The following is a 52,828-nucleotide window of genomic DNA, read 5'->3' on the forward strand; positions in this document are numbered from 1 at the left end:
ACTGCTGATAATATTCCTCTGTATTTTTCCTTAAAGGTGTTAAGCTGAAATTTGACATTTTTCTTCAGTTACTGGATATAAACTATTTAGGATTCATTCAGCCCATACCCAGAACAACACGTGTCAACCCGTCAGTGTTACACAGAATGGCCTGCTTGTAGCCTACATCCTCCAACACATTTTTCATTCAAGCTGATTGAATACACTCTGGTTTTTTCAGTAGAGGGAGCTTCTCACATACCAATCTGAACATCGGGACAGTTGAACTATCTGAAACCACGTCCCCTTTCTGACACTACCGGCTTTGTGCAAATCAAAAGTGCAGGAAACCTGAAAGTAGGTAATTAGGAAAATGTATTCCAGACCTTTGGTAGACATAGGTTAGTTTATTTACTGAGTTAAAGAGGCTTGAAACCTTTCAAAAATTCTTGATTAGTTTTCACAGCTATTAGTATAAAAATGTCAATCCTTTTGATGTCCTAGTACCACTCAACTGCAGTTCTGTGGCAGCCTGTACCAGGGCTAAGTGAGCTTGTGTGAAAAAGGGCTTTCTAGCTCTTTTCAGTGCCTTTCTTCAGTTCCACTGAATGTCTCTTGATATTTTTCTTATGGAGACAGATGCTTTCAGTCTACTTTTGTCTGCGGCTCAAATGCTCCGTACATTAGTATCATGTCCCTTTTAGCTGTCTCCTGAGACAAATAGCTGCATCTTTTCATTCTTTCTTCATGCAAAAGCCTCTGCTTAGTTGTTACCAATCCCGCTTCGTAATGAAAGGGGTCCTGCACCGTACCGGTAGAGCAATCTGTGATGAGCTAGTTACCAAGGAGATGGACCGCTCTGGCCAGGTCAATGAGAAGCCCCTCCTCTGCTCCCTGCATTCCACATGCACGTGTTTGTGGGGTGAATTCCAGCAGAGAATGGATCCAAGTGGAAAAAAAAATCTAAATTGCAGTTTAATTCTTGAGTCAGATCGGTTCCCCAACCTGCTTTAATAAGTGGCAGCATAAGCATTTGTACTCTGTACCATGCCCAGAACAGCATGAGTGGGTGGAAGGGATGAAAAGAGAGAGAGGGAGGAGGAGAAGGGAAAGGGGGCTGCTTTTTTAAGACACAGCAGCAGCTTAAACACTCATAAAATGATAATTTAATCGAAGAGATGGGATTTTAGAGCTACAGAAGATAGCAAGGGAATCTTAGCTTTGCTCTTCAGATTTGTAGATGATGTTTCTGCTCACATCTAAAATAACTAAAATTGAAAATGTCAGCATTAAAAAATCTCTTTCTCCTCCCTTTTTCTCCTCCTGATTCCTGTATGTTTTATGCTTGATATCACTATGTACACAGGTAATTGATAGCTCTGTTTTAAAACATAGTTTCACATTGCAGTCTTTAAGCTCACCTGCCCTCTTTTTGTTGCCTAGGTTCTTAAAAAAAAACAAGAGCAGAGCATGGAAATCATTATAAAACACTTTTAATGCTTCTTCACAAAAACAAATTTGAAACAGTATTTAAACTGAAAGTGTCAACACCCCTTTATGAATAAATGATGCTGTTATCCAGTAAGACCAGCACTTGCAAGAATAATTATTTAGCTCCTTCAGAAAGGTTAAAATAACCTCTCTTAGGGCATGGGAAACATCTTTTCCATGCATAATTCCAGTCAGCAGACAAATTGGTAAATAAAAGCAGGTAACATCAACCTGGATATAAGAGGGAAAAGAGCTAAAAGACAGTTCAGACAAAGGTGCAATGAACATAACTTGGCCATAAATAAATTTAGGCTGGAAACTGGAAGACTCTTTCTAAACATCAGAGCACTGAATTTTCAAAATAGTCTTTTGATAAAAGCAGTGGGACAAAAATGAATTAGCTTTGAAACAAAGCCTCCGAGCTTTCTGGAGGAGACTAGAAGCTGTGCTGCCTGCAGCAGCAGAGGTCTGCGCTGTGGCACAGCCATCCCTCGGCATCTCTTGGCGTCCCTCAGCATCTCTTGGCGTCCCTCGGCATCTCTTGGCCTCCCTCGGCATCTCTTGGCCTCCCTCGGCATCTCTTGGCCTCCCTCGGCATCTCTCGCAGCAGCCAAACGCAAAGGCGACCGCTTGCCCTGCTCCAAGGGAGAACAGGCACCATTAGACGTTAGCGTGGTGCATCATGACGTGACATTACCCCCTGGCCGTGCCGCTCTGAACACCTCGGTGTCGTGGTGCCAACCCGCTGCGAACTCGGCCTGGCGCTGGTCATCGCTGCGCCCCAGCAGCACCAGGGCAGCCCCTGGCGCTGCAGCCTGACGGACCAAGCTCGGGGGCACGGGCCCCGCAGCGGCCCCGCAGCCCAGCCCAGCCCCGGCCCGGCTCCCCCGCCCCGCCGGCGTCGCTCGCCCGCGGCCGCCTCAGGCGCCGGGGGGAGGGGCGGCCCGCCGAGGCGCTGAGGGGAGCGCGGGGCCCGCCGCGCCGCGGCCAATCCGCGCGCTCAGCGCCTGGTCCGATCTCTCCCGCGCGCCGCCATTGGCCGCCCGCCTCCCCTCGCCTCACGGCGGAGGGCGGGCGCGGCCAATGAGGGGCGGGCGCGGCCAATGAGGGGCGGGCGCGGCGGGCGCGGTATGGCGGCGGCGGGCCGGCGGGCGTGAGGGTCGCGGCGGGCCGGCGGGCGGGCCGCGGGCGCCATGTCCCCGGTGTGGTCGCTGGGCGCGGGGCTGCTGCTGCTGCTGCTGTGGGTGCGGCACCGGGGGCTGGAGGCCGTGCTGGTGCACCACCGCTGGGTCTTCGTCTGCCTCTTCCTCCTGCCCCTCTCCATCCTCTTCGACGTCTACTACCAGCTGCGCGCCTGGGCCGTGTGGCGGCTCCACAGCGCCCCGCGGCAGCACGGACAGCGCGTCCGGCACATCCAGGCGCAGGTGAGGCTGCCCGCCACGGCCCCGCGCCCCCTAAGCACCCCTCGACCGCCCACGCGCTTCCCACGCGCCCCTCGACCCCCCCCCTGCACTCCCCACGCACCCTTACATCCGCCCACGCCCCCCTGCTTCCCCCAGGCACCCCTACGCTTGCCTGCACTCTCCCTGCACCCTGACATCTCCCTCACATGGCCCTGCATCCCCCCACGTCCTCCCCACGCACTCTCCACACTGCCGCACACCCCTCATGCACACCTACAGCCCCCCCACTCTCCACACGCACCCACATCCCCCCACGCACTCCACGTGCACGCTCAGATCCTCCAAAGCACCGCTACACCCCCCCATGCACTCTCCGCAGACTCCTGCATCACCTCCATGCACCCACGCAGCCCCGCGCGCTCCCCACGCAGCCCCACGCAGCCGCGCGTCGCCCCCGCGCGCTCCCCACGCAGCCGCGCGTCGCCCCCGCGCGCTCCCCACGCAGCCCCGCGCGCTCCCCACGCAGCCGCGCGTCGCCCCCGCGCGCTCCCCACGCAGCCCCGCGCGCTCCCCACGCAGCCCCACGCAGCCCCGCGTCGCCCCCGCCCGCTCCCCACGCAGCCGTGCGTCGTCCCCGCGCGTCGTCCCCGCGCGCTCCCCACGCAGCCGCGCGTCGTCCCCGCGCGCTCCCCACGCAGCCCCGCGCGCTCCCCACGCAGCCGCGCGTCGTCCCCGCGCGCTCCCCACGCAGCCCCGCGCGCTCCCCACGCAGCCGCGCGTCGTCCCCGCGCGCTCCCCACGCAGCCCCGCGCGCTCCCCACGCAGCCGCGCGTCGTCCCCGCGCGCTCCCCACGCAGCCCCGCGCGCTCCCCACGCAGCCGCGCGTCGTCCCCGCGCGCTCCCCACGCAGCCCCGCGCGCTCCCCACGCAGCCGCGCGTCGTCCCCGCGCGCTCCCCACGCAGCCCCGCGCGCTCCCCACGCAGCCGCGCGTCGTCCCCGCGCGCTCCCCACGCAGCCCCGCGCGCTCCCCACGCAGCCGCGCGTCGTCCCCGCGCGCTCCCCACGCAGCCCCGCGCGCTCCCCACGCAGCCGCGCGTCGTCCCCGCGCGCTCCCCACGCAGCCCCGCGCGCTCCCCACGCAGCCGCGCGTCGTCCCCGCGCGCTCCCCACGCAGCCCCGCGCGCTCCCCACGCAGCCGCGCGTCGTCCCCGCGCGCTCCCCACGCAGCCCCGCGCGCTCCCCACGCAGCCGCGCGTCGTCCCCGCGCGCTCCCCACGCAGCCCCGCGCGCTCCCCACGCAGCCGCGCGTCGTCCCCGCGCGCTCCCCACGCAGCCCCGCGCGCTCCCCACGCAGCCGCGCGTCGTCCCCGCGCGCTCCCCGCGTCGTCCCCGCGCGCTCCCCACGCAGCCCCGCGTCGTCCCCGCGCGCTCCCCGCGTCGTCCCCGCGCGCTCCCCACGCAGCCCCGCGTCGTCCCCGCGCGCTCCCCACGCAGCCCCGCGCGCTCCCCACGCAGCCGCGCGTCGTCCCCGCGCGCTCCCCACGCAGCCCCGCGCGCTCCCCACGCAGCCGCGCGTCGTCCCCGCGCGCTCCCCACGCAGCCCCGCGCGCTCCCCACGCAGCCGCGCGTCGTCCCCGCGCGCTCTCCGCGCGCTCCCCACGCAGCCGCGCGTCATCCCCGCGCGCTCTCCGCGCGCTCCCCACGCAGCCGCGCGTCGCCCCCGCGCGCTCCCCACGCAGCCGTGCATCCCCTCCATGCAGCCCTGCATCCCCTCCACGCACTCCCCACGCACCCCTACATCCCCCACCACTGCATCCATATTCCCCACGTGCAGCCTTACATCCCACCCACACAAACACCCCCTAAATCGCTCTTCCAAGACCCACATGTTCCCCCACTCACATCCCCTGCACACTCTTAAATCTCTGACACACACACCCCTACCATACCCCCACACACGCTTACACCCTCTCCACACGCACACCCACACCTTGTGCACACAAACCTCCCACACGCATCCCACACAAACACACCCCTACATCCCCAACATACACCTCCCACAAACCCCTACATCCCCCCTACACACACTCCCACAGCCCCCTGACGCTCCCCTCACCTGCATCCTCCCAACACACACCCGTGCAGTCCTCCCGCCATGGACGCATGCACACGCGCGCGCACACACACACACACACACACACACACCATGCTCCACCACCTGCACCCCCACATCTTTTCAGGTGGCCTTGGAGCTGTTGCCAGCCCTGAGCTCTGCTGTGGCAGCAGGATGGGAAAGGGGGTGGGGAAGAGCCAACAGCTCTTTCTTTGTATTTTTACTTTTGAAACTGTTCTAAAAGTTGTTGTGTGGAACAGGTGGAAAGCACAGACTTGGCTATCCTGTTGCTGTGGTACCACTACTGGAAATATGTTACAGATTTTGTCTATGCACACATTTTGTGTGTGTGTGTGTGTGTACGCATCTAACACACAAAAATGTTGCAGTCTAAATGATTTGCTTGGTATTGTGTTTTAATACCACTTTCTATTCAAGCATCCTGCTTATTGTTACTGTTAGTCAAGAGAGATGATTGAAGGAGAGCTGAAACTTCTGCTAGGAATTTCATAAGAATTCTTTAATATTTCTATGTTCTTTAGTAGATATAGTAATTCTGTCATATTTACTTCTGTTTTCTTCTTTGTCACTCATCTTCATTGGATGGAGTAGATACAGATGATACTAATGTCCATGAAGTTACTGTTGAGAATTGGGGGGTTTTATCACCAGTAAGAGTCTGTATTGTTTAGCTTTGAAGAAAATACTACAAATGCTATTTGTTCTCTGAATGTAAACCACTATAGATTTGCAAAATTTGCAGATCATGTGTCTGTCTTAGGCATTTTTCTTCTCAAGTTTTATCTCTTTGCCAGTTCATTTTCAGGCTCAGCCATTTTTGCTGGGCTTAGTATCAAGCATTAACTTTCATGGAATTCAGAATATTTATGCCAATGATAATATCTCCCTTCAAGTATGGGTTTTCCTCTGAATTAAAAAAAAAAAAAGTTTTATTAGTTTCTTACTAGTTTTCTGAATCTATCTCCTAAAACAAAAGCTACAGGTCTATTTGAAAGGTTTTCCCTACATAACTAGACTTTCTGGTGGTATTTTATTTAAAAGTTTGGAGGTCTGCAGAGAGACTTCCAAAAAGTCACTGCTAAATGTAGGGTAGAAAAGTCCAGGTTTTGTTACTTACAGATAACACTCATGTAGGGGAATAACAATATCTGAAAGTTTTTTCACATTGAAGGAAAATGTTTCTAACTTACCTTATTGCATACATGGGTATACCTTACAGCATTGGTTGAATTGTTTGAATTGTTACTTCTTGCAGGTTCGGGAGTGGAAAAATGAAGGCAGTAAAAGATACATGTGCACTGGTCGGCCAGGCTGGTTAACTGTATCGCTTCGCGTTGGAAAGTATAAGAAGATTCACAAGAACATCATGATCAACTTAATGGATGTTCTTGAAGTGGACAGTGAAAGACAGGTAACAAATATCTCACAGAGATTTAATAATAATAAAGTAAGCATCTTTTTACTGTATTTATAGCTGAAGCAGACATTAAATTCCATAAAGAACGAATGATTTCTGTTGGGAGAAAAAAAAAAGGAACTACAAATCCTAGTATAAAATGCATTCATGTCTCTGTCTGTGTGTAAGGGATTTTTTTTTTTATTGTCTTGGACTTAAATATTTGCTTGCAGTGTTGAGATTTAGCTGTGCCAGCTGGAGCATAGCTTCCTCCCAGCAATAAAAAAACTCTCAAAAAGGCTTTCTCTTTACATGGAAGTCTTCTAGATCTCTTTAAAACTTGAATCCAGTGCCTGAGTTCCTGCTCTCTGGACATACAGAGGCAGCAGTGAAAACCAGAGTTCTGGGTTCCTTGTAGTAGTGCTCATGCCAAGTATCTCTAAGAAGCATCTAGTAATTTTTTTTTTGACTTAAAACTGATTTAAGTTTGTTTATATTAATCATGTTGATCTCAGGCATTTTGCTAAAACAACTAAAAAGCTTAGTCATATCAGTGCAAGTTTTAATGTAGATAGTATTAGAGGGAAGAAAATGTACCTGAATTAGAGCTGAGCACTAGTTATGGCTGATGTGCAGTTCTTATGCATTCTACAAAGCAGTCTTCGGCATGCCCTACCTTTGCATAAGGAATTGTAAATACAGTTTGGGGAAGCAAATAATAAACTTTACTCTTCTATTTAGATTTTTTTCCTAATGCCTAGATAATGTATCCATAAATAGGGACTATCACAAGAAAGACTATTAAATAATTGTGTGTTTTGGTTTTTTTAATAATTTTGGATAAATTGAATGAACAAAGACTTCTTGTATAAGAAAATCCACTGCCAATTCACTTTGGCTGGGGCTGCATACCTTTACATGGTATTTCAACCTGCTTGCCAATGTTGGAGAAAGTTTTTTTTTTTTTTTTTTTTTTTTTTTTTCTAAATGCTCTTCATTCTTCACTAGGTATGCGTGGCCACTAGTGTTGTGTCATATATGCAGGGCATTGGTATCAATTTCTTGCATCAGTAGTACAAACTTTGTATATGTACACAAATGCTCCACTCAAATTTACTGCATATGAGAAGATCTAGTTAATGGCATTAATGATTAACATAGTATGGTTATAAATTGGTAGCTACTGTTGTAATAAGTAACTGTTGAAGAGCTATAAAGAGCAGACCCACCAAATTTCAAGTTCTGCAGTAAATGCTTGGATCATTCCACCAAAAAAAACCAGCATATGGAATTGCTTGATTTTATGTGCTAAAGTGTGAAAGACCAGACTGATTTGTGTTTTGGGGGACAGAGCAACAAGATGTTGAGGCAGAGGAGGAATTGCTAAACAGTTTCAACTACTTTTAGTACTGCTTTGGGGAAAGTAAGCCTCTGAATTCTAATAACAGATGGAAGTACAATCCATTTATCCGTATTTTGTCATCCTTAATGCAGATCATTTAATTTATGTTGGGGGGGGTTGGGGGGGATTTTGTTTCCTTTTTAGGTTGTCCGTGTGGAACCTTTGGTCACCATGGGTCAGCTGACTGCACACCTAAATCCTATGGGCTGGACTATTCCTGTGGTGCCAGAACTCGATGACCTCACAGTAGGTAAGAGTTGTTATGGTGACAAGAAACTGATTTTACTGTAATTTTTAACAGCTTTTCATGCACTAACACATTGAATTATTTCAAATATTCCTAAAATATTCTATTGAACTTTGTATCCTCTTATGGCATTTATGTTATAGGCACTTCCCTTTCTTTAAATAGTCTTAAAGGCCACACCCAGAGCTTCAAAGTGAAGCTTTGTTCTCTTAAACCACTTTGTTCTCTTAAACCACTTTCATCTTGAAGTGTATTTCTTTTGATTTGTTATATGCTCTCTTGATAAGGTGGTCTGATCATGGGAACAGGCATTGAGTCTTCATCCCATATATATGGACTTTTTCAACATACCTGTGTGGCCTATGAACTTGTTCTTGCCGATGGAAGCCTTGTGAGATGCTCACCAGTAAGAGACAATGTTATTTTGCTATCATTTACAATGTCATTGAGAGTTATCAGTATGGACATATGATTTAGTATGACATACTTTTTTCAGACTGAAAATTCAGACCTATTTTATGCAGTGCCTTGGTCTTGTGGTACTCTGGGTTTCCTGGTCTCAGCAGAAATAAAAATGATTCCTGCCAAGAAATATGTAAAAATACATTATGAGCCTGTGCGAGGACTGCAGAGGATTTGTGAAAAGTTTACTGAAGAATCTAAGAAAAAGGAGAATAGTTTTGTGGAAGGACTTGTATATTCTTTGGATGAAGCAGTCATCATGACAGGAGTCTTGACTGATGAAGCTGAACAAAATAAGGTAACTAAAGGGAAGCAATTTACTATGAAAAGTTCCCCCCACAATTTAATTGAAAGTGTCCTACTATATGTCAATAAAGAATGGAATAGTATGATCTGAGCAGTATTTTATTGTTAATACAGGATAAAAGGTTTGGTCTATCCATCAGTGTATTTTCTCATATACAGAACAATACTGTTTAAAACTGCAGTTATCCAGAGTAACTCTTTTTTTTCCCAGCAAGCTCTTAATATGGTTAATACTGGTAAAACACATCAGGGAAGTATTCTAGAGGGACATGCTATTCCTCGCTTACAACTCAACCGTGAGGCTTTAGATTAGTGGTGTGTCAAGAGATCAATATTGTATCAGTATCCTGCCCTCCTAATTTGCTGGCAGCAGCAAGCCTTATTTAAATTTAACCTTCATGAGAGGGGAAGTAAGAGAGCCATGTATGTAGTCAAAAGAAGAAGTGAAGACGCTCAAAATCGTCTGAGACAGTCTTCTTTGAACTGTCACAGATAGTACAACATTGATGCTTCATGCTAGAGGAATTTTGGGGAGCTAATGTTGTCTAGTAAGGTATAACTGTTATTTGTGTTTGTATTTGCTAATGAATATACATTTCTTTTCTTACAGATAAACAGAATTGGCAATTACTACAAGCCATGGTTCTTCAAACATGTGGAAAAGTATTTGAAAGCTGACAGAACTGGAATAGAATACATTCCCTCAAGGCATTATTACCATAGGCATACCCGTAGTATCTTCTGGGAACTCCAAGTAAGATCACTTTCAGGATTAAAATAACAGCTGCTTTTTCCCCACATAGATACCATGTACCTTCTTCCCCTTGGAGGCTATCCTTCTGTCCTTCAAGGCAGAAAGGATCCAGTTGAGTTTATGGCAAATATTAAAGTTACACAGTTTGGCAAATACAAATCTAAAGGCACTTCTTAATATATGAATATGGTATTACGTGATAACTTTTTAATTTCTGTTTTAGTGCTTTTCTGATTTTAGAACTTAAGTACATATGTTAGCATTAAACCTCAATACCTGTTAAGTGATTCCAAAGACAGACAGTAGAAAAACATGAGTGCAGAATTACAGCTGAAAATATGCTCTGCCTAAATTCCTATTACTAGTTATGCAGTAAGATCATTACTTTGAATTCATAAATGTATTTGTCATGTTGTGCATTAACGCAAAACTGTATTTGGCATTCTGAAGGTTTCCCATTGCTACATTTAGGACTCGCTCAAGTGAGATACCAAATCTTTCAGGTGCCAGAGAAGTTAAATAGGAGTTGGCTGTGTTGGGAGTACTTAAATTTTACAGTTTTTAAGTGCTGAAGTACTGTCTTTTGGTTTACTTAGATATTTTTACTCTCACATTTTCTTTTTCCTTCCTGTTTAAAGGATATCATTCCTTTTGGCAATAACCCTGTTTTCCGTTACCTGTTTGGCTGGATGGCTCCTCCAAAAATCTCTTTGTTAAAACTGACCCAAGGAGAAGCTATTCGAAAGCTGTATGAGCAACATCACGTTGTGCAAGATATGTTGGTCCCAATGAAGAGCCTTGAAAAATCTATCCAAACCTTCCATGTTGATCTTAATGTAAGAATGCAATAAATCTTAGATTGTGTAATATGTCTTAAGGCCGGTAGTCACCAGTCATAAAACTGTGGTTGGTCATTATCATGTTGTGGGAACTACTGCGTTTCACAAGCCTACAATGTAGGCTGCAGGAGGAATGAACAGAGCTTTCTGAAAAAGGAATAAAAACATGAGATTCAAATTTTAATCAGCTAACAATTCTATAAGACTTATCGTTTACTAAAGTTTGAACTGATTTTTCATTCACCTAAAATCACTGGCTCTCTCACTGAACCCAAGCTGTGGGAATGAATTTCCCATTCTTGCTTTTGTTCTTCATATTATTCTAGTTAGCATAAGAAGTACAAACTTCCCAGTTTCAGTTTTGGACTGAGCTGGAAAAGAAATCTCTTCTTTTTACTCAGAATATGTATTCACTTGTTTTTTTGGGATCAGGGATGTTGTCTTCACTTCAGTTTTAAAGGTACTTCATTCAGATTTTAAGATATTGGAGGTAGGGGGATGTAATTCCCAGAGGACACTGCACTTATTTTGAACATCCCAATTCATTTGCATTACAATCATTTGAAAGTGGATCTACGAACTATAGCAAGAGAATTGGAAAGGAAGACGTGTATAAGTTTGCATCCCAAACTGTGACAAAGTCCTCTTAAGTCTTAATTTTGTCACCCTTATTAATAGATAGTTTAAATAATTGTTTTGTTAAAAATAAGCAATAAATTTTTTTTCCCTCTGGCAGGTATACCCTCTTTGGTTATGTCCATTCATATTGCCCAATAATCCTGGTATGGTCCACCCAAAAGGGGATGAAGCTGAGCTCTATGTGGATATAGGAGCTTATGGAGAGCCCAAAACAAAACAATTTGAAGCCAGGGCTTCAATGAGACAAATGGAAAAGTTTGTAAGAAGTGTTCATGGGTAAGGTTCCCCCTTTTCAGAGTAATAAGTGTTGTGTAATTTAAAACTGTGTGGTTTAATCATACTTATGTAATCCTGTAGCAATTTAACATTGCAATAATTTAGCAGTCACAGTAATGTAAAGCTGGTTTTAATTACTAATTCTGATGTTACAGTTTTAAAATATGGTTGCACTTCATGGCATGATTGGGGAGGGGAGGGAAGGAGAAGGGAGGGGAAGTGTCCTCTTAGCTCTAGGAGTAGAAAGAGTCTCTTCAATACCAAAGTGTAAACAGACAGGTACAGATGGGACTGAGCACGTGTGCTGGTATGTGCAGTAACTGACCCTGAACAAGTTCCTGTCCAAAGCTGCGTTCATGTGGGTCGGTGACTGCTCTCTCAGCAAGGCTGGCGAGCCCAGTGCTTCGGACGGCAACTGCTGAGCTTACGTACTGAGGCTGGCTTGTTTCAGGGCGGTCCAGAGCCAAGGCAGAGCAAGTGTTGCCTTGGCCGCAATTGGCCACAGTCCCCTTCCTAATCCTCCAGTTTGGATAGCTTCCCTGCCTGCCCCGTGCTGCAGTTCTGCCCTGTCCTTGTGCTGATGTTTCAGTGGAAGCAGGGCTTGCAAAGGAAGGCAAGCCTTGACTGCTCTCTGTAATCCCTGTGCTATGGGAGCCTTTTCTTGCTCACAGCCAGGACTTTCAGAACCTCCTTTTCACTGCCCCTGATTCTTACTACATAGGATCACAGAAGGACTGAGGTATTTGCTCACTGTCTGTCATAGGCTCACACCAGTCTAATTTGCCATAGTATTGGCAGCAGAGAAGCAGTTACAAACTTTTTTCTTGAAAACAACTGCATAATATTTGTGCCATCAGCATAATTTATCTGCATTTGTATTTTGACCTACTTCTCATACAACAGTGGTTATATCCCATGTGGCTTAGTAATAATGGCAAGTCTGCTTCAAGATGATATGAGGAGTATAAATGACTTCTAACTAGAGTGTTCTGTGAGAGAACAAAGCAATTGAAAGTTAATTTAAAGTTTTTACCAACAAAGTTTTATCTCTTTTGTACCTGTCACTGGGACAGTCTTACAGTTTCATAATCACTCATAAGACCAGAGCTTCTATGAAATATTGTGTTTTACTGCTGTACTCAATATTAGGCTGTATTGTAGAGGGAACGCTGTGAAAGTAAAGTCCATAACTAACTAATGATTCCATTTATTTTTGTAAATGGTGCTATGTTACACTGTTTCATTTATAATTTAAATTTATATTCTTGGCCTGGTCTGATCTGGAATCTTTTGCCTTCCCCATTTTATTCTCAACATCGAGTTCAAAGAAATCTAAAAAAGTCAAAGCAAAAATCACTGCATCTGTCTTAGTGTATTGTAATGCTGACTAATACAAGAAGCCATAATTGTATCCCCATTGATGCAATGGAGGAACATGCAGAAAACATGCAGGAAGAAAAAAATTATTTGAAGCTGAATTTAAAAGCTTTTGAAAGAAGGAAAAGGAAAGCAGGCTTTCCAAAGTAGTTAAAAGAAGGGAGTATTTAGGATGGGAACATCAGGGCTGTCAGGGAGTATTTAGGTCATGTTTGATTTTTCTTCCAGTGTGTGGGTTCAGACTCCTGATTTGGAGCAACTTTGGAAGTTCTCCCTAGATCTGTGTTTCTGTGAATACAAGCTGATAGAACAACATTAGAAAATTTGATTGCAGATGGTTAGCAAATCTAAACATGAATAATTGTGTTAGATGTATGATTTTTTTTAAGCTTCTCTACCTTTTGTTTCATAGGGTAGCAAAACTAATAGAAATGTCAATACATTGATGGCTGAGGAAGCGTTCTGAACCAAATTTTAAAAGTAATGTTTCTGTTAATTGCTTTCTCTTCCCATACTCCCCTCCACCACCAAAGTTCTATATAGATATTCTGCAGTTTTCACTATTATATGTTGTTTTCCCTTGGAAAGCAGATCATGATAGTATTAAATTCCCAAAGTATAACAGACTGCGTGTACCCACATAATTCATTTGAACAATTTTATTTGCTTGTTCTTAAATAGCATGTTTTGATGGTTTTTTGTTGAATATTTGCTATTTATAGCTCACTGAATTTTTTTTATTATGTCTGAAATCCTTTGGCACAAGTAATGTTGAATTTCTTGTGTTTGGATTTTTTTTCCCTCCAGTTTCCAGATGCTGTATGCAGATTGCTATATGACCCGTGAGGAGTTTTGGGATATGTTTGATGGTTCATTATACCATAAGCTGAGGGAGCAAATGAATTGCAAGGATGCCTTTCCAGAAGTGTATGACAAAATCTGCAAAGCTGCGAGGCACTGAGCCTGAATAACCTAATCAAGCAATCAGGGAAAAATGGATTTACCTGTAGCTGGTCAGCATAACATTAAAAAAAAAAAAAAAGAAAAAGAAAAAAAAAAAAAGAGGCTTTACTGCTGTCTAAATAAGCTCATTCTTGCTGATATTTTAAAGATATGAACTCCTGCTTTATAAATTTATGTTTAGTATTCATTAGTATGTGTTAAAACAGTTTTTCCAAACTCAGTGATTGTTTTTTAAGAAATCTTAAGCGCTAACCTTTGTCTCTTGGGTCTGATATAGTGAATTCATCTAATTTCAAGTGTAAGGAAAATAGCTGGTAAAAATGAAGATACTCTAAGTTATACCAGCTATTTGCTGTAGTTGTATTTAAAATGACTGTTGAAAAGGATAAGGAGGTCAAAGAAATAGGTGCCAAAGTTGAAAGAATTGTCAAGTTAATCATGAGGTTAAAAACATTTGCCTGCAGTCAGCAGCTTGTAGCACAGCATTATAATCTTCATATTGTACAGTATTCTGTGGTATGTAGTACTGTGTCCTTTGGGTTATACTGTACTATATGGCACTATAATCTCAATAGAGCAGTTAAACTCCCTAACAGTTGCTTCCGTTTCAAAGCTGAGAGCTGAAGTATGAAGAATACCCTTTTTACTTGTGCCTATCAGATTTGTATCAATCTTCATTATAAGTGGATATAGGTTTTAGGTACTTTTGTATTGGTTAACATTGTTTTTCCTCCCCAAAATACCAATGCTCTGGCTTCCTAGACTACTGAAAAAACTGCTGCTATTTCATATAGGCAAATATTAATTTTTACATACATCTGTTGTTTTGTTTTGTTTTGTTTTTTTTGCAAGGTTTTGCTTAATTTTAGTGCCTTATAAGTACTCAGTTGGAGGAAGACATGGGTCATTTCAGACCATTCTGTCTTGGCCAGCAGGAGGAGGAAGCATATTCTGTTCTGACAGTTTAAGCTTTTATTTATACAAGACCATTTAGAGGAAGTGGCTACGGGTGAGAAAAGCTGCTCTTGTGGACAGGCTTTGGTTCTGACTAGAGTGAAATTTTTGCTTTTTGTTTTAGCTGGATTATTTTGATAGGCTTTGTGAAAGGACTGCTTCAGTCACCTGGAGAGGAAATCAGTAGTGCTGTTCAGTTCCCCCTTGCGCTGCACGCTGGCATAAACAGCAGCCACGCACCTCATGCAATGAAGTGTATGAGTGTGGAAATGCTTTGGCCCTATATTCAGAACATGATTCTGAACCAAGTCCATGTCTTATCCAAGCAGTACTTAAATTTGTTGCTTTAAACCTTACTGAGTTTGAGGTAGAAAAAATGTAATGTTCTTGAGGGTTGCATAGGGAGTAAAGTGAAAAACTTACTGAACAGTTGCCAGAGAGAAGTTTTGTATCTTTTTTTTTTTCTCCTGAGTGCTCAACCAATGATTTTATTTATTGATAGATGGATGTATGATCCAGATGAAACCAATGATAAAGCAGTAACGAATAAACTTGGCCTGTTGCTCAGTGACACGTGCTGGGCAAATTGTGTGCAAATAAGGTAGCCCTTAAGGTCCTGCGTAGGGGACTGGTAGCAAGAGCAGGCTGCCAAGGGGAGACGCAGCCCATGCAGAGCTCCTGCAGTGCTGCTCAGACCACGTAGCTGGCTAGGCAGAAGTGGGAGTCGGGTGGGAGGCAGAGCTGTGTCAGTGATCCAACAGCATTTGCGACACTGCTCCATGCTTCAGGATACAAAGGAAACAGAGTTGTGAGCTGCCTTCCTGCCCCATAAAGGGAGCAGTGCAAGAGCAGTTTCCTTGGCCCTGTGGCAAAGCTGTGATTTAGACCAGTGCTTGTAAGATAATCTGCACAGAGCAAGAATTGGTTTGGTTAGTTTTTAAAAGGGCAATATTAGAACAGCTAGAGATATGCAAATGCTTTTACTTAAGTTGTGTATCTTTCACTTATGTACTGATGTTCTCTAGGTATGCACTGTATTTGTTTTTCTCTTCTTAATTTATCAGCAAACTTGGTATGACATGATTTGGTACTGTTACTATGACTATACCAATCACATATGTGCACATGCATAACTGCTGGTGGTCTTGAAACGTTTCATTGAGCTGTTTAAAATAAAAATAACCGGTGTACTGTTCAGTAGTGTCTTTTAATGAGTGATTACTTACTTTTTAACAGTTTTTTTAATTCCTTCTTGTGCTTACTGTATTGTTGAAAGCGGCCCATGGTTTACCAAGAAGAGTTGCTCTCAGTAGGAGGCCCGAGGTGTGATGAGGATCCTGGTGCGCAAGCGGCTCTGGGAGAACTGTTGTTGAAAGCTGTGGATGTGCGCTTGTCTCTACCCCGAGAAACGCCTGTACAAAGCAAGGCCTCATAGCTGAGCCACAACCTTTCAGTTACATCCTGCTAACTTCAAATATTTCAAAGATTCAGTGCCCTCTTCAACCTGTGGAGTTTCACATCCACATCTCGAGTTACCTCAAAAAACACCTTTACAGCGGTTCTGTAGACTGAGATGGAGACATTCCTCCCTTCCTACGCCTTTGCCAGAGATACCGCATCCCCTTCCACTGCTCTCTTCCATGGTGGAAGTTGCTGTGCTTTCTCTTGAGGTCGAGGTTGCTGAATGCCTGCATCCCACTGAAACTGCAGTTCAGGTGCTAAAGTCCTGGTTTCCTTTAATCAAATTCTGTTTTGGTCTTGACTTAAGCTACTCTTCATAATTCTCCCTTTTGCTACCCCAGCAGTATTTCTGTAGCCTATACTCACCCACATCGCGATTCAAGCATTTCCCTTCAGAAACCCTTTTCCTTTGCTTGCCTTTCTATTACAATAATCAGCATTTCTTTAAATCACTGCAGTTTTACCTGTGTTCAATTATCTCTCCCACCAAAGGGTAATTGCAGATTAATTAGCATACTTAATCAGCCATAACTAACATGTAATTACACCTAAATTTAATTATTCCAGGCTGGTCTAAGTACTACTATGACACTTCAAAAAGATTAACTCTAAATGAACCGCTTAGTCACAATGCAGTTTTATGGCCTCTTTTCATTACCACTAATGAAGCTTTCTGTTCGTTTCACTTTCTTCATTGCTTCTGGGTTTTAATATCCCACAAAATTTGGAATGATGACACTAAATTCCCCCTGATTCCCAGCAGCGTTTCTTAAAACATTTGCGTTGTTAATCCAAGTGAAGCTGTATGTTACAGCTTGTAATTAAGATGCTTGTGCACAACTAGCTAAAGGTAGCACAGCACAAGTATGTGAACTACAGTCGCAGAAAGTTAACCGCATTCACTCGCTGTAATAGCTATCTCAGAGAAAGCAGCACGAGCTGAGTTGTACAGACAGGCCTTGGGGGAAAAACCATGAGTTACAACACACAGGATGGTTTTCGTTGCTGCCACAAGAATAACAAACACATGCAACTTCTTTAAGTAGTGCAGTTCAGTTGGAAAGGAAATACTTAACACTGAATGAGCTGTGCATGCCAGGAAACCTCCCTGCGGAGGACACAGGGTTTCTAACATCCTCAAGTGTGTCGTTCCTATATGAGCCGAGCTAGAAGCAATGAGTTACTCAGCAGAGAAGCCAGTCTGTTGTTTGTCTAAGGAAGGGCGTTTTATTAGCACAGAACGAGATGAGTTTTGTGAGTGTGGCTGCAGCTTATTTGCAGTTTTTCTTATTCATGGTTTTCACTGCTTTCTAGCTCCATCTTAAGTTCAGAAAGCAACAGTGATTTCTTCAGAGGTATCTGGGCAATGCAGAGCAGCAATCAAATCATTCCAGTTGTTTTTAGCAGGAGGCTTGAGCCGCTCACTGTGAAAAGAGGATGCGATTCAGTGGGCTCAACGTATTGGCTGGATTAATCTCGTTAGTCTTAATGAGCTTGGAGGTGAGCGCAGCTCTTAAAAGCCTGGCTATTCCTTTGAAACTACCACTTTAGCTTGAAAAGTGATTTGGGGGGCTAGTTCTGTTTTATCGTAGAAATCCATTCAGTGAGTTTGAATTCCAAGGCACGTGCTTGTTGTTCAGACTGTTTTTCATACCTTCTGGAACTGCAAAATTAACAAAGCTGCGCAATGTTGAAAGCTGGATTTCCTTATGTCTCCTCCTCCCTCAAAAGATCAGTTAGCCAACTCGTAGCTGCCCTCAGTTACATTCAGCTAACAGGTTTGTAACTACTCTCTGGAGAACAAGAAAGAAAAACTAGCCTGGCCTTCACAGTGCTGCCGGCCCTTCGCGCAGCCACAGCAGCTTGCTAATCGCCGCCGCGAGCAGAAGCGAAAGCGAAGGGCTATCCCGAGGTCTCTCATTAGTATGGTTCCTAACAGCTTTGCAGGGCTTTCATCCTGGCAATGTCAAAGCCCTTTGCAATGGAAGTGAGCCTTGTCCGCTTCTTCCTCCTAATGGGTAAACTAAGGCACAGTATGAAAAGCGGGTTTTGTTGGAGGCTGCTAAGCAATGCAGTGCCAGCCTCGGGAACAAGCCCGGATAGCTTGGTTATCAACGCAGTGTCCTCTTCTCTTCCAGGCTGCCACCTCTAACTCAAATGAAAACTGCTTGTGTGCAACTGCTCTGCGTGCAAATTGCGTCCCACAGGATGAAAGCACGGCCACCGTGGTCCCCGTAAAGTGCCCTGACGGCCAGTAATCGCCCTTGCTTGGTGGGGAAGCACTCGGGTCCCCTCACATTCCTGGGAGAGGCAGCAAACAGCTAAGGGACCTATTCTCGGAGGCACGGGTGATTTAGCTATGGTGAAGCTGGCAAGCACTGCTCCCTCCCAGTCCAGTGCTCTAACTACACGACCGTCCCTCTGCTCTTCAGCCTCTCGCATTGGTCGTAAATGGTCAGTAACGTGCACTCGGTCTCCTGAGACCTGCTCAGGGCAAAGGCTTTTACCGTAAGCCAGTTGCACCAGTAAGCCAGTAATCGCTCAAAACACCCATCATACACCAGACTTACAGCAAGTAGGCATCCCGCTCCAGGTTACTCAGGTACCGCCGCGTTTCACACTGGTACAGGGACTGGTACCTGGTCTTCTGAGGAGATTTCTCATGTTGGGTGACGTTGTAGCGACCAACACCTACAGGATTCTGGAAGGAGAAGGCCACAGGTGGTTCCCCGTCATCACAGAGGCAATATGGGTGAGGCAACTGAGGGCAAAGGCAGGAGGGCTTCACAGGACAAGGTCTTCAATTGCAAAAAATACAACAATAATATACAGAGTATATTAACAAAACCAGGTCTATGTTGCAGGGGAGAGAGGAGGAGACCTGTTAATCGGTGTTAGCCTGGGCAGTTGCCCTTCACAAGCAGTTTCTCTTAAGTCACAGCAGTCTGCAAAGAAGTTGGGCCTGATTAACTCTGCTGGCTCATACGTGCTCCCCAGTTGCCTACCGCTAGCTATAGTCAAGGGCTGCTTTATTGCAGCCTCACCACTGAAATGTAATCTGCCAGCTTCCCCCAGCAATTATAAGGATGTCTTCATCCTTGACCTCTTTCAAGTTGCCTGTTCCCCACTCAGCCGCATAAAGGAAAGAAGCCACATGGAAGTCTGTTCCTCATTCCTGGCCAAGGTGGACTATTTAAGACTAAAGCTTTCCCTGTCTGCTTTGAGCCCTTCAGGCTTTGTTCTAGCTCTCTGTGGGGAAGCTGCAAAGATGAATGCAGCTCTAAGAGCGGGTACGAAGGGAAGGGCCTGTACCTGCACTGGCGTGTTGCTGTTGCTGCTAGAAGAAATAGTGGCTTTTAAGCAGCAGAATATATAACTTTCTAGGAGGATACATGGAGCCCCTAGCACCTGAAAGAACTCAGATCAGCAGATAACCTAGCTGTCCCCAACCATGAACCGCAACTGATGCAGAGCAGGAGGAGTGGGAACAGCTTGAGCCTTTGTGAGCAAGGGCAAAGGCCGGAGGACCCCGACAGAGATCGCGTGGCAGCTGATGACCCGGCCTCTCCAGCTGCGCCCACGCTGCCTGCGGGCAGTGCCTGCCTACAGCAGTGCCGCTGGACACAGAGGCACAGCAGAAACAGAAGCGTTCACGCGAGGCGTCAGCCGCACAAGAAGTCCTGCAGCGTCTGCGCGTGCCGAGAGAGGGCAGGAACGGCAGCAGGGCAGTGTTACGAAGCGCAGGGGAAAGGGACTCAGCCTGCGAGTCCACATGCATCTTCCCATTGATTTGGCAGGGCTTTGGGCCAGTCAGGAGGACGGGCTTCACCTCTCATTCTTCAGTAACCCATTCTGGGCAGGAGCAACGGTACCACGAGTGTGACTGATTTACCTAAAGCACTGGCTCCTGACCAAGTCGCTCAGGTTTCCTTGCTAGCCAATGGGGAGAGAAAAGCACCTCCTGAGGTCAATCTATCCTACAGGAGCTATCTATCCTGCTGTTCCAGATGGCCACCCAGTGCAGGACATCTCTTGCTCAGAACACGCTGAGGACACTCATAAGGCTGAGTGAGGGGTATCCCACCCTTACTTTTGTCCTCTGGCAGAGGGCCACCAATGGCTCGCGGATGGTCATAGAGGAAGCTCAGAGCATGACAGTTCCTGTGTCCTTTTCTTCTCATTGTGTCTTTTCACTCACCTCATTCCCAGCAAAGAGGCAGCAGGACTTTCTGTCAAATCTCTTGGCAGATGACCAAAATGGGGGTCGGTTGAAGTATTCTGACCTCTCAACAGGCTCTGGATCGTATGAGCCCGGCCCTGCAGCAAACTGCAACAGAAGGAAACCGCTTACACTTCAGTTTGCTGGTAAAAGGAGCCGCACCACGTCAGAGGGACACTCTCCCAGGCCCTAATGCAGTCCCATATGGTTGTATGCAGCCGTTTGCAGCCGTTTCCCATCCACTGGTGCAGGGCTGGATCAGGGCCAGGATCAGCAGCAGCTTCTGGGAAGCCACACTAGTAGCAGCTACTGCATGCCGGCCTGCAGCCAGCCATGGTTGCCACACACGGGGAAGCTGGGTGCTGCCATCTGCCTTTGCTGGTGTCCAGCACCTCCTGCAGGAACATCTCACTCCTGCCCCCACTGCAGTCCAAGGCAGCTCTGCACAGCAGCCTCCGTGAGCAGAGACAGCTGGGACGAACGAGCCTGCCATCCTCCCTCATTTCCTGTGTGGTTGCTAGGTGGCTTTGCTACGTCTGTGGCCACTGTCACACTGCTAATGACTTCTCCAGCTGTTTCCCAACTGCTCTGGCTTCTCCTGCAGCTCACTCCGGGGAGCATGGACTTCTCCGAGCTGCTACTGCTGCCTTTAACAAGCCTATTTCTTCCATAAGGGAGCTGCAAGTGCCCAAGGGCCATGCCTGGAGGGCAAGACTAGCAGGTGCCAGAGGTTTTTATTCATGGCCCCAAAGGCACCAATAGGTCTTAATTGTCCTGGCTGGCCTCGCCCAGGCTCCTCACCCACACACCCTTTGGCCAGTGGTCCCAGGTCTCATTTAGGCTCTGGCCTGGGCCCTCAGTTTTGGCTTGAGCTGTGTTATAGGTGACTCATCTCTGTTTCTATCTCCTGGATGCACTTTCGACCTACATTATAGGTAGTCTTTTCTCCAGGAAGAACCTGGAGATGCATGTTACAGCCTTGCCTCCTGCTTGGTCTCAGCCCCAGCTCCCGCCTGGGCCCCCAGCACCATGAGGAGGTGTTGGTGGCCCCAGGACAGGGAGGTCACCCCGTCTCACTCACCGTGTCCCGGGGGCACTGGCTGAGCGTGGCCCAGAAGATCCTCTCGGCGGGGCGGCCCGGCTCCCTCGGCACGGTGCTGAAGCGCCCTTTCTTCTTGTTGTCCCTTGACGTCAGCTCCTCCAGGAAGCTCTTGACACCACCAGCGCTCAGCTCAGCACCACTCAGCTGCCAGGGGCAACGTTACGGAGCAAAACCGAGCCGGGGCTGGCTCCCGGCGCGAGCTGGCTGTCCCCGGGGGGGGCAGCGCGCCAGCAGTCCCACGGCTGCTCGGGGACCCGGCGCGGGCAGCACGGCTACGCACCTCCTGCACGCGGTGGCCGCACCGGGCCGGCTTCGACCTGTCGCCCGAGAAGAGCTCGTAGGGGCCGCGGGCGCTCACCACCCGCTTCAGCAGCTCGTCGATGCTGTTCGGCAGGTTGTAGGTGGCCGGCCCCAAGCCGCTGCCCTGCGGGGCCGAGCGGGGCCGTCAGGGCTGGCGGCGGGGCCGGCGACGCAGCGGCGCCGGGCGGGCGGGCGGGGGGGGGGGGTGGCACTTGCCAGGGCCGCGGGCAGGACGCGCTGGGGCGTCCGGCTGTCCATGAGGCCCCGCGAGCCGGCGGGGCGCGCGGCCGGCTCCTCGCGGCGGGCGTGCGGGTCCCCCCGCGGGCCGTAGGCGCCGGGCCCGGGGTAGCAGTCCTGCGGGAGAGGCGGGACGGGACGCGGGGCCCTGACCCCCCGGCGGGGCCGCAGCGGGGCTCCCGCGGCCCTCGGCGCTCGCGCGCGCGCTTTGGGCCCGCCGCCAGCTCTCGTGGGAGCCGGGCTGGGAGCCAGAACATACCCTACGCACGTCTCCGAACCGCCTCTCTCTGGTGTCACAGATGCCCCGGAGGCTCGAAGGCCGCTTCTCCTGCAGAAAGTCCTTGATGTCGTAGGCGCCGGGGCCCAGCGTTTCCTCCTGAGGGGCAGGAGCGGGCGGGAGGGTCGGGCCGAGGCCGGGCACCGCTCACGGCACGGCCCGTGCCGCTCGGTCCCCCCCCCGGCCGCCACCCCCGCGGACCCTGCGTCTCCTCATGGCCTCCCTGCGCGGCAAACGGGGCGGCCGGCCTCGCCGGGAGCTCGGCGCGGCCCTCGCCGCGGCGCCCGGCCGCCCGCGGCCCCCGTTCCCCGGGGAACGGCCGCGGGGACGCCGGCCCCGCTCCGCCGCCTCCCGCCAGGCAGCCGGGGCCGACCCTCGCGCGCAGCTGCCCCGGGCCTGCCCCCGGCGCTCTCGGGCTGCTCTGACGCGACGCTGCGTCGCTTTGCAGGGCTGACTCGAGCAGTCCATGAGCTTAATGCTCCTAAGTCAGTCAGGAGCATCAAAAATTTGCCCTTTAATTCCTTGCTTTTCCCAGTCCCAGACCTCTGTAAATGGCAGTGCACATTAATGATTAGTTCCCACTAAAGAAGAAGCACGAAGATTTCCTCAAGCCTCATTTTTAAATAAAACAAGGGCTCATTCTTACTTCCTTATGTTTGCAAAGGATTACTTAACTCCCCATGAAATGGGGCTCAGTGAGGTGATATCATCTCCTGCTCTAGCGGAGTACTTCAGTACGAGCTTAGATCTGTTCTTTGGAGACCTTTAATTTCCTTTGAGCTTCAGCTACAAGCGGGAGGCTGAGAAGTGTAGCATCAAGGTGGTCACTGGTCGCCAGATGGCATCTATCTAATACCTTGGACTTGGGAAAGCTGGAATAAGACGAAAGCTTTTTATTTCTCAGCGTTTATTGAGGGACGCTCCCTCTACAGCCAAGCAGTTCAACCACTGGATGCTTTAGGGCAAACTGGCCCCCACGTCACCGTTTCTGAGCTGGAAGGGGGAGCGAATGACTGCAGCAGCCGTCACGCCATAGCACAGTGTTACTCTGAGCTAGTTGCCCTCAAAGACCTTACGTTCTCCAAGAACCAGATGTACAGCGGAGGGAGACGGGATGAGCAGCATCCCGGGGGCCTGCACCACGTTCCCCACCCAGTGCTGCTAACCACAGTCAGACCGGGGCACACTTCAGATACTGGGGTGCTGGCACTGGGCATGATGGCCTAACTGGTGTAACTGGAAAGAGCCGTGGGGTTGTGGCCTGGCCGAGGAGCTCACCTGATGCATGGTGGCATTTTGTACTTGCATTACTACTTTTTAGCGCCTGCCTTGTCATCCATGCTACAGCTGGGCAGTAAGACAAGCTGACGAGTTTCTTCTGGTCTCCAGATCCACATGAAGCTGTACCTGCAAGACCTGGAGTGTGCCAAGATGGGACTGGCCCCAAGCCTAACAGGAGAAAGCTTATGAGTGCTAAAAGTGACCTCAAGAAGGTCCTCAAAGTTTGTCCGAGCTTTAGGACAAACCTGGTCATGGGCCAGGCACAGCATACCCCAAAGAGATCCTGCGCACCTCCTTGCAGTCCCTCCAGGTTTTCACTAACTCTCAGCCGCAAACACAGACCACAGCGGCTAGGCATAAGGTACCATTCTTTGGATATGTCTCTACCAATATGTCTGGGTTGGCCACAGAGTCACCCTCCTCCGGCCTATGCCGTATGAGCCCAAACCGGAGCTGTCTCCTCTTTGCATCTCATTTCCAAGGGCAGCTCCTTGAGGAACTGGCCCTTGGCTGCCTTTCCCTCCAGCTGGGCTTGGCTCTAGATAGGTGCAAGCAAGGGAGATGGTGGGGTGCAGCAGGACTGACGGTGGAAACGGACAGCTGAGGGATTGCTAGAGTTGACGTCGGCCTTAGCTGGGAAGGAATTCAGAGCGCTCATGGGAAGCGAAGAGCCGCTTGGAGCCAGGTGGCGAGAGACATTAAACACAAGAACAGGAGCAGGCAGGCCCGAATGAGGAATGTCACCTACAGAGGCAGCTCTCGGTCTGTGTTTTCTCCTGACGGCCTTGTTTTGTCCTGCACCCCTCCAGGCTTATTACTCTACGAGTGTGGACACCACGCAAGAGCTGTTCCCGGTGGGTAAACTGCACTGAACCACGCCTTGGCTTTCTTGGCCAAAAGCACAGAGACTGTGCTGAGACCATACCCAAATTACAGATGTTGGGGGACAAGCACCTGCAGCTTAAGGAGGAGGAAACATGAGCCACGGAGAGCTTCCAGCGGGCCACGGAGCCGGGCGATGCGAGCTCCACCTGCACCCGCAGCCTGCGGTGCCTGAGCTGAACAGGGACATGCTAATGTAGGAGGTAGCGGGTGTCCGCTGAGGTCTCCCCGGACCTCCAGAGCACGCCGGGGGCGGGCGGCAGAGGGTGCGGTGCGCGCAGTGACACAGCTGGGCCGGGAAGGGCTCCCGGGGCCGCCAGCGCTGGGGCCGGGCCGGGCCGAGCCGGGCCGAGCCGCGGCAGCGCCCCCCGCGCCGGCCGCCACGTCGGGGGCGAGCCATAGAGGCCGAGCCTCCCGGCGGAAAGACAGCCCCGCGCGCGTCAGGACGGCCGGCTTCCGGAATCCTCCCGCCACCACGTGACGCGGCGCTCTCTTCCCGATTGGGCGGGGCGGGGCGGAGAGGGCGGTGCTTCCTGCGGGGCGGGCGCGCGGCGCGTGAGGCGGCGGCGGCTGCTCCGGGCCGGGCCGGATCCGGGCCGCGGTCCCCTCGCCGGGCCGGGCCCCGCGCAGCCCGCGGAGCCGCAGGCGCGGAGCGCGGTCCGCCCGCGGCCATGGCGGCCCTGCTGCGGCCGTGGCGGCGGGGGCCGCTGCCCGCGGGCCGGCTGCGGCGCGCTCGCAGGCTCGGGCACGGCGCGGCCGGGCGGCTGCGGGTGTCGCGGCTCTTCCAGCCGCTGAGCCTGCAGGAGGGCGGCGAGGCGGGCGGCGAGGCGGGCCGGCCGGCAGAGGCGGCCTGCCGCAGCCACAGGCTGATGGTGCAGGCGGGGCTGATCTGCCCCGCCGGCCCCGGCTGCTACCACTACCTGCCGTCGGCCGTGCGGGCGCTGGAGAAGCTCCTCGGGGTGATCGACGGGGAGATGCAGGCCGTCGGCGGGCAGAAGATGAGCATGCCCAGCCTGAGCCCGGCGGAGCTGTGGCGGGCCAGCGGCCGCTGGGACCGCATGGGCCCCGAGCTCTTCCGCCTGGCCGACCGGCACGGCAAGGAGTACTGCCTCGGGCCCACGCACGAGGAGATGGTCACGGACCTGGTAGCCGCGCAGACCAACCTCTCCTACAGGCAGCTCCCCCTCCGCCTCTACCAGGTGACGAGGAAGTTTCGGGACGAGCCCAAGCCCCGCTTCGGCTTGCTGCGCAGCCGGGAGTTTTACATGAAGGACATGTACACCTTCGACGCCTCTGAAGAGGCAGCACGCCACACCTACAGCCTGGTGTGCCACGCTTACCGCCGCGTGTTCGAGGCCCTGGGCCTTCGCTTTGTGCAGGTGCAGGCGGACACGGGCAGCATCGGGGGCACCATGTCGCACGAGTTCCAGCTCCCGGCTGACATCGGCGAGGACAGGCTGGCCCTGTGCCCTGCCGGGCATTTTGCGGCCAACGTGGAAATGATAAGTGCAGAGCAAACAACTTGTCCCACATGCAAGGAACCGCTGACCGTAACCAGAGGGATAGAAGTGGGGCACACGTTTTATCTGGGCACCAAGTACTCCTCGGTGTTCAATGCTACCTTTTACTCTGCCGAGAACAAGCTCCAGCTGGCAGAAATGGGTTGCTATGGCCTGGGCGTCACTCGCATCCTGGCAGCAGCCATTGAAGTGCTTTCCACGGAGGATAGCATCCGCTGGCCAAGCCTCATTGCCCCCTACCAGGTCTGCTTCATTCCCCCTAAGAAGGGCAGCAAGGAGGAGAAGGGAGCCGCGCTCATGGAGCGCCTGTATGATGACCTTGCTGAAGTTGTGCCTCAGCTCGGCGGTGACTTGGTGCTGGATGACCGGACCCAACTGACCATTGGCAAAAGACTAAAGGATGCCAACAAGCTGGGTTATCCGTATGTGATAATAGCTGGGAAGAGGGTTTGTGAAGATCCCGCCGTGTTTGAGGTTTGGAGTCAAAACACTGGCGAGGTCCTGTTCCTCACCAGGGAAGGTGTCGTTGAGTTGCTGAGTAAAGTGCAGGTTCCTTAAAATTGTGATCTCTGAGTCTGTGCTGCACTGAATGTGTCTGAATAGCCCCAGGTCCTTTCCAAGGAGTCGCAGGAGCTGCGTGTACCCTCGTGCCACTTAGGGGGCGAGCCCTCATGGAGCGCCTGCACCATGCAGGCGGTTGACATCTCCCCCATCGAATGTGCAGAGCAGCAGAGGCAGCAGCACTGGAGAAGGGAGAGGGGTTTTTATCAGCCTCTTTCAGACAGTGAATTATTGAATGCTGGATCTTTAGAGGGAAAGAAAAGAGGTCTCTTCCTTCTGTTGAGCGTGAGAGCTCTTTTCACTGTGAAAATGCCTTGGTGCTCTGAATTGGCAGGAAATGAAGCCTGGTGTGAGGCCTCTTGACCCCAGGCCTGCAGGTAGATGCAGCAGGGGAGATCCTGCCGGTGGCTGCTGTTGACGCCGTTGGGGAGCGGTGACAGACCGGTTTCAGGAAGGTGGGGGGTACAAACATCCTGACTGCTTTGCTGCTGTTGGTGGAAGTAACTGGGTGGTGCAGGGCCTGGGAGCAGGGCGAGGCGGCAGCGCGGGGCTCCCGGGATCCCCTTGGGGCTCCCCCGGAGGGTGGCACCGTGTCAGCTGCGCTCCTGGGCAGCTCCCCGTGCCGTGGCCAGGCCCGGGGCAGCAGGGCGGCGGCCGGGGCTGAGCACGGCGTTTAGCGCGCGTCTCAGGGCGCTGCCGAAGGCTCCGGGGCTGCCCGCCAAGGGGCTCGCGGGGCGGGGCCTGGAGGCGGCCGGGGGCGGGGCCTGGGGGCGGCCGGGGGCGGGGCTGCGTGGGGGGCGGGGCGGGATCAAGGGGGCGGGGCTTGTGGGCGGCCGGAAGGGGGGCCGGCGGCCGGAAGGGGCGGGGTGTGGCGGGCGGCAGCAGCGGCGGCATGGCGGAGGCCGGGGCAGGCGGCGCGGCGGCGCCGCGGTATCGCGGCGGCTTCAACGAGAGCACCTGGGAGCAGGTGGGGGCGGCCGGCGGGGGCGGGGAGAGGAGGGGGCGCGGCGGGGGCGCGGCGGGCCCAGCTGAGGCGCGGCGCGTGCCGGCAGGAGCTGGAGGCCATCCCCATGTTCATGAAGCGGTGCCCGGCGGAGATCGACGCGGCGCGGCAGCCCGAGCTCGCCTGCCTGCAGTCGCTGATCTTCGACGAGGAGCGGAGCCCGGCAGGTGGCGGCGGGGCCGGTTACCGCGCCGGGCCGGGGCTGGGGCGCCGCGCGGCGGGGGGGGGGAGGGGGGCTCGTTAGGGGGGTGCGCAGGGCCGGGGGGGGCTCGTTAAGGGGGGTGCGCAGGGCCGGGGGGGGCTCGTTAGGGGGGTGCGCAGGGCCGGGGGGGGCTCGTTAGGGGAGTGCGCAGGGCCGGGGGGGGCTCGTTAAGGGGAGTGCGCAGGGCCGGGGGGGGCTCGTTAGGGGGGTGCGCAGGGCCGGGGGGGGCTCGTTAAGGGGGGTGCGCAGGGCCGGGGGGGGCTCGTTAGGGGGGTGCGCAGGGCCGGGGGGGGCTCGTTAAGGGGGGTGCGCAGGGCCGGGGGGGGCTCTTTAGGGGGGTGCGCAGGGCCGGGGGGGGCTCTTTAGGGGGGTGCGCAGGGCCGGGGGGGGCTCGTTAAGGGGGGTGCGCAGGGCCGGGGGGGGCGCGTTAGGGGGGTGCGCAGGGCCGGGGGGGGCTCGTTAAGGGGGGTGCGCAGGGCCGGGGGGGGCTCGTTAAGGGGGGTGCGCAGGGCCGGGGGGGGCTCGTTAGGGGGGTGCGCAGGGCCGGGGGGGGCTCGTTAGGGGGGGTGCGCAGGGCCGGGGGGAGGCTCGTTAGGGGGGGTGCGCAGGGCCGGGGGGGGCTCGTTAAGGGGGGGTGCGCAGGGCCGGGGGGGGCTCTTTAGGGGGGTGCGCAGGGCCGGGGGGGGCTCGTTAGGGGGGGTGCGCAGGGCCGGGGGGAGGCTCGTTAGGGGGGGTGCGCAGGGCCGGGGGGGGGGGCTCGTTAAGGGGGTGCGCAGGGCCGGGGGGGGGGGGCTCGTTAAGGGGGTGCGCAGGGCCGGGGGGGGCGCGTTAGGGGGGTGCGCAGGGCCGGGGGGGGGCTCGTTAGGGGGGTGCGCAGGGCCGGGGGGGGGCGCGTTAGGGGGGTGCGCAGGGCCGGGGGAGGCTCGTTAGGGGGGTGTGCAGGGCCGGGGGGGGCGCGTTAGGGGGGTGCGCAGGGCCGGGGGGGGCTCGTTAAGGGGGGTGCGCAGGGCCGGGGGAGGCTCGTTAGGGGGGTTCGCAGGCTACGGGGTGGGGGGTGATTAAGGGGATGTGCAAGGCTGGGGGGCTGGTTAAGGGGGTGCTCAGGGGGCTCGTTACGGGGGTGTGCGGGGGGCGGTTCTGGGAGCGCCCGCGGAGCCGCGAGTCCCCGCTCAGCGCCCTGCTCCCTCCCTGCAGAGCTCGCCAGGCTGTACAAGGACGAGGGGAACGAGTACTTCCGCGAGAAGGACTACGGGAAGGCCGTGGTCTCCTACACGGAAGGGCTGAGGAAGAAGTGCGAGGACCCGGAGCTGGGCGCCGTGCTGCACGCCAACCGCGCAGCCGCGCAGGCCCGCCTGGGTAGCCCGCGCTGGGTTCCCCCTCTCCTTCTCTTCTAACGCACCACTCGTGACGGAAGGGCGCCCTGAGCCCTCCGGACCCGGGGGGCCCAGGCAGTGGCACGGCCGGTGGCTGCGATGCTGAGCTGGCCCCGGGGAGGTGGGGCCTCGGGCTCCGCAGAGCATGCGCTGGGCTCCGCGGTGAAGCGAAACGTTTTGTCGCTTCTTCCCAGCCGTCTTAAGCTTACTGCCTGCCCTGCCAACAGCACCAGTGCAGCAGGGGTTGACCTTTTTTGGCCTTTAATGGTGTTGCACGTTGGTAATCGTCTGCCTGCAGTCATGTTATTTGTCTCTCACCTGCCCAGTTGATTCCTATCCTTTACTTTGCTGCTAAGTTGTTCTGTTCTCCTTCACTTGCCTCATAGTGGTTGTAGAAGCAGTGAATTATGCAGTCACTGCATAAGACTTCTGTTGCCTTGAAGTCTGCGTGGATTTGAAACATAAATAAAATGTTCTGAGCAGTTTGGCTTTGTTTGTAGGTAACTACCGTTCTGCTCTCAGTGATGCAATCCAGGCGAGAAAGCTGAAGCCCACCCATCTCAAAGCGATCATAAGAGGTAAAAATGGAAGCATGTGTTGTTGCGTGGAGGAGAAGGAATGTCCTTTCAGAACAGCCTTGAATATGTTGTTTAACATGTCATGCTGTTAGTGTTATAAGCCCTGGAACTGCATGTTACATCTCACTTTGTTTCACAGTGTGTTTCTGTGTTAAAGAAAAATGTTTATAAACTCTAAATCGCTAAGAGCGCGTAACATTGTTTCAGAGCTCCATTTGTTTCAAAAATGTAATGCACAGGCTGTAGGCAGTATCTTTGCTTCCCTTGTTTTGTTATTCCTATGTCTATCAGAAAAGAACTGTACATTTTGGTTTGGATTTTTGATCCAAATGCTCTTTTTCTTCTTCAGCTTCCATATCTGTAAAACAACTTCGGATGGGTTTCTGTAGAACATAACTTTGGCTGTTTTCCAGTGTTTGGGCACTTCTGTCACTTTTTGTTCCATGGAAATCACTGCTTTGTTTTACCTTATGAGACCAATGTTAAAATGTGAATTCTAAAGATATAATTCTACTTGTAACAGGTACTGGCATCACTCTACTAATTTCTGACTAGCAAATGGTACAGTAACTGCTGAAGTATTTTAGATTTTCTTCTCAGTTTAGTACACCTGCTGAAATACCACCATTTAAAATACCCTGTGAAGCAATAGCATCTGCTGCTGTTTATGCCTTTCAAAGGCACTAGGTCTAACGCTGTCTTCATAACCGCCAGTTTGCATAGCAGTTCTATATTGTTTCCAATGCCAGAAACTTAAAATCTTAACTCTTTCAGGAGCTCTCTGCCACTTGGAGCTGAAGAATTTTTCTGAAGCGATAGCATGGTGCGAGGACGGCTTGCAAATAGACCCAAAAGAGAAAAAGCTCATGGAAGTGAGAGCTAAAGCAGACAAGTTGAAGGTAAATATGGCAGCCTAGAGTCTACTATACCTGTCCCAGGACTGGTCTGTTCTCCCCATTTGTAGCAAAAGTACTTTAGGTTCATGTGATGGAGACTGCTCCATATACGTTCCTATGTGGCCTAGTTCTGCATAGTGTATGTTGTTGAGATATGCAGTGGAAAGAGCTAGAATATTTTTGGAGATCTGAACTGATTTCTCCACTCCACAGCAGATTAGAGCAATGGTGAGTGTTGACTTGCTGTGTGTCACCATGATGCAACCTTTTCTTACATGCAGCGAACTGAGGAGCGGGATGCAAGGAAAGCGAAGGTGATGGAGAGGAAGGAACAGTGTCAAAAGGAAAGTTTGCTTGCAGCAATAAAGGTAGGCCAATGAGGATTTGCTTTTTTTCCCCCAATAGTTTTCCTGGTTGTCTCGAGTTGTTTTCATATGCATCTTTTTGAGGGCTAGAGCCAAAAAACTCTAAGTCAAAATCATGATCCTCCTTAGCTGCATGGCTTTGGCCCCGGTTCCCAGAGCTGTTTATGTATTTCAGAAAACAGTTAATGTAAAATACAAACCCAGTGTTAGGAGCTGAACCGAGCGTCCGAGAGGTGTCTGCCTGGTGGGCTGTAGCATCACGCCAGCCCAGTGAGGCTTGCTGCCTTTGCTGCCAGTGGGCATCACTTCAGTGGAAGAACGGAGGAGGCCACCTCATAGGGTGGAGGAGAGAAACAATCCTGGCTGTTTTGTTTCTTCAGCAGATGTTGGGGCTATGTTAAAGTATTGTGGACTGTTATACAAGCTCTGATTTCCTTTTCTGAAGAAAAGAGCGAGCCTTCTTCAGTTCTCTGAGAGAGAGAATGTTCTCTGGAGCAGATGCGTGTAGTTGCATCCTGAAGTTACGTGTGCTAACTGCCCCGAAGCAGCATTTCAGATGCATCCTTTTCCCTGCCATTTTCTCCGACTTTTCTCTCAGCATGCTGGCTCCTCTGGATTTCCAGCTCTGCTCATCCGTTGTACAAGGAGTCTGGGATTCTGGCTGAGGTTATGAATTTTACTGTGAGGACTAGTCACTTACTCCATACTGTAGGAGGGCCTTTGGTGGCATCTTTAAGTGCAGACTCTTTAGTCAGAGTGACATGATTTGTCCTTTTACTGACTGCTGGTTTTCCCGATCATAGTCCCCCTTTCCCACCACACTTTTTTTTTCTTCTCCTTCGCTTGTAGGAAAGAAATATCAAGGTGATTCTTGAGCCCTCAGATGAGGAAGAGGAAGTGTCAGGTGGTCTGGCTGAGATGTCCTTGGATGGATTCCACTCTGACAATGCCACGGGGGCAAAGGTGCACTTAGATGCTGATGGCAACCTAAACTGGCCTGTCCTCTTTCTGTACCCGGAGCACGAGCAAACGGACTTCATTGCGGCTTTTCACGAGAACACGAGGTGAATGCGCTGTCAGCATCATCCTTGAGCGAAGGAGAGCTGTGGGTGGGTGAAAAGAGATAGTGGGCGAACCACTGTCCTGCTAGTCAAAGAGCTCCAGATTCCTCCTCTCGCTGCTGCCGCGGCTTTTGCGCAGGAGGTTGCACTAGATGTCCTCCTGAGGTCCCTTGCAACCTGCATTATTCTGTGATTTAGAAATGGTGCTTAAAATACTGGAGGGCCAAAATCTAGAGGCTAAATAAATTTAGAGCAGGGAAAAGCACGTCATACCTAGCCAGTGTGATTAAAGAGGCTTACAGTGCAAGCCTGGAACAGTGCTCAGTAATACCTGTACCCCATGCACATGCATGCCTTTCATTAAGAGGCTGTTTAAAAGCCCTCTGAATATGTGAGCTTCAGAAAGAGAAATAAACCTAAAAATTATAAGATGCTTCCAAAAGGGACATTTTGTGACCATCAACGACACAAGACCTTTGCTAGGGCTTACAGCAGAACTGACTGTCATACTGTAGACCTTTTAGACGATAGGCAAGTGACTGGAAAGGTGGGAATTCCACTCTTCTTGATCCAGACTTCACTTTCTGGCTTTGTGAGGTTGGAATTTGTAGTTTTTTTTGTGGGGGGCATGTGTATTCCTCAGAATTACTAACAAATTTACAACTCAAAATTACAACGGAAACAGGTTAGTAAAGCTGTAGTTCTCTTACAGTATTGTTCAGAACACCTTTTGATGACTAAAGAAAGTGAAAATGGGTTCCTAGAACAATTTGGCCACTGGCAGTCCTGGAGTGCCAAAGTAATCCTGCCTGCGACACACAAGCTTATTCTGGACACTGTAATCCATGAAACATGATGCTGATAGGACCATGTGGAAGGCAAATCAATTTTAGACAAAATGCAGAGTGTTTGGCATCTTTTTCAGTGTGAAAGTAAAAAGTTAAAAATAATACGCCGTTGCATCGCTCAAGTTTGTAACCAATAACGTGAGTTAAAACATGGCCTGGGTCTCCATAGGCAAGAAAGTAGTTTGAAGGAAAGCAACTATGACCTTTATACTGATTTAAACTTATTTTTGAGTCTGTTCTCTATTTTACTGCTGTATTTTTGCCATCATTCAAATGCAAGTATACAGACTTCTGAAGCTGAACTACTCAGATGCAATAGTGTAGTTTCTAGTTTTTCTTGTTGTTTCAGAATGCTTTGTATTTTGGCTTTTAGGTTTATTGATCATTTAACGGTGATGTTTGCCGAGTTACCCCCTTGGGATTTAGAGAGAAAATATCTTCCCAATAATCTTGAGGTGAGCAATTTGACTTTCCTTCTACTTCAGTTTGTGATTTCTGGAGTAAGATTAAGCAGCTTTGAGTATATGAAAACAACAGCATTCTTACCTGTTTACCATAATGGATGTGAAATAAGGTTTTGAAGAGCTATATTCTGTTATAAACCTGAACATTTTCCAGATATGCTGACACTTTTAGACAGACAAAATTCATTAAGGAAAATAAAAGACATTTTATCTTCCACTTATGTTTTATTGGTTATAAGATATTCATAGATACTGTTTGATTCCCATCTTCATAAAAATAATTGAGATTTAGACAACCAAGGATGTAAGCTACCTGGTTTTTTTACTGTACTTGTAGTGAAGTTGTTCAATGTAGATGAGAAAATACTAAAAACAACAAAAAAAAAGTTATTTTTGGAACTACGTACTGGGAGTTAAACACATCCCATTAAGTCAATATATGTCTAGCAAGAGTTTTAAAAAAATACAGGATGTGAATTGTTTGTGGCTGCAGAAGGTATGGAGAATTTTTCAGGAATTGCATATAGAAGGATATAGACGGTTATTTGCCATTTTCTACGTCAGTGTCCTGCATGACAGGACGGCTCTTAGTGCAGTGAGCAGACGGGCCCAAGGGGACAGTGGCTGTGTAGTTTACCAAATTACAAACTTCGATTCTAGCTGTGAGTGTGTACATGCACGATCTGAGGCGCAGTGGTTGGAGCTGAATCTCTGAAGTCTGCTCCATTTCGTTCAAATGTCTTTAGGCCCAGTAAGTTTAGCTCATACCGTTGCTGCATTTCACCAGTTAAAAAGCAGCCGTTGGATTTGGGCTGCTTCTCTGTAGAGCTCAGAAACAGACAGTATATTTTGCATTCCTGCTGTCACCATCATAAGAAGCAAAGTAGCTACTGACTTACGCAGGGAAGACTTAGAATTTACACAGAACAAAGTTTCTGCATTGTTGAAGTTAGCATCTGACATGGACAGTCATTGCATGATACCAAAATTTGGTAAACCTTTACTGCATGTATGATGTGCTGTTACTGGACTTTGTGCAGCTTAGTAGTTTGCCTTCATATATCTTAAGTATTTAATAACCTTCCCAAACTTTTTCAGCTCTATTTTGAAGATGAAGAAAGAGCAGAAATGTATGAAGTGAACCCAGAACACACACTGCTGCAAGTGTTGCAGCACCAGAGGTGAGGCTGCTCCAGGTCACTGTTTCACTTGTTTGATTCCAGTGAGAGCATGAAGGCACAGTGAGTGAGCTTTGGGCTTTAAGTGCAGTTTGTTCTCCAAATTACCAGTCTTTAATTCTTGGCATCTCTTGGTTGAGAAGGTGTAAAGCAATGGACCACATGGCTTTGTGCCTGGCTTTAGGAATTTACTCCTTCTCTCCAAAAAAGAACAACTCTTTCCAGGATTAGAAGGAGATGGGAAGGGGAGGTAACACACAAAAAGGAGCCCAAAAGGGGCTGTTTCCTATGCCATCAGTAGAGTGCTACTTAAAAAAAAAATAAGTAAATAAAAAATAAATAAAAAGGCAGCAGCATACAGAGAACATGATGAAGGTTAACAGTGCTGTTACACACAAACTGTTTGAGCAGCCCCCAGTGCAGCATGCAGCACAGTTTCACTGTCTGAAATTAACTTGTTATTCGAGGAAAAACTGGCTGTTTGTGAGTGAAAAAAATTATTGTAGTTCTTGGGCTATTAACTTGCATCATCTTGTAGCTAACTGGAGAGGTCCTGCTGCAAAACACTAGTGGATTGCTCTGTCACAGCGGGAGCAGAGCCCTAGTTCTGCTGCTGTGGACTGTCACACTGTAAAACTCAGCAGCGTGCATAATCCCTATGATTTCAGACTTGAAGGGCTGTGCAAAAAGAGTCTGTCTTTGAGAGTGAGCCTAACAGTGCTCTGTTCTAATTAAAAGTAGATGTTGGGAGAAAAATTGATACATAAAACCCCCACCCCCGCCTTGAATATGTGTAGCTGAGGCTGTGAAAGGCTTTGCTAATCAGCAAAAATGCTTGTCATCAGCCTTTGGGAAGTCATCTTTATTGAACTGGAGAGAAAGTCACTCACTTTGCCTGACACTTGGCCAGATACAGGGAAGCCAAATGACTCCTTTTCATCTTTGCAGGTATTTTGTAAAGGCTGGAACGCCAACAGTTTTGGCATTTGTAAAGCGTTCTCCTTTCTCTAAGAAGTATTTCGCTAGCAAGAAGGTGCATCGGCTATAATGAGCATGAATGAAACAAGGAATCCTGTGCAAGACTGCTGTCTGCATCCCACTTAGACTGCCACTTTCTGCTCGTACAAGAGTAAATTGCCTATTTCAGGGGAGGAAGAATCACTGCACAGGGGGAAAACTTCCAGCAAAGCAGGATGGTAGGAGGGTAGGGGACTTGCAGGAGGGGATTGTTCACTTAAAAGAAGTCCAGCTGGCTTACAAAAGGACATCTCTTTCATAGACTGCATGCAGTGTGTGAAAATAAACCTGAAGCAGTGCCCTTGGCTGTGGCTGAAACAGCAGCAGCTGCGACTGTACTTACCTGTGAAAAATCACCGATTGCCTTGCAAGAGGGGGCTGCAGTTACCGGGGCTTAAGAGCAGCCTGCAGTGAGTGCTGCCTGCTGGCACAGGACGGATACAGTAGGATTCCTGCCTGGTCCCACTCTGGCTCTGAGGGTTAAGGAGCAGCTGTGTGTTCACCACTCAGCTCTGCTGCTGACCAGAGTGATGCAGGGCGCTCTGTTCGGAGCAGTATGCTTTGCTGACTTATTGTCCTATGTAAACTGGAAGTAAACATGTCTATTTTAAGTAGACTGATTCCTGCCTGATAAATAAGGCAATCGTTTTTCTCATTGAATGAAATAGGTTTTGGTTTAAAATAACTATGTCTTTCTTTTGAATCCCATGCACTAAGAGCCTTGTCCATCACACTAAGTGGTAAAGTGAACCTACAGGGTCTCCTGTGCTGGCTTTCAACTTTTAATTAAAGGTAACTCTAAATCTCTCATTTCTCTCTCTCCCTGAGCTGCCCTGATAAATAGTGATTGCAGAAATATACTGCAATTTTAGATATATCAAGTGCTCAGGACACTAAAAAGCTATTCAGCCATAAACACTTCTGCTAAGATCAGAGATTTTTCTCACTCTAGAGCTGAATTCAAACAGCTCTAAGGAAAACAAAGGTTTGAAGTTCCATTTTAGTTATTCTTAAACTACTTCAGTGTGCACAGATACAGTAAAAATATTTTACAGGGAAAAAGCAAGCATATCACAACTTAGGTCTATCTCCGTTCTGTACTGCTTTGAATCAGTTCCACAACCACTACTTGCCGTGAACACCTCTGACTGTGCACTAACTGCTATTATTATTAGAACTTGGTTTAAGTAGTTGAGCATTCTCCTTTCTAAGTAGTGAATGATTTGTTCATCAACTTTGTAAAGTCAATCAGAAATTGTTACTTCCAGAGAGCCAGCAGAGTGCATCTGTACTGTGTAAATTCAAGGTGGTTCTTGATGACTGAAACCATGTTTTTGACCTATTACAAAAAATGTTTCTGTAATTGGCAAAGCAGCAGCAAAAAGAAGCAGTATTTGCTGAATGGTGCAAGTGGGTGCACTTTGGCCATAGCTTTTTCTAAGCTTTAAGAGCTTTTCAGAGTAAGAAGATCTACAAATTTTGCAGAGTCTGCAAACTGGGAACTTTGCTAGAGATCCTCGTTGTGAAGTGCACTGTGCGAGGAGGACGGCTGGCAGCTGTCCCCCCGCGCAGCCTGGGGCACGCTGCGTCCCCTGCACCGCTCTGCAGCAGGCAGGACAAACCACGCGGGGCGGCAGCGTGCCGGCCGGAGCACCTCGCCTCCGGCCAGGCGCCGCGGGAGGAGGCAGAGCATGGCACCGGCGGAGGGACAGCCCCGGAGGAACCCGCAAGCAAACCATTCTGGTAGTGGGGGATTAGGAAAAAGGCAAAATGATCTATTCAGGGTACTCGATGTGATGGGAAACTCCTGTGGTATGTAAGTGTGATCAGCTGGGGATAGGGATTCCCCAGCAGAGAGGGGAAATAGAAGCGACAGGCTGCCCCTCTGAGGCTGCTGAAACTTAATCCCCAAAACTCCTCATCGTTTTACAGCACGGCGCAGATCGGCTCCGGGGAGTTTCCCTTTCCCCACAGCTCTGATTCCGGCCGCCCACCCCTCGAGTCGCCGGCCGGCGGCTGCTCTCTTACAAGGCGGAGAGGTGAGCGGCCGTTGCACGCGAGGCAGCACAGGTTGCAGAGGGAGGACAACGCGTGGTAGAGGATGAGCGGCCGGGACGTCTTCCTATAGGCGGGGTCGCCTATAGGCAGCTTCTGGTAGGATTTGCTGGTATAGAAGTCGATCTCCTGGCCCAGGCCGTAGCTCCGCTTGGTCCGGTGCACGTCTGCTGGGATGTCTGAGGTTATCTGGCCAAATCACTGCACGTTCAACACAGCACTGCACGGCAACAGCCACGCAGACAAAGATGACGACGATCTGCAAGGCAGCGACGTGAACTGCGAGCGTTCAGTGCCCGCGGCGCGTTAAATGTCTCCCCAGCCCCTTTTACGCACAAAAAGGGCTCTCAAATTCGCCTGCTACCTGGTTCCTCCCAGCTGGAGCCAGGCATGAACCCTGCCGCTGCTTATGACCGGCCTCAGCAGCCCAAGCGCAGCGAGACCCTGCGGGCGAAGGGATTCAGGCTGCAGACAGCTTTGCACCTTTTAACCAAAAAGCACAAGTTTCTCCGTGATGAACAAGCTTGCTCCCACCCTGCCTCAGGTGCACGTGGTTAACCGGAGCCAGGCGGGAGGCGCCCGGCACTGGGGCTCGTCGCAGTCGGGGGCGAGGCCTGAAGAAACCCGCTCCGCTGCAAGGAAAATTCAACGACGACGAACCTGCTGGGAGCGCCTCGGCCGCTGCCCGCCGGCTCCCGGAGCGCCCGGCTGCGCGGCGGCAGCGTCCTGCCTCCCTCGGCCAGCGCGGCCGGGGCAGGGCGCGCGGCGGGGGCGGCCCCGGAGGAGCGGCCGCCTCGGGGCGCATCCTGCTGCCCCTGCAAGGTGTCCGGGTGTACCTGTTTGCACGGCAATTCTGGCACGCTCCTCTCTGCGCGCGTGAAACCCCTTCGTAACCTCGGGATTACGCCTCGGAGAAGGCGCTCGGTCCCCACCTGCAGCCAAGGGCCGTAAATCGTCGGCGTCTTCACGGCCTTTGCTTGGCCGAGAGCGACTTTGTCCTTCTGGGCATCTTCTGCAGCCCTTTTGGGGGACACTGGCACGCGGTATGCGTGTATATATATGCATGCATATATATATAAATATTTAAAATATATATATATTTTTGCTTTTAATGCGCTTTTATTGTCACTCGTTGCGCCTGCCGCTGCGGCCTCTGTCCCCACAGCTCCCCTTGCCCCCAGCTAGCCGAGAAGACCCCTTGAGATGCCCCTGCAACGAGCTCCTTCAGCGAGACCCGTCCGTTGTCCGTGGGGCCAGCTTCCCCTCCCTCGGCCCCGGCACGGGAAAGCCGGCGAGCGGGGCAAGGGTGCGGGCGTCCCCTCCCGCCCCAAATCGCAGCCCCCCTCCCCACCCTAGCGGGCAGCGGAAGCCCGCAAGGAAATGGTTTAAAAAAAGGGGGGGGGAGGGAATATCCCTCGGGCTGCCGCGGCCGCCGCTGCTCCTGCCAGGGCGAGCGCTCGGCCCCGGCGGCGCGCGGGGCCCCTAGAGACCGCGGAGCTGCAGGATGAGCTCGTCCTTGTTCTTCAGCAGGAAGGTCTCGCAGGCCACGAAGGTGGCGTGGAAGTTGGAGGAGAGGCCGGCGACGTTGGTCGTCACGTAGTTGAGGTAGCCCGGCGTGGCCTGGTTGTAGTAGGCCACCTGCGGGGCGCCCGCGTTGAGCCGGGGGGCGGCCGGGCCCGTCGCGATGCCGCCGGCCCCTCGACGGCCGGGGGGGCCCGGCCGAGCTCGGCCCTCCCCGGCGCGGCCTCACCTTGCTCGTCTCCTCCGTCTCCGGCCAAATGCAGAAGCCCGAGCAGAGCGTCTCGCCCCGGGTGAAGCCGGGGCTCGGGGGGTGGGTGGGCAGCGTCACCGAGCGGAAGGCCACCACGTAGGGGTCCCTGCGCGGGGAGCAGGAGGAGGAGGGCACGGTGAGCGGGGCGCGGGGGGCCGGGACCCGGCGGGGGCCGTGGCGCGCCCCGGTTTACCCCTTGTCGCAGGGTTTCCGCCGGGACGCCAGGACGACGAAGTCCTGCGGCTTCTCCTCGCGGCTCAGCGCCCGGCTCACCACGCGGTAGATGGCGTCGTCCTCGTCCACCCGCCGCACCAGCTCGGCGCTCCTGCGGGGCGGCCGTGAGACGGGGCGAAGCGGGCCCGCGCCGCCCGGGCGCGCCGAGGCCCCTTCTCGCAACGGGGAGAAGGTCCGGCAGCCCCACGGAGAGCCTCGGAGGCAGGTTTCCACAAAGCTTTAATCTGATTCATGGCTTCACTTTTGGTTCGTGGCTTGCGTGAGCCGTGGGGCCAGCTGGGGTGGGAAATGTTGCCACCAAGGTGAACCAGCCTCCGAGGGGAACCAACCTCTGAGGTGAACCTGCCTCCAAGGTGAACCAGCCTCCGAGGGGAACCTGCCTCCGAGGGGAACCTGCCTCCGAGGTGAACCAGCCTCCGAGGGGAACCTGCCTCCGAGGTGAACCAACCTCTGAGGTGAACCTGCCTCCAAGGTGAACCAACCTCCGAGGTGAACCTGCCTCCGAGGTGAACCAACCTCCGAGGTGAACCTGCCTCCAAGGTGAACCAGCCTCTGAGGTGAACCTGCCTCCGAGGTGAACCAACCTCTGAGGTGAATCTGCCTCCAAGGTGAACCAGCCTCTGAGGTGAACCTGCCTCCGAGGGGAACCTGCCTCCGAGGTGAACCAACCTCTGAGGTGAACCTGCCTCCGAGGTGAACCAACCTCTGAGGTGAACCTGCCTCTGAGGTGAACCAGCCTCCGAGGGGAACCAACCTCTGAGGTGAACCTGCCTCCAAGGTGAACCAGCCTCTGAGGTGAACCAACCTCCGAGGTGAACCTGCCTCCTAGGTGAACCAACCTCCGAGGTGAACCTGCCTCCGAGGTGAACCAGCCTCTGAGGTGAACCTGCCTCCGAGGTGAACCAGCCTCTGAGGTGAACCAACCTCCGAGGGGAACCTGCCTCCGAGGTGAACCAGCCTCTGAGGTGAACCAACCTCTGAGGTGAACCAGCCTCCGAGGGGAACCTGCCTCCGAGGTGAACCAGCCTCTGAGGTGAACCAGCCTCTGAGGTGAACCAACCTCCGAGGGGAACCTGCCTCCGAGGTGAACCAGCCTCTGAGGTGAACCTGCCTCTGAGGTGAACCTGCCTCCGAGGTGAACCAACCTCCGAGGGGAACCTGCCTCCGAGGTGAACCTGCCTCCGAGGTGAACCAGCCTCTGAGGTGAACCAGCCTCTGAGGTGAACCAACCTCCGAGGGGAACCTGCCTCCGAGGGGAACCTGCCTCCGAGGTGAACCTGCCTCTGAGGTGAACCTGCCTCCGAGGTGAACCAACCTCCAAGGTGAACCAGCCTCCGAGGGGAACCAGCCTCTGAGGTGAACCAACCTCCGAGGTGAACCAGCCTCTGAGGTGAACCTGCCTCCAAGGTGAACCTGCCTCCGAGGTGAACCAACCTCCGAGGTGAACCAGCCTCTGAGGTGAACCAGCCTCCGAGGTGAACCAACCTCCGAGGTGAACCAGCCTCTGAGGGGAACCTGCCTCCAAGGTGAACCTGCCTCCGAGGTGAACCAACCTCCGAGGTGAACCTGCCTCCGAGGTGAACCTGCCTCCGAGGTGAACCAACCTCCGAGGGGAACCTGCCTCCGAGGTGAACCAGCCTCTGAGGTGAACCAGCCTCCGAGTTGAACCTCTGAGGTCCCAGGCAGCACCCCCCCGAGATGTTCCTGGGCAGCAGAGCGGTGGGGCAGAGAGGGGCCGGGGGCGCTCCCCCGCCGTGCCGCAGCACTCACGCGTAGTGGCTGTCCCACTCGTGCCGCCGCCGCAGGTCGGAGAGCAGGGGGAAGGCCTGGGCGGCGGCGACGCGCGCCGTCATCTCCATGCGGAAGGAGAGGAACTGGTCCTCCTCCAGCGTGTACATCCTCACCTGCGAAGGCGCGGGGCGAGCGGTGCGGCGGGCGCCCGGCGCGGCCCCCCCACGCCCGGCCACGCGCGGGGCCCGCCGCCCTCCCTACCTTCCCCTTTTCCTGGGCAAGGACCCAGTTTGCTTTCGCCACCAGGGTCTTCAGCGCGGAGACGTTGTTGTAGCTGAGATACACCTGCGGCGGGGCCGGCGGAGGCCGTGAGCGGCTTCGCGGCCCCGCTCCGGCCCGGCGCGCGGGGCGGGCGCCGCCGCACCTGGTTGCTCTGGTCCCAGGGCACGGAGAGCGGCACCTCGGTCTGCCGGCAGGACACGATGTATTTCCTGGGGACGGGCAAGCCTTGCGGCAGGCGGTGGTCGGCCGCCGGCGGGACCCGGCGGCTCCCCTTCTCCCCGCTCACCTGTCCAGCCGAATCTTCTTCCGGGCGCTGGCTTCCCTGTACCTCCGCTCGCCGTCCTGAGCGAGGGGAGAAGCGTCAGGAGAACGGAGAAGCCACCAAAATAAACATCTTTTTTTTTTGGGGGGGGGTGGTTGGGAGGACCCGGCGGCGGGCGCCCTCCGAGCCCTCCGCGTCCTCACCTCCGGCTCGGGCGCCAGCATGGGCAGCGTGCGGGGCCGGCCCTCCTCGTCCAGCACCACGAAGGTCATGAAGGCGCTGTTGATGTGCCGGCGGCTCGTGGCCATCTCCTGGCCGTACGCCTCGGCGCAGACCCCCACCTCCATGCTGCAGGGTGGGGGGACAAGCAGGGCGGAAGCGGTAGCGCTCGCGCCAGCCTCGAGGTTTCCCCAAACGTCCTCCCCCCACCCCCCAAAAAAACCTGTTCTTGAAGGCGTTGTTGACGATGGCCTTCAGCACCAGGCGGTCGCCGACCTTGGAGGGTCCGCGGAATTGGAACATCTCGATGGTGGTCAGCGTGGGGTGGGCATGGCACAGCCGGCTGCCGGGGGGGGTGGGGGGCGGCGCGTCAGCCCTCGCCGCCCCCCACGGACACGCCGCCGCCGCCGCGCGAGGGGCTACCTGGCGGCGATGGTGGCCACGTTCTCCATCCAGGCCATGATCTGCCCCCCGAAGGTGTTGCCCTGGTGGTTGGCATGTGGAGGCAGCACCAGCTCCACGCTCTCCACCCGGGTCTTCTCCGCCGGCACCGCCACGCTGCCGTCCCGGGTCTCCGGCTCTGCCGCGGGAGGAGGACGGGCCGGCGCTCAGCCCCCGCCGCCGGGCTCCGCCGGCGGCCCCATCCGGGCAAGGCTCCCGCTCCGGCCGGGGACGCCGTACCGGCTTCGCGGGGGCTGCGGCTGAGCAGCTCCTTGAGGGTGTCCTCGTGCGCCAGGCGCAGGCGGCGGCGCTCGGCGGCGATGCCGTGCTCGATCTGCTCCTCCTCCGTCCGCGGCGTCAGCGGCTCCAGCTTGACCTGAGCGCGCCGGGGCCCCGCGGCCGGGCGTCAGGCCCCGCTCCGGCGGGGGGCGAGGGCGCCAGCAGCGCCGAGGGGCCCGGCGGCGTGCGCGCGGGCCCCGCTCACCTTGCCGCCGGCGCGGCCCTGCGCCACGAAGGTGGCGTACGCCTTGCACACGCTCCACTGCCGCCCGCTGCAGAGGTCCTCGTGGCTGACCTGGATGCCCACCTGGCCGGGGAGACGGCGCCGCTGGGAGGGCTGCGCCCCGCCGGCCGCCCCCCGCGGAGCCTCCCCGCCGGGGCCGCGGGCCGGGCCGGGCCGGGCCGGGCCGGGCGGGGGGCACCAGCCCGCCGGGCGGAAGCCTGAGGAGCAGTTTGGCGTCTACGGGCAGGCGAAGCAGGAGCCGGTCGTGGCGCACGCACCTCCATGCTGGAGTTGAAGGCTCGGTTCACTTTGGCTTTGATGTTAACCACGTGCCCAACGCTGGGGAAAAAGGAAACAAAACCCACCGGCACGGAAGCGTTAGGGGGGGATCGGCGGGCGCCGGCCCGGCCCGGCCCGGCCCACGCGCTGAAAACGCAGCCGGTCGAGGAGCAACAGGGCCGCCAGCGGCTTCCTCCGCAGGCAGTGGGGCAGGGCTGGTCCCCCACCCCCCCAGAGGCCCCGCTCCCTTTGCTGGCAAGAGACGCCAGCCCCACACGGGCCTCTTTGCACGTGGCAGCGGGGGCGGCCGCCTGGGAGCCACAGGCAGCGTCGCTGCTCAAGTTCCTCCTCCTCCTCCAAGGCCAGGCTCATCCCCCTTCTGGCCTTCAGTAGGCTTCAGAGTGAACACACAGGCAACTTTGGCTCTGCGGCCTTTCCTACGCTAACTGGCACCGATCAAATGAGTAAGTGCAGCTTACTGGCAACACACTGACAAAAAGACAGGGTCTATATCAACTGCGTTATTAGATCACGGCCATCCTCCAGCTCTGAGGAGACCGGCGCTACGAACTTGAACGGAAAGGCGAAGCTCGCCGCAGCGTTAGCGGGTTACTGAGCGGGCGCCGCGCGCGCACGGCGGGGGCCGGGGCCCCGGGTTAGGAGGCTACGCTACGGCTCACACGTCCATACCAGACACCGCTCTGCCCCTGCGGCCGCCCAGGAGCGCTTTTACACCTCGGGCTGGTGCGGAAAGAGAAGCGAGAGACGGGGAGAGTCGTTAGCAGCGGAGGAAGAGGCTCCTCCGGGGGCGACGCTGGTGCCGAAAGGGGGGGAAGCGGCTGCGGCCGCGCGCGAGCGCGCACGGGCGTTTGCTGAGGCCAGAGGCGAGCCGGCGGCCGGCACCGGAGCCCCGCGGGGCTGCTCGCGCCCCGGCGCCGCGCGGGTACCTGATGGTGTGCTCGAAGTAGATGTCGTCCATGGAGGCCGTGACGCAGGGGCAGCCGGCGTGCCTCTCGGCTGCGAAGGCAAAGCGGACGGCGGCCATCACCGGGAGGCCACGGGTCTCCCCGAGCGGCTGCGGTGCCTCCCCCGGCTGCTGGGGAGCAAAACTGTGGGGAGGGGGGAGGCGGAGCAGCCGAGGGGGCTTTTCCCTCTGCTGCCTGCCCCCGGCGGGGCCGCGGGCCCGGCGAGCGCCCGCTCCCGTTGCCGCCCGGCGCTCACCCGAGAGGCAGGCGGCCGTGTCGATCCACTTGAGCAGCTGGCCGACGCTGAGCTCGCCGCGGTGGTTCGTGTGGCAGGGCAGCACCAGCTGGCTCATCTGCACCTCGGTGCCGTTGCGGGCCGGCGCCTGGCTCGCCATGCTGCCCCGGCGGGCGGCCGCGGCCCTGCGGGGCGCAGCGGGGCCCGTGAGGCACCCGCAGGGATCCGGCGGTGCCCCGCTCCCGCGCCCTGCGGGAACCCAGCAGCGCCCCACTCCCGTGCCCCCACAGGAACCTGGTGGCGCCCTGCTCCCATGCCCCACGGGAATCCGGCTGCGCCCCGCTTCCACGCCCCCGCGGGAACCCGGCAGCACCCTGCTCCCGTGCCCCCACGGGAACCCGGTGGCACCCCACTCCCGCGCCCCGCGGGAACTCGGCGGCACCCCGCTCCCGTGCCCTGCGGGAACCCACTGGTGCCTCACTCCCGCGCCCCGCGGGAACCTGGCAGCACCCCGCTCACACGCCCCAGGCGCCCACCAGGCCTTTCCCAGCGCTCGCGGCGAGGCCAGTGGCCGGAGAAGAGCCTCCGGGTGGCCCGCGAGGGGAGCCCGCGAGACGTCCCGCGAGACGTCCCGCGCGGAGCAGGGACGGCGGCAGCCGCAGCACCATTCCCACCAGAAACGCGCCCACGGCTCTGCCGCAGCGGGTCCCTTGCACCATGACACGGGGAGAGGAGCCGCATCCCCGTGCGGCTTCACGCCAGGCGGGCGCCCAGCGCAGCCGCTGCCACCGCCGGCCCGTGCGCCCGGCCCGGCTGCACCCCGACCCGCCACCCACCCCGGCCTTCCCGAGCGGAGAAACTCCTCTGCCCACGCAAGCCCAATCTGAAAGGCACTAAACCAGGGGGTGAGGGGGGAGCATAAGCAGAGGGAGAAAAACACTCCTGTTTTTAAGCTGTTTACGCAATCGAGCATAACCTGCTCACAGTTTCCTCTTTTTGGAGCCTCTCCTGCCTGCCAGCTTGGCAGGAAGCACTTTTTAAGGGGAAAAAACAGCATTGCAACTGCAAAGTCAGGGAAGAACTAGCTACTCGGCCTGCAAGTAGCCCACGTTGCCCGAGGCAGTGCCGGGGGGGACCTGAGAGCGGCCAAGTCACCGGCTTCCTTCCGCTTTCTGCTCCAGCAGCGGCTCCCCTCCGGAGCGCCCGCTGCGAGAGCGCGGCAGCGGCGTCTTTTCCCTGCGGTTCGCCCAGCCTCTTTTAAACGGGAGTTATCCCCAAAACGCCGCTGGAGCCGGGCGCCCCTTCGCCTCTCAGAACAGCGGTTGCTGCAGCAGGGCCAAGGGGAGACCGCCGGTCCCGTAGCCGCCGCTCGGAGACCTTGCAGGACCGGCGCAAACCCCGGCGCGGAAAAACAGAACGGAGAGAAACCGGCCAGCTACAGGTTTCCCCCGGCCGTGCCCGGCGCCGGGGCCGCGGGAGCAGCCGGGGGCCGCAGTATGAGCCAGGGCAGAGCTCCTCGGGAACGACGGTGTTCCCCTTGGCCATTTCTAGGAGACCCCCTAGGAACGGGAAGCGTGGCCAGGATTAAAGCAGACATCTCCGACCCGGAGCGACCCGCAGCAGCGGGAAATTTTTCCCCAGCTGGGTCACGAGTTGTTCCAGAGCCGCAGGCTTTTTTCCATGGAAAAACGCCACGGGTGCCAAGCCAGAGTGCCGCAGGCAGGCCAGTGCCGGGGCTTTTGCGAGAAGAGGGAAAAGCTGCAGCTGGGCACCCCGGTGCCTCGCCGCAGGCGTGGGAATTTCCCCCGGGTTTAGGGGGGTTTGGGGCGGGGCTTTTTTTTTTTTTTTTTTTGGAAAAGGGCAGGATAAAAATAAGAGCCGAGCACAAGAGCGGCGCAAGAGTGTGAGAGCGAAGGGCTGCTGAGAGCCAGGGGCCCATCCTGGCCGCGCTTCCCGGTCCCCCACCGCCACCCCGGGACACGTCCCTGCCGCGTGCCACGTCTCGCCCCGAAGCCCCCGGGCGCCCGGCCGACGTTACCCCCCCTCCGCGGCTCCCTCCGGGGCAGCACCGCGCCGGGGGGGGGGTCGGTCGCCACCCGGCAGGGCGCTGAGCGCCGTGCCCACGCCCCGCGCAGCACAGCCCTTCCCGGAACAAAACAAAACAAAAAAAGAAAAATTGTAAAAGCTGCTAAAGCTGTGGGAGGAAAAAAAAAAAAGAAAAAGCTTGGAAAAGCTGCTAAAAACCGAGCAAACCGCAGGTCCGGTCCCGGCGCCGCAGGCTCGCCCCTCCGCAGCCGGCGCCTCCGAGGCGGGTGCCCTCCGGAGCGGCGGTGCCCTTGCCAGTGCGCGCGCGCTCGCCGGGGCCCGGCGGCAGCTGAAAGCGCCGCGCGCTCGCGCCCCTCCTTCCCGGAGGGTCAGGCCCGCCGCCGGCTGCCGGAAAGACTCCCAGCTACGCCGGCAGGCTCGCAGCGAGCCCGGCACCCACCGAGGCCCCGGCGTATTCGCCGGCGGGCGCTTCGGGGCTATCGCGAGGAAGCGCCTGTCCACGTTAACGTCTCCAGCCTCGCTCCGCCGCCAGATTTTTAAGGCTCTTGACTGATGCAGCCTTTGGGTCCCCATGGCAACGCGACACATTGCCTCGGTGACGGAGGATGCTCTGACTCCGTCACCCCACGAGTGACCCAGTTCTAGCAAAGAAAAAAAATGAAAAAATAATTAAAAAAAAAAAAAAGTTTGCACGAGGAAAAGACCTTCAAGCGGGTTATTCCCCTGCCCGCTGCCCCAGTCGCTTCGCAGAAGGCGCGACGAGCGCCCCGGGACCCACGCCACGGCATCCCCGGAGCGCTGCAAGGAACGAGCCGGCGGGAAGGAGGCAGCGCCGGCGAATCCTCCCGGGGGACGTGGCTGTACAACTGAGCAACATCCACGGCGGAAAGCCAATCCGCACGCGCCGAGACGTTATCCTGACCTACTTCGGGAGATGCCACTGCCGCTGTCTCCGCAGCCCGGCGCGGGTCCCGCTGGTGGCGTGTCCCCGGCCCGGCGGCGCCGGCGCTGCGGTGCAAAGTCCCCGTGGGGCGTCTCCGGGAGCGAAGGTCCCGGCGAGGAGGGCGACGCCGCGCGAGCCCCGCGCCGGCCGCGGGCCCCGCTGCCATTCCCGCGTGCCATATTCCCTAGCCGCTTCCCAGGCGCCTGCCCGTGGTAAGCCGAAGGAGGCCGGTGCGGGCTCCTTGCAGCCACCGAGGTTTCCCAGAGGCCCCAAACGTCTCCGCCAGGAATCTTCCCATGGGACGGGCCGAGACGCCCACGCGAGAGCCGGAAAAACGCATCGGCTTGAAGCTTTGCGGGAAAAGGGGGCGCAAAGCCCCGTGCGCAGCTGCCCCGCGCTCACCGCGGCACCCAGCGGCGTCCGGACGCGGGCGCACGCGGCACGGCGCCCTCCGGACCGCGCTCGGCTCCGTCCCGGGACCGCCGCCAGCCAGCGCACGCCGCCTACTTCCTTAAAAATAGTCATCCCCAGCTTTCTTAAGGTAGCCCTTCGGCAGCCGTCCGGCGTTTCCCAGCCCTCTCCCCGGCGAAACAGATGCGAGGCCGCTGCCGACGGGCAGAGCTAACCCGGCCGGCGAAACCCAGCCGAAAATATTGAGCTGCTGCTCGGCCTTACCGCTTCCGAACCAGCTGTAACCGGGCTTTTAAGGGGGAAAAAAGGGGGGAAAAAAGTTACAAGAAATTGGGAAAGAAAAAGCAAATTTCACCATGTCACTGCATTAACTCTACAGTCTATTATTTTGGGGGCAATATTGTTTTATTTGTATATTATTTGCATGCTTTCATAGGCGCATCTGGGTAATCACAGTACACAGTTTTGATCAAAGCTCTTCACACGGAGACACAGCACAAGCGCCGCCGCTGGAAATGCAGCGGAGAAATAATTCGAGAGGAAATAAGGAATCGGCTTGCAGGCTCCAGGGTGCCCTGCGACGCGCACACGCGGCCACCTTGCAACAGGTAGCCCGCAACAGATTTTCCCGCTGCTCCCGCCACCTTTACCGTTAAACCTGCTCTAAACGGGGCTCGCGAGGGCCGGCTTTCCCCCTCCTGCGGCCGAGCGAGGGCCACCGAGAGACGCTCGCTCGCCACAAGCTGCAAAGAGAGGCCCGATGCTTTTCAGGAGCGATGGATGAGCGTAACGCCGCGATTACGGCCCGCAGCGGCCGTGGTCCCGCAGCTCTTGCGGGGGGAAAGCCGCCCAGCTGGGGCGTGCTGGCGTGCACGCCGCACACGCGCGCGTGCCCCAGCCGCCGGGCGAGCACGCGGCCGCACGCGCGCGCTTCTCCTTCCCCACCCTTCACCATATGCCTGTCTTTTACAGTTCTTCGGTGCGTGATGCTCATGGAGTGGATAATTAGCTAAATGAATTAATTGACATTCATACTTGTAATTAGCAAACGGTTACAAGCAGCTATTCTCCTTGGGACAACTAAAATTTCTCAGGGACTCACGTTAAAATACTGTAAAATCGTTAGGAGTAAATAACGCGGGCTGCGCGTAGCGCCTGGCGGCGGCGGCGCCTGCTTCCTTCCCGCCGTTGTAAAAGCCGCCGCGTTGTAAACAAGCCGGCGCAGAAGAAAAGCAGGTTTTGGGGCGTTCTAGAAACGCCACCGCTCCGGAGAGGCCTCGCGGCGGGAGGCTCCCTCCCTCCCTCGGACCTGGCCGGAGCCGAGGGTGCGGGAGCCACCGCACCCTCCCCCGGCCCTGCTTCCCGGAGAGTCGCGGGATCCGCTCTGCAAACGCCGGGACGCGCATCCGCACCGCGGCTCCGCCGGGACGCTCGCCCGTCCCCTCCGGCCAGCGCCTCCTGCCCGGCGCTCCCGACCTTCGCCCGAGCCGGACACCGGCACCGGGCAGAGGGTCTGCCAGCGCGACGGCAGTGATTAGTAATTAAACCATTGATTACTCCCGAGCAAAACCCGACCTATTAGTTTCACCACTTCTTGGATCCCTTCAAACAATAAATTGTTCGTCGGCTCAGCAGAGGGTGAAGCGGTTGCAGAGTAACTCAGATCCTCGCTGAAACTTAGGGGTTTTTTAGCCATTAAGGAGCCGACCGAGAGCTATCGCTCGGCGCCCTGCGCGGCCTCCAGCTGCGCTCTCCCCGCGCGACGGCAGCAGCACACATGGCCGAGCCGAGCGGCCGAAAGCAGCGGCCCAAACCCCCGCGACGCCCTCCTGGGGGCACGGAGACGCTGCTCCCAGCCTTCCTCCCCGAACGGCATGCAACAGCGTGCGAGATGGCTAAACAGGGGAGAAAAGCAAGCCCGATTCGGGAAACGTGACCGGCGGCCTGGCGCGTCCCACGCTTTGCACCTGGGAGAGGCGGCCCGCTCCGGCCTGCCCCCCCCCCGGCCCACGGGAGGGCGGCTGGCGACCCCACGGCGCCCACGGCGCCGCGCCGTGCGGCGAGCGGGGCAGGAGGCGAGTCCCCTGCCGCCGGGGAGGTCGGTGCGTGCACCACAGCTCGGGAAAAAATGGGGCTTCAGCCCTCTTCTCCCCAGAAACGCCCAGGAGGGAAGGAATGAGGGCAGCACGACAGGCAGGGCGAGTGCAAAAGGCTCCTTATGGAAAAGGGGAAATAAATAAATAAATAATAAATAAAAGGGAGAGATACTAATGCACCAGCTGAATAAATCAAGCCCTCATGTCATCTGCTGCATTAGCAACCGCTGCAACCTCTTCCGATGCGCCGGGAGAGCGCTGCCTTCCTGCTCCAACATGCTTCCCGGCTCCCCGCCACCGCCAGGCGCGTGCGGGGGAGCAAGGGCCCCCCGAAAGGAGGAGGAGGAGGAGGAGGAGGAGGAGGAAACCCGCTTGCTGCGGCAGCGGCCGACCCGGGGCAGCCCCCCGCGAGCCACGGGTGACGGGACAAAGTCCCCGTGCTGCTCCCACGGGAGACCCAGCCCAGCTCCACCGCGCGGTCAGAGCTGTAGGTTTTGGTTTAAAGGCAAGGGAAAGGGGAAAGTGAAAGAGAAAAGAAAAAGAGCTCGGAAGTAAAGAACTTGAAAAGGCTGGGCCGAATGGCTGCCACGCTACTCTCTAAGCTGTTACACACGCTGGTAAGTTCGCCAGCACCCAGACTGCACAAGGTAGCAGGAAGGCTAATTTTTCTTTAGCTGCAGGCAAAAAAAAATTCAATTACGAGGTAACCTATTTTTCAACTCCTCCACTGGTATTTACTTAATTTACTAAATCCAGCTGTCCCCCCACCGTGACGGAGGGAAGCCGTTTCCCACCCGACGACGCTGCGCTGGGGCTGCTGCGGGTTTTGGTGGCGGTTTTAATCGGGACGCCGAAGGCTGGAGGCAACGCGGCTGCCGTGCGGGGGGCGGCGCGGGGCGAGGACGGCGGCCCCACGGCGCATCCACGGCCGGCAGATCAGGGGCCTGAGCCCTGCTATAGGCCCTGACCCTCCCCCGTGGGGCCTGGCCTCACCCCGTGGGGCTTGGTCCTGCTGCGGGGCTCCTCCATGGGCCCTGACCCCACTGTGGGGCTCCTCCGTGGGGCCTGACCCCCCCCCCATGGGCCTTGACCCCTCTGTGGGGTCTCATTCCCCTGCCATGGGTCCTCACTTGCCTCTGCCTGTGGGGCCTGGCCCCACTGTGAGGCCTGACTCACCCCTGTGGGGCCTGGCTTCGCTGTGGGGCCTCACCCCACTGTGGGGCTCCTCCGTGGGGTCTGACACCCCCCCCCCATGGGCCCTGACCCCTATGTGGGATCTCATCCCTCCCCGTGGGGCCTGACCCCCTGTTGTGGTGACTGATGGCGCTGTGGGGCTCCTCTGTGCAGCCTGACCCCCGCTATGGGCCCTGGCCCCGCTGTGGGGCCTGACCCCCCCCCCACGGAGCCTGAGCTCTCCCCCCATGTGGGGCCTGAACCCCCCCACACACATGGAGCCCGACCTCTCCCCCCATGTGGGTGCTGCCCCCGCTGTGGGCCCTGACCCCACCGTGGGGCTCCTCTGTGGGGCCTGCGCCCCCGCTATGGGCCCTGCCCCCGCTGTGGGCCCTGACCCCTCCGTGGGTCTCCTCTGTGGGGCCTGCGCCCCCGCTATGGGCCCTGCCCCCGCTGTGGGCCCTGACCCCTCCGTGGGGCTCCTCTGTGGGGCCTGCGCCCCCGCTATGGGCCCTGCCCCCGCTGTGGGGCCTTACCCCACCGTGGGGCTCCTCTGTGGGGCCTGCACCCCCGCTATGGGCCCTGCCCCCGCTGTGGGCCCTGACCCCTCCGTGGGGCTCCTCTGTGGGGCCTGCGCCCCCGCTATGGGCCCTGCCCCCGCTGTGGGCCCTGACCCCTCCGTGGGGCTCCTCTGTGGGGCCTGCCCCCCCCCGCCGTGGGGCAGCGCCGGCAGCGCCGCCGCGCGCCGCCAGGGGGCGCCGTTGCTCCGAGCGGCGCCGCGTTCGGCGCGCGCAGCGCCTCCCCCCCCCCGCCCGCCCCGCGCTCCCCGCCCCCCCCGCTCCGCGCGCGCGGCCGCGGCCGAGCCCCGGCCTTCCGGCTCCCGCAGCCGCGCGGGACGCGCGGGGGGGGGGGGGGGCCGGGGCGGGCAGGGCAGGGCAGCGCAGGGGAGGGGAGGGGAGGGGAGGGGGGCGCCGGCGCGGCCCCGCCCCGCCCCGCGCGGCGCTCCGCCAATCAGCGCGCGGCAGGCGGCGGTTTCAAGCGGCCCCTTCGCCCGCCCCCCGCCGCTGAGGGCCCGGCGCGGCCGCCGCGCACGGCCCGCGCCCGCCGCGCTCCCGCGGGGGAGGCTGCGCGCCGGGGGGCTCCGCGCCGCCCCCGCCGCGGGGCTTGACTTAAAAAAAAAATTAAATTGCACCTTTTTCAGCGTGGTTGGTAGCCTTGGGGCGTGGGCGCCGGCGTGGCGTGAGGTGAAGGCCGCTCAAACGTGGGGGGGGGGGGAATGGCGGGGCGAGGCGAGGCGCTGACCGCCCCGTCGGGCCGCGCCGAGGAGCCTGCTCGCCCCCCTGCGCGGGCTGCGGCGGCGGCCGGTGTCGTGCACCGCCGGGGTTTCTACAACAGGGACACCCCCCCCCGTGATAAATAATGCAGTTTTGTTAAATACGCGATTCCGTTAATGATGCATCCGCAGGCAGGCTGGTGATTTTTTGCCACTTACATGCAGGCTCCATAAAAAGCCTTAAAATGCAAAGCTTACTCTTTTCCCCCCCTTTTCCCCCCATTTCTGAAAGCAGGATGCAGGCTCCAGTGCGTCGGGGAAGGATTCGGGGCAAGGACGGCGGAGCGGTGCCAGGCTCCGGTGCCTCGCCGGGCCCGACGGCCAGCAGCGCCGCTGCGGGGGGACGCAGGAAGCGGGGGGACGCCAAGCTGCAGGTGCCCCGGGCGAGGGGCCGATATCCCC

The 52,828-nt window shown here is 55.3% G+C and overlaps 5 protein-coding genes across 10 annotated transcripts; 3 read left to right on the forward strand and 2 right to left on the reverse strand.

The window, feature by feature from the left end:
- Positions 1–2,621: 2,621 nt before the first annotated feature.
- DHCR24 (24-dehydrocholesterol reductase) lies at positions 2,622–15,820 on the forward strand. Its single transcript, XM_062581887.1, has 9 exons — positions 2,622–2,894; positions 6,264–6,419; positions 7,951–8,056; positions 8,341–8,459; positions 8,550–8,813; positions 9,432–9,575; positions 10,214–10,411; positions 11,151–11,329; positions 13,514–15,820. Exons 1-9 carry the CDS (start codon positions 2,664–2,666, stop codon positions 13,665–13,667), a joined length of 1,551 nt encoding a protein of 516 aa, XP_062437871.1. The 5' UTR covers positions 2,622–2,663; the 3' UTR covers positions 13,668–15,820.
- Positions 15,821–17,312: 1,492 nt separating this feature from the next.
- On the reverse strand, positions 17,313–22,502 carry CIMAP2 (ciliary microtubule associated protein 2). Its single transcript, XM_062581971.1, has 8 exons — positions 22,421–22,502; positions 22,202–22,318; positions 21,922–22,059; positions 21,686–21,829; positions 21,385–21,549; positions 20,283–20,411; positions 18,655–18,785; positions 17,313–17,508 (listed from the first exon to the last, which is right to left on the reverse strand). The coding sequence occupies exons 1-8, from the start codon at positions 22,433–22,435 to the stop codon at positions 17,412–17,414; spliced, it is 936 nt and encodes a 311-aa protein (XP_062437955.1). The 5' UTR covers positions 22,436–22,502; the 3' UTR covers positions 17,313–17,411.
- A 2,551-nt stretch (positions 22,503–25,053) lies between these two features.
- Positions 25,054–26,462, forward strand: PARS2 (prolyl-tRNA synthetase 2, mitochondrial). The gene has a single exon (XM_062581578.1). It carries the CDS (start codon positions 25,054–25,056, stop codon positions 26,458–26,460), a length of 1,407 nt encoding a protein of 468 aa, XP_062437562.1. The 3' UTR covers positions 26,461–26,462.
- Positions 26,463–26,547: 85 nt separating this feature from the next.
- Positions 26,548–36,059, forward strand: TTC4 (tetratricopeptide repeat domain 4). 2 transcript variants are annotated; one of them, XM_062581970.1, is made up of 10 exons: positions 26,548–26,918; positions 27,516–27,633; positions 28,863–29,024; positions 29,542–29,619; positions 30,394–30,518; positions 30,797–30,883; positions 31,730–31,944; positions 33,163–33,244; positions 34,352–34,434; positions 35,380–36,059. In XM_062581970.1, the coding sequence occupies exons 2-10, from the start codon at positions 27,534–27,536 to the stop codon at positions 35,477–35,479; spliced, it is 1,032 nt and encodes a 343-aa protein (XP_062437954.1). In that variant the 5' UTR covers positions 26,548–26,918; positions 27,516–27,533; the 3' UTR covers positions 35,480–36,059. The 2 variants fall into 2 exon arrangements, with proteins under 2 accessions (XP_062437954.1, XP_062437953.1); XM_062581969.1 differs by lacking the exon at positions 26,548–26,918 and adding an exon at positions 27,334–27,430.
- A 2,531-nt stretch (positions 36,060–38,590) lies between these two features.
- Positions 38,591–47,883, reverse strand: ACOT11 (acyl-CoA thioesterase 11). Of its 5 annotated transcripts, none has more exons than XM_062581966.1 (17): positions 47,393–47,883; positions 44,446–44,609; positions 44,172–44,241; positions 43,915–43,965; positions 43,224–43,284; positions 42,928–43,029; positions 42,684–42,819; positions 42,426–42,582; positions 42,226–42,345; positions 41,987–42,131; positions 41,808–41,863; positions 41,664–41,730; positions 41,501–41,584; positions 41,279–41,412; positions 39,468–39,599; positions 39,254–39,380; positions 38,591–39,141 (listed from the first exon to the last, which is right to left on the reverse strand). In XM_062581966.1, exons 1-17 carry the CDS (start codon positions 47,590–47,592, stop codon positions 38,986–38,988), a joined length of 1,962 nt encoding a protein of 653 aa, XP_062437950.1. In that variant the 5' UTR covers positions 47,593–47,883; the 3' UTR covers positions 38,591–38,985. The 5 variants fall into 5 exon arrangements, with proteins under 5 accessions (XP_062437950.1, XP_062437952.1, XP_062437951.1 ...); XM_062581968.1 differs by lacking the exon at positions 47,393–47,883 and adding an exon at positions 46,678–46,880 and having other exon boundaries at positions 38,592–39,141; XM_062581967.1 differs by lacking the exon at positions 47,393–47,883 and adding an exon at positions 46,669–46,880 and having other exon boundaries at positions 38,592–39,141.
- Positions 47,884–52,828: the final 4,945 nt, after the last annotated feature.

This window comes from Rhea pennata, chromosome 8, assembly GCF_028389875.1.
Source record: "Rhea pennata isolate bPtePen1 chromosome 8, bPtePen1.pri, whole genome shotgun sequence".
In the NCBI taxonomy this organism is placed as follows: domain Eukaryota; kingdom Metazoa; phylum Chordata; class Aves; order Rheiformes; family Rheidae; genus Rhea; species Rhea pennata.

Bases quoted from the DNA above. Each gene is read 5' to 3' on its own strand.
- DHCR24 (XM_062581887.1), top strand. From the start codon at position 2,664: ATGTCCCCGGTGTGGTCGCTGGGCGCGGGGCTGCTGCTGCTGCTGCTG. The intron at 8,057-8,340 runs GTAAGAGTTGTT...TCTCTTGATAAG, and splicing joins ACTCGATGACCTCACAGTAG to GTGGTCTGATCATGGGAACA. The intron at 10,412-11,150 runs GTAAGAATGCAA...TCCCTCTGGCAG, and splicing joins CCTTCCATGTTGATCTTAAT to GTATACCCTCTTTGGTTATG.
- CIMAP2 (XM_062581971.1), bottom strand. The intron at 18,786-20,282 runs GTGAGTGAAAAG...TTCTCCTTCCAG, and splicing joins GCCTCTTTGCTGGGAATGAG to AATCCTGTAGGTGTTGGTCG. The intron at 17,509-18,654 runs GTAAGTCTGGTG...CTCTTTTCACAG, and splicing joins GAGCGGGATGCCTACTTGCT to TGAGCGGCTCAAGCCTCCTG.
- PARS2 (XM_062581578.1), top strand. From the start codon at position 25,054: ATGGCGGCCCTGCTGCGGCCGTGGCGGCGGGGGCCGCTGCCCGCGGGC.
- TTC4 (XM_062581969.1), top strand. From the start codon at position 27,356: ATGGCGGAGGCCGGGGCAGGCGGCGCGGCGGCGCCGCGGTATCGCGGC. The intron at 30,519-30,796 runs GTAAATATGGCA...TCTTACATGCAG, and splicing joins CTAAAGCAGACAAGTTGAAG to CGAACTGAGGAGCGGGATGC. The intron at 30,884-31,729 runs GTAGGCCAATGA...CTTCGCTTGTAG, and splicing joins GTTTGCTTGCAGCAATAAAG to GAAAGAAATATCAAGGTGAT.
- ACOT11 (XM_062581964.1), bottom strand. From the start codon at position 45,481: ATGCTGTTTTTTCCCCTTAAAAAGTGCTTCCTGCCAAGCTGGCAGGCA. The intron at 41,864-41,986 runs GTGAGGACGCGG...CCCCTCGCTCAG, and splicing joins TGCTGGCGCCCGAGCCGGAG to GACGGCGAGCGGAGGTACAG. The intron at 41,585-41,663 runs GTGCGGCGGCGC...GCCCCGCCGCAG, and splicing joins CCTGGGACCAGAGCAACCAG to GTGTATCTCAGCTACAACAA.